Raw genomic sequence first — 71,746 nt, 5'->3', positions numbered from 1 at the left:
GGCTCGAGGCCGAGGTGGAGCGGACGCGCGACCTGGAGCGCACCGTTCTAGTAAGTTTTCTTGTAATTTCCTCTTTGTGGGGGCGCGCTGGGTGTAGCCCCCGAGGTTCGGGCCAACAACGTAGTAGTTGGGTCGAATCTTTAGAGTGTTGGCCTTGTTCTGACTTCTGTTTTCTTCAGCATCTTAACGCCTTCCGGGCCGCGGCCTCCAATCGTCTCCCGGGCAAGCACCGGGAGCTCAAGGAGCAGCACGCCGCCAAGGAGGAGGAGCTCCGCGTTGCCGCGGGTATTCTTGTGCTCTTTTCTAGTGGGGGCGCGCTGGCGCGCCCGCTGGGTGTAATCCCCGAGATTCGGGCCAACTACGTAGTAGTTGGGCCAAATCTTAAGTCTTGTTTTTTTGTTCTGTTGAGTCCTTTTTCACAGCCCAGGTGCTGTCCCGACGGACTCGTCTGCTCCGGGCTGGTCATCACTACGACCGGTTCGTCGCTGACACCGGTCGTCTTGGCGTCGGGGCAGCGCAGGCGAGGGCGGAGGCGGCCGCGGCTTGGCGGTCCCTTGACGAGGCCAGCCAGCTGCATGAGCAGCTAGCGGGTCACAAGAGCCGCCTCGAGGCCGAGGTGGAGCACCTTAAGGCGGAAGCCGCCAAGGTGGTAGAGGCGCAGTAGGCCCTGGTGGAGGCGAACCAGCAGCGCAGCCAGCTGGCCGACGACAAGGGACGGCTCCCGGCCGAGGTGGATCGCCTGCGGGACCAGGTCACCACGGCTGAGGGGGGCCGTCGGGACGAGGCCCGTCGCCGTGAGATGACCAAGAAGGCGGTCAAAGACAAGGACGCCGAGCTGAGGCGGCCCTTGCCAAGGCGGCCGATCTGGAGAAGGCGCTCAAGGAGCGCGATCGCGCCACCGAACGGGAGCGGCGTGGTACGTTGCTTGAAGCGCAGCACCTGGAAGAGTCCTTCTCCAGTAAGTGCTTTTTCTTGTCGTTTGCCGGGTTGGGATCCGACCTTTCTTCCTTGTTGTTCTTCTTCTAACTTGCTTCTTCCTTTGCGGCAGGGGCCTTCCCGGAGACGCAACGGCTGGCGGAGGAAGCCGTCCGCCATCAGCGCGACCCGACCGGCGTCGTTGGGTCCGGGACGGATCCCCGGGTGGCCTGGACCTTCTCGGAGATCATCGCCGCCGCTGAGGCCCGCCTGCAGGCCCTGGGAGTGCACCTGGGGCGACTGTCCCAGGCCGGCACCGCGATGACGGCGGCACTATGGCCGGACTCCATCGAACCGAGCAGCTTCTCACGCCTGGCACGTTGGTTGGAGATGGGGCCGGACCAGCTTGGCGAGTGGCGCATCTCCGCCGCTCGTGCTGGTGCTGAGATGGCGCTCCAGTTCACGCTGTCCTGGCATCCGGACCTACAGCTGGACGCGTTGATGGGCCAGCGGGCCGGTTCAGAGCAGCACTTGCAGGAGCAGGCCGGCCGGATCGCCTCCCGGGCCAGCTACATCACTGAGTTCGCCTTCCACGAAGAGTTCCATCCGGAGCGGACGAAAGACGGCAGGGTCGTGGATGGTGAAGACTACGGCTTGCTCCTCCACGATTCGGAGGGGAGCTCGGAGGAGACGGGTGTCTACCGCGACACGGGTGCTGAGGAGGACACCGACGCCTTGCTGGACCCGGAGGCCGCCAGGGGAGAGCCGTCGACGTCGCGACGCGGCGCTAGAGATGCCTGAGACACTTTGTAAAATTTGTTAAATAGCAGGTCCACCTACCCACTAGGGGTTTTTAGGGTGTAGTGAACTCGGGCCGTGGGCCTTTCCTTGAATATTTGTGTAAATGTCGTGGGTCCTTTCGCTTTTTGCCTTCTGCTTTTTGGACCGATTTCATGCGTTTTTTACTTTCTCAAACCTCCCCCCCCCACGCGAGTAAGACGGCCGAGGCTCCGGTCCGTGACAAGGAGTTCGGTTCTTTGAGAGGAGCGTGCAGGACTTGGGTCCCTCGAAACATTGAGCGCGAGCGAAACACCCACTGGGCCGGCTGGAGGCAATCCGGCGAAGCCGGTTGGCGAGCAGCCGGTCGTGCGGCTGTTCATTCGATGAATGGCGGGCCAGGTTGATCCACCCGGCAGCCTTTGACTTAGTGTATGAAGCGTAAAGGAGCTTTGGCCCATTGTGCTTGCCAGCCGACTGCCAAAGCTGGATCTGGGGCTTTATGGTGAAGTGGGGGACCGCGGCATCTTAACTTTATCAGGAATCACCAAGTAAGGCGGCAGGGTGGCAATCGAGCCGGCCAGCCCCCGAGCCCCCGGGTCGAGCGAGTCGGACCGGTGGCCGGGTTCAGTGGTATAGTGATGCAAGAAAATAGGACACAATAAATTGGTCGACAAAAGGCAGCCCCTGAGTCTTGTTCGAGGACCCCATAGTATCATGCGTTTACAAAAGGCGACGAGACATATGCTCATGCGGCTAACTGTAAAACGGGCAGAGGAGTTCCGCGTTTAACGGCCAGGTCGTTTCTTCACCGGCGGTGTCCTTATTGCGCTTCCTTGACTTGCGTGCGTCGATGAGGTAGTTGGCGTTGCGGTCGCGCAAGGCCCTACTCACGATGAATGGGCCCTCCTATGGAGGGGACAACTTGTGTTGGCCTGCCTGCTGTTGGACGAGTTGGAGGACGAGGTCGCCCTCACGAAACGCGAGGGGTTTGATCTTCTTGCTGTGGTAATGCCTCAGGCCTTGCTGGTAGATGGCCGAGCGACTGAGTTCCAGGAGGCGTGCTTCTTCAAGCAGGTCGACGCCATCTTCGCAAGCTTCTCTGGCTTCGGCTTCGGTGTACATCATGACGCACAGCGAGTCGAACTCGACGTCGGTCGGGATGATGGCTTTGGCTCCATAGACGAGGAAGAATGGGGTGAACCCGGTTGACCGATTCGGCGTGGTGCGTAGACTCCAGAAAATGGCTGGCAACTCGTCAAGCCAGCTGTCGGGTGAGCGGATGAGTGGCTTGACGAGTCGCGTCTTGACGTCGGACATGATGAGTCCATTGGCCCGCTCAACCTGCCCGTTGGACTGCGGATGCGCAACGGAGGCCAGGTCGAGGCGGATGCCGGATACGGAGCAGTATTGTTCGAGCGCGCCCTTGGCGAAGTTGGTGTCATTGTCGGTGATGATGTTGTTTGGCATGCCGTAGCGCACCGCTATGTTCTTGATGAACCGGACGGCTGTTGGCCCGTCCAGTTTCTTGATTGGTCTTGCCTCGATCCACTTGATGAATTTGTCCACTGCCACCAGCAAGTGCATCATGCCACCTCGAGCGGTTTTGAAGGGTCCCACCATGTCAAGTCCCCAGGCCGCGAAGGGCCAGGTGATCGGTATGATGCGGAGTGCTGACGCCGGCTGGTGGCTGCGTTTACTGAAGCGCTGGCATCCCTCACACTTGAGGACGAGCGACTCGGCGTCTTGGAGGGCCGTGGGCTAGTAGAAACCATGGCGGAACGCCTTGGCCACCAGGGATTGTGACGTGGCGTGGTGCCCGCACTCGCCCTGGTGTATGTTGCGGAGGATGTCGATGCCCCATTCCTGCTCGACGCAGCACTGGAACACGCCGGTGGAGCTGCGCTTGACGAGCTCGTTGTTGATGATGCTGTAGGTGGATTCCCGGCGTTGCACTTGCCCAGCTTCAATCTCGTCCATGGGGAGAACCCCATTCTCCAAAAATTCTGATATTGGGAGGGCCCAAGATGGAGCCGTAACCACGGCGAAGACGGCCACCAGGGTGGGTTCCCAGTCGGCAGCCCCCGAGCCGGGTTGAGCAGCCCCTGGGTCGGGTATGGCGACAACCGGGTCTGGGACGATGGTGGCCGGGTCGAGCTGAGCAGAGCAGTCCCCGTGCCAGGTTCGGCAGTCCCCGGGCCGGGTTGAGGTGCGGCCGGGTCGTGTAGAACGTGGATGGACTCGGAGTCCGGCGATGGCTTGATGGACGGCTTGCGCAGGTGCTCAAGGGAGATGCCGGATGGGATGGCTTGTCAAGACGAGGCGATCTTGGCGAGCGTGTCAGCTGCTTCGTTCTCCGCACGCGGGATGTGGAGGAACTCGCAGCCCTCGAAGGATCTGGACAGCTTCTAGACGAGGAAGCGGTAGCTTGCCATGTTGGAGTCGCGGGCATCCCATTCGCCGGAGCACTGCTGCACCACCAGGTCCGAGTCGCTGTAGCACAGGATGCGCCGGATGCCGAGTTCCTTGGCAAGCCGGAGGCCGTGCACAAGGGCTTCATACTCGGCGACGTTGTTGCAGGCGCGAAGTGGATCTGGAGCGCGTAGTGGAACCAGTCGCCCTTTGGGGACGACAGTACGATGCCGGCCCCCAAGCCGAGTCGCATCTTGGACCCGTCGAAGTGCATGCGCCAATGCGTCGAGTCGGGAGGCGGCGGCAAGTACTGGGTCTCGGTCCAGTCGACAAGGAAGTCGGCCAGGGCTTGAGACTTGATCGTGGTGCGGGGCTCGTAGAGAATGGTGTGGACAGCTAGCTGGATCGCCCACTTGGCAACCCGGCCAGAGGCGTCCCGGCACCCGATGATTTCTCCGATAGGCGCCGTGCTCACCACGGTGACAACGTGCTCTGGGAAATACTGCTTCAGCTTCTTGGCGGTGAGGTACACGTCGTAACACATCTTTTGGTAGTGCGGGTAGTTCTACTTGGAGTTGGAGAGCACCTCGCTCAGGTAGTAGACTGGGCGCTGGACGGCTTGGATCTTACCCTTCTCTGGTCGCTCAACCACCAGCACCGTGCTGACCGCCCGCGAGGTGACGGCTATGTAGAGCAGCAGGGGCTCCTTGTCAGTCGGCGCGGCCAGGACTGGTGCAGTGGAGAGCATGCGCTTGAGGTCTTGGAAGGTCTCGCCTGCCTTGCCGTTCCATTCGAACGGGCTCGCCTTCTTCATCAGCTGGTACAGGGGTAGCGCCCTCTCACCCAGCCGGCTTAGAAACCGGCCGCCTGAGGCCAAGCACCCGGTGAACTTCTGGACATCGCGCAGCCGAGCCGGCTTGCGCATGCACTCGATGGCCTTGATTTTCTCCAGATTCGCCTCAATGCCACGTTCCGAGACGAGGAAGCCGAGTAGCTTTCCGGATGGGATGCCGAAGACACATTTTTCCGGGTTGAGCTTGACCTTGTATTCGTGGAGGTTGGCGAATGTTTCCTTCAAATCATCGAGGAGCGTGAGGTGCTGCTTGGTCTTCACCATGATGTCGTCCACGTACACGTGGATATTGCGGCCGAGTTGTGGCAGCAGGCATTTCTGCATGCAGCGCTGGAAGGTGGTGCCGGCGTTCTTCAAGCCGAACGACATGGTGATGTAGCAATACGCCCCAAAGGGCGTGATGAAGGACGTCTTCAGGGCATCGGCCGAGTCCAGCTTGATCTGGTGGTAGCCGGAGTAAGCGTCCAGGAAGGACAGGAGCTCACACCCGGCGGTCGAGTCGATGACTTGGTCGATCCGCGGAAGGGCGAACAGATCCTTGGGATAGGCCTTGTTGAGGCTGGTGTAGTCTATACACATGCGCCAGGTCTTGTTCTTCTTCAGGACGAGAACTGGATTGGCCAGCCACTCGGGGTGAAACACTTCCATTACGAAGTCGGCCGCCAAAAGCTTGGCGACCTCTTCACCAATGGTTCTTCTTTTTTCTTTGGAAAATCATCGTAGGGGTTGACGGATAGGCTTGGCGTCCTTGTGAACGTGAAGTTTGTGCTCGGCGTACTTCCTCGGGATACCCGACATGTCCTTGGGGGTCCATGCAAATATATCCTGATTCTCACGGAGGAAGTTGACGAGCTCGCCTTCCGATTTGTTGTCGAGGCGGGCACCTACGACGACGTACTTGCTGCAGCTGGGGTCTTCTGGGTTGAGCTTCACTTTCTTGATCTCCTTGGAGGGCTTGAAGGCGGCCTCGTTGGCCGGGTCCGAGGTCGGGATCGACGCGGCGGAGGCCTCGCCTGCCAGGGCAACAATCCGATCGAGCTGGCGTCGTTCCTCAGCAATGACCAGCGGCCGACCAACTTGGCGCCGTCTCAGGCGCATTCCAGGGACTTGCGGTAATCACCGGTGATGGTGATGAGGACCTTGGGACCCGGAATCTTCATCTTCAGGTATGCGTAGTGAGGAACCGCCATGAACTTGGCGAGCGCGGGCTGACCCAGCAACGCGTTATACGCGCTGGACAGGTCCACCACCTCTAACCAGATCGGTTCGCGCCGGAAGTGGCTGCTGTCACCGAACAGGACATCTAGCCAAACCCGGCCAATGGGAGCGCAGGACAGGCCGGGCACGATGCCGTGGAAGATCGTTCGGGTCGGCTCCAGGTCCTCGGCCTTGAGGCAGAGCTTGGTCATCGTGTCACGATAGAGGATGTTGATGCTGCTGCCGCCTTTGATGAGGACTTGGGAGAACTTGCATGTGCGCCGCACGACGATGGTGGGGTTGAGGACGAGGGCATAACCACCCGGACTCGGCATGACTGCCGGGTGATCCTCCCGGGTCCAGGTGATCGGGCGATCCGACCAATGCATGAACTCCGGCTTGGCCGAGACGACGGTGTGCACCTCCTGCCGAAGGAGGCGCTCGCTGCGCTTGTCGTCGCCGAGGCTGGTGAAGACGAAGTAGGTCGCGTTCTGGTCCTGATAGGCGTCGTTGCGCATCACACCGCCAGCTGGAGGCGGTGTTGGAGGCGGAGGCGGTTGTCCCGCGCCTGGAGCCGGAGCCGGAAGGGGCGGGACGTCCCCCCTCATGATGCGCTTGGTGATGGTGCACTGCCGAAGCGTGTGCGTGGAGGGTTGTGCACCACTGTGGTGCTTGCAGGCGGCGTCGAGCATCTGCTCGAAGCTCATGGCGGGTTGCCATGTTGTCTTGCCGGTTTGCCGGCGCTTCGCCGCCGGGTCCACCGCGGGCTCGGCGGCCGCGATGAGCCGGTTCGCGACGCCGCGCCGGCTGGTCGGCCTTGCGCTTGTTGTTCTGGTGATGCTGCTGCCGTCTGCTTTCCTCGGCCGGCTTCAGAAGGGGAACCGGCTTCGCCTTGCCGGCTTCATCCAGCGCCACCTGGATCTTCATGGTGGAGTCGGCGTTGTCGTACTTGTCCGCCGTCACCATGAGTGCGGCCATGGTGGCCGGCTCGGAGCGTAAGAGCTTGTGCTTGAGGAGGGTGTCGTCTCGGCACCCGTTGACGAAGTACTGGATCACCTAGACTTCATGGATGCCCTCGCAGCTGTTCCGGAGCTCGGTCCAGCATGCGAGGTACTCGCGGCCGGTCTCCGTAGGTCCCTGCACGCACATGGCGAGCTGGCTAGGGCGGCCGGGTCGCTTATAGGTCCCTGTGAAGTTGCGGATGAAGGCCTCCTCGAAGTCCACCCACATGTTGATGCTGCCCATCGGCAGGCTGTTCAACCATGTGCGGGCCGACCCTTGGAGTATGAGCGGTGCGTAGCGCACAGCGAGACGACGATTGGCACCGGTGATGCCAATGGCCATGGTGTAGTCGGTGAGCCAGTCTTCTGGCTTCACCGTCCCATTATACTTGGGGGTGTCGCGGGGGAGCATGAATCCTTTGGGGAAGGGCTCCTCCCGGATGCGGGGGCCGAAGCACGCCGGCCCGATAGCGCCGCTCTCCTCCATCTCCATGGAGTGAGCGAGCCAATCGAGGTGGTGGCGAGCATCGGCGTCGTCGATGGCGCGCGGGCCGAGTCGACTTGCGGCCAGGCCACAGGGGGTCGGGTCAGTTGGAGCTGGACGCCAGCCATGCGGGCCGGATCCGCATTGGATATCTAGGATGGGCTCATTGCCCAATCCGCCGGCGGCTGCACCGGCCGGGTCGCGCCGAGTCTGGGCTCGTCCGGAGTGCACCTCGCCGGGGGGCGAGGAAGCAGTGTGCAGAAGTTCGCCGGACCCGCCAAGGTGGGCGGAGCCGAATCCCGCCGGCTTGGCGAGCTGGTTGAGGCGGTCCTATTGGGTGTTGGCGGCATGGTGTAGTTCGCGCATCCGCCCGATGCGCTCTTTCAGCTCCTCACCCGCGAGATGATCCAGGCCGGCTGCGGCTGCTTGGGCAGCATGCATGTTCTTCACTGGGGTCTTGTAGACGGTTGGGACGGCGCCAAGGGCCCGGCCGATTGCTCCTCCCCGGGCTCGCACATCGGTGACCCGGCTTGGGTCGGCCGCGGCGGGCATGAATCCGTAGGCGGCATCGCGCTCCAGTTGAGCGGCGTCCAGGCGATGCTGAGTGGCGGCGAGCGTCTCGGACAGGTCCAGCATCTGCTGGCGCCTTTCCTCGAGCTGGGTTCGGGCCTCGGCGACGTTGCTGGCGTCGACGTCGGTGCCGATGGGGACGCGGAGGCTCTGCATCGCGGCGCGCAACGGATCGGATGGCTCGATCCGTTCCGCTGCGGCCCTGGCTTCGGTAGCCTTCCTCGTCTTGCTCGACGAGGAGGAGGCGCCGTCGCCGGTGACGAAGACCTCCACGTGGACGTTCGTTGCCCCGGCGGAAATGCCGCCGCCGAGGGAGAGGGGAGAGTAGGAGTAGCTGAGCACCTTGCTGGGGTACTCTTCGGCCGTGAACGCATCGGAGATGCGCAGCGCGGCGAAGGAGGTGACAAGCGCGCCGATGACGTCGTCTACCAGTGCGACGGACTCGTTAGTGCAGGAGAAGGGCCCCGTCTGAAGGATGTTCCCGACCAGTTCCTCGAGCTGCCCCACGGTGGGCGCCAACTGTCGTGGTGGGCGCACGGCAGATGCCAAGGGATGGCTAAAGAGAGGAGGAGGATCAAGGGCGTTGGTGGACTCCAGAGGCGAGGTTGGCATGAGCGGGCGTGGGACGCCGGACATACCCAGGTTCGGGGCTCTATGGAGAGATAATACCCCTAGTCTTGCCGAGTGTAGTTGGATGATCGATAGTACAATGTTGCTCCTGGAGCTGTATGGAGGAGGAAGGAAGCTGGCCAAGGCTTAGGCCGTTCCCTCTCCTTGGGCATTGCTAACTAGGTGTGTGTGATGGAATGAGTTCTCTTTGCCCTCCTCTCTCGTGATCGCGTGCACCCGGGGGGTTTTATAGTCCAACCCCCCGGGGGTACAATGGTAATGTTACAAGTCAGTGGGTCCGTATTGTCGGTGTCCGTGAACCCGGGCTAGGTCCTGCTGAGGGTTTGTGGTTCGTCGGGTTCCCCTAGGTGCGGGCCCCGCATGCCTAGGGGGACTGTGCACCGTCTTGTCGATCGTCAGAGTGTGGCCGAGTTGAGTCGTGTACAGTGCTCTCCGTCAAGTCGCCGTTTGTTGTTGTCAGCGGTGAAGGCGGGGGCACTGTAGCCACGCCGGCCCTGGTCAGTGGGTAGGTGAGGGGCACTGTTGCTACCTACCCGCTGACCAGAGGCATGGGCAGGGCACTGTTGCCTCGGTCATCATTGATTGAAGTCTCGTCCCATCATACGGCCTGGATGGGACAGGAGTTGACCCGTGGCTGGATTGTGTAGCACGCCACGGGTGGTGCTGGCTTGTTGAGGAGGCCTTGCTCGTGCCGAGTTCGGCTGTCTTGCGCTAGTTGTTGAGGCCGAGTCGACGCGTCTTGCCGGGTCGGCTAGTCTGGCCGGCTTGCGGGGCTTGACCGAGTCGAGCGACCCGGCCAAGCGTGTGCCGGTATTGAGTGGCAGTGCCAACCCTGTTATTTTTGAAGAGGATCCAGGTTCCGTTGCCTGCCCGGGGTCCATCCCCCCGACAAGCCCCCTCCCCCTCCTCCACTCCTTTATATATGGGGGAGGGGGCATTCCATGGACACACAAGTTGATCAGTGATCTCTGAGCCGTGTGTGGTGCCCCCCCTCCACCATAATCCACCTCAGTCATATCATAGCGGTGCTTAGGTGAAGCCCTATTCCGATAGCATCATCGTCACCGTCATCACGCCGTCGTGCTGATGAAGCTCTCCCTCGAGACTCAACTGGATCGAGAGTTCGTGGGATGTCACCGAGCCGAACGTGTGTAGATCGCGGAGGTGCCATACTTTCGGTACTAGGATCGGTCGATCGTGGAGACGTATGACTACATCAACCGCGTTGTCATAACGCTTCCGTTGACGGTCTACGAGGGTACGTATACAACACTCTCCCCTCTCATTGCTATGCATCACCATGATCTTGCGTGTGCGTAGGAAATTTTTGAAATTACTGCGTTCCCCAACAGTGGCACCCGAGCCTGGTTTATGCGTAGATGTTATATGGACGAGTAGAACACATAGGAGTTGTGGGTGTGGGTATATACATATTGCTTGCCGTCACTAGTTGATTCTTGATTCAATGGCATTGTTGGATGAAGCGGCCCAGACTGACATTACGCGTACGCTTACGCGAGACTGGTTCTACCGACGTGCTTCACACACAGGTGGCTAGTGGGTGTCTGTTTCTCCAGCTTTAGTTGAATCGGATTTAGTGAACAGGGTTCTTTCTGAAGATCAAAAAGCAATTAGTATATCGTGTTGTGGTTTTTTGATGCATAGGTAAGAGCGGTTCTTACTTAGCCCGTAGCAGGCACGTAGAACTTGCAACAACAATGTAGAGGACGTCTAACTTGTTTTTGCAGGGCATGTTGTGATGTTATATGGTCAAGACATGATGCTAAATTTTATTGTATGACATGATCATGTTTTGTAACACGGTTATTGGCAACTTGGCAGGAGCCATATGGTTGTCGCTTTATTGTATGAAATGCAATCGCCATGTAATTGCTTTTCTTTATCACTAAGCGGTAGCGATAGTCGTAGAAGCAATAATTGGCGAGACAACAATGATGCTTCGATGGAGATCAAGGTGTCAAGCCGGTGACGATGGTGATCATGATGGTGCTTTGGAGATGGAGATCAAAGGCACAAGATGATGGTGGTCATATCATATCACTTATATTGATTGCATGTGATGTTTATCCTTTATGCATCTTATTTTGCTTAGTTCGGTGGTAGCATTATAAGATGATCTCTCACTAAATTTCAAGGTATAAGTGTTCTCCCTGAGTATGCACCGTTGCTACAGTTCGTCGTGCCGAGACACCACGTGATGATCAGGTGTGATAAGCTCTACGTTCACATACAACGGGTGCAAGCCAGTTTTGCACACGCGGAATACTCGGGTTAAACTTGACGAGCCTAGCATATGCAGATATGGCCTCGGAACACTGGAGACCGAAAGGTCGAGCGTGAATCATATATTAGATATGATCAACATAGTGATGTTCACCATTGAAAACTACTCCATCTCACGTGATGATCGAACATGGTTTAGTTGATATGGATCACGTGATCACTTAGATGATTAGAGAGATTTCTATCTAAGTGGGAGTTATTAAGTAATTTGATTAATTGAACTTTAATTTATCATGAACTTAGTACCTGATAGTATTTTGCATGTCTATGTCGTTGTAGATGGATGGCCCGTGCTGTTGTTCTGTTGAATTTTAATGCGTTCCTAGAGAAAGCTAGGTTGAAAGATGATGGTAGCAACTACACGGACTAGGTCTGTAACTTGAGGATTATCCTCATTGCTGCACAGAAGAATTACGTCTTGGAAGCACCGCTAGGTGACAAACCCGCTGCAGGAGCAACGCCAGATGTTATGAACACCTGGCAGAGCAAAGTTGATGACTACTCGATAGTTCAGTGTGCCATGCTTTACGGCTTAGAACCGGGACTTCAATGACATTATGAACATCATGGAGCATATGAGATGTTCCAGGAGTTGAAGTTAATATTTCAAGCAAATGCCCGGATTGAGAGATATGATGTCTCCAATAAGTTCTACAACTGCAAGATGGAGGAGAATAGTTCAGTCAGTGAACATATACTCAAAATGTCTGGGTACCACAACCACTTGACTCAACTGGGAGTCAATCTTCCTGATGATAGTATCATTGACATAATTCTTCAATCACTGCCACCAAGCTACAAGAGCTTCATGATGAACTATAATATGCAAGGGATGGATAAGAAGATTCATGAGCTCTTCATAATGCTAAAGGTTGCGGAGGTAGAAATCAAGAAGGAGCATCAAGTGTTGATGGTCAACAAGACCACCAGTTTCAAGAAAAAGGGTGAAGGGACGAAGGGGAACTTCAAGAAGAATAGGAAGATAGTTGTTGCTCAAGTGAAGAAACCCAAGTCTGGACCTAAGCCTGAGACTGAGTGCTTCCACTGCAAAGGAACTAGTCACTGGAAGCGGAACTGCCCCAGGTATTTGGCGGAGAAGAAGGATGGCAAAGTGAAAGGTATATTTGATATACATGTTATTGATGTGTACCTTACTAATGCTCGCAGTAGTGCCTGGGTATTTGATACTGGTTTAGTTGCTAACATTTGCAACTCAAAACAAGGGCTACGGATTAAGCGAAGATTGGCTAAGGACGAGGTGACGATGCGCGTGGGAAATGGTTCTAAAGTCGATGTGATCGCCGTTGGCACGCTACCTCTACATCTACCTTCAGGATTAATTTTAGACCTGAATAATTGTTATTTGGTGCCAGTGTTGAGCATGAACATTATATCTGGATCTTGTTTAATGCGAGACAATTATTCATTTAAATCAGAGAATAATGCTTGTTCTATTTATATGAGTAATATCTTTTATGGTCATGCACCCTTGATGAGTGGTCTGTTTTTACTAAATCTGGATAGTAGTGATACACAAGTTCATAGTATTGAAGCCAAAAGATGCAGAGTTCATAATGATAGTGCAACTTATTTGTGGCACTGCCGTTTAGGTCATATTGGTGTAAAGCGCATGAAGAAACTACATTCTGATGGACTTCTGGAATCACTTGATTATGAATCACTTGGTACTTGCAAACCATGCCTCATGGGCAAGATGACTAAAACTCCGTTCTCCGGAACAATGGAGCAAGCAACAGAGTTATTGGAAATCATACATACTGATGTATGTGGTCCAATGAACATTAAAGCTCGCGGCGGGTATCGTTATTTTCTCACCTTCACAGATGATTTGAGCAGATATGGGTATATCTACTTGATGAAACATAAGTCAGAAACATTTGAAAAGTTAAAAGAATTTCAGAGTGAAGTGGAAAATCATCGTAACAAGAAAATCAAGTTTCTACGATCTGATCGTGGAGGTGAGTATTTGAGTTATAAGTTTAGACTTCATTTGAAACAATGCGGAATAGTTTTGCAACTCACGCCACCTGGAACACCACAACGTAATGGTGTGTCCAAATGTCGTAACCGCACTTTATTAGATATGGTGCGATCTATGAAGTCTCTCACTGATTTACCACTACCGTTTTGGGGTTATGCTTTAGAGATGGCTGGATTCACATTAAATAGGGCACCATATAAATCCGTCGAGATGACACCTTATGAACTGTGGTTTGGCAAGAAACCCAGGTTGTCGTTTCTTAAAGTTTGGGGCTGCGATGCTTCTGTGAAAAAGCTTCAACCTGATAAGCTCGAACCCAAATTGGAGACTGTTGGGTACTGTTGGGGAACGTAGCAGAAATTCAAAAAATTTCCTACGTGTCACCAAGATCTATCTATGGAGAAACCAGCAACGAGGGGAAGGAGAGTGCATCTACATACCCTTGTAGATCGCTAAGCGGAAGCATTCAAGAGAACGGGGTTGAAGGAGTCGTACTCGTCGTGATCCAAATCACCGGAGATCCTAGTGCCGAACGGACGGCACCTCCGCGTTCAACACACGTACAGCCCGGCGACGTCTCCCATGCCTTGATCCAGCAAGGAGAGAGGGAGAGGTTGAGGAAGACTCCATCCAACAGCAGCACAACGGCGTGGTGGAGGAGCGTGGTACTCCAGCAGGGCTTCGCCAAGCACTGCAAGAGACAAGGAGGGAGAGGGGTAGGGCTGCACCAAGAAGGAGAGGAACTCATGTGTCTTGGGCAGCCCAAACCTCAAGTATATATAGGGGGATGGGAGGGGCTGCGCCCCCACCTAGGGTTCCCTCCCTAGGGGTGGCGGCAGCCCCCAGATCCCATCTGGGTGGCGGCCACAAGGGGGAGAGGGGAAGGCGCACCTGGGGTGGGCCTTAGGGCCCATCTGCCCTAGGGTTTGCCCCCTTCCCTCTTGGAGGTGCCTTGGGCCTTGGTGGGGGGCGCACCAGCCCACCTGGGGCTGGTCCCCTCCCACACTTGGCCCATGCAGCCCTCCGGGGCTTGTGGCCCCACTTGGTGGACCCCCGGGACCCTCCTGGTGGTCCCGGTACGTTACCGATAAAACCCGAAACTTTTCCGGTGACCAAAACAGGAGTTCCCATATATAAATCTTTACCTCCGGACCATTCCGGAACTCCTCGTGACATCTGGGATCTCATCCGGGACTCCGAACAACATTCGGTAACCACATACAAACTTCCTTTATAACCCTAGCGTCATCGAACCTTAAGTGTGTAGACCCTACGGGTTCGGGAACCATGCAGACATGACCGAGACGTTCTCCGGTCAATAACCGATAGCGGGATCTGGATACCCATGTAGGTTCCCACATGTTCCACGATGATCTCATCAGATGAACCACGATGTCGAGGATTCGATCAATCCCGTATACAATTCCCTTTGTCTATCGGTATTGTACTTGCCCGAGATTCGATCGTCGGTATCCCGATACCTTGTTCAATCTTGTTACTGGCAAGTCTCTTTACTCGTTCCGTAACACATCATCTCGTGATCAACTCCTTGGTCACATTGTGCACATTATGATGATGTCCTACCGAGTGGGCCCAGAGATACCTTTCCGTTTACACGGAGTGACAAATCCCAGTCTCGATTCGTGCCAACCCAACAGACACTTTCGGAGATACCCGTAGTGCACCTTTATAGCCACCCAGTTACGTTGTGATGTTTGGCACACCCAAAGTATTCCTACGGTATCCGGGAGTTGCACAATCTCATGGTCTAAGGAAATGATACTTGACATTAGAAAAGCTTTAGCAAACGAACTACACGATCTATGTGCTAGGCTTAGGGTTGGGTCTTGTCCATCACATCATTCTCCCAATGATGCGATCCCGTTATCAACGACATCCAATGTCCATGGTCAGGAAACCGTAACCATCTATTGATCAACGAGCTAGTCAACTAGAGGCTTACTAGGGACAATGGTTCCAAGGTCGATGTGATCGCCCTCGGCATGCTCCCTCTACCTCTACCTACGGTATTAGTTTTAAACCTCAATAATTGTTATTTAGTACCAGCTTTGAGCATGAACATTGTATCTAGATCTCGTTTAATGCGAGATGGATACTCATTTAAATCCGAGAATAATGGTTGTTCCATTTATATGAGAGATATGTTTTATGGTCATGCCTCGCTGGTCAATGGTTTATTCTTGTTTAATCTCGAATGTGGTGTTACACATATTCATAGTGTGAATGCCAAGAAGTGTAAGGTTGATAATGATAGTCCCACATACTTGTGGCACTGCCGCCTTGGTCACATTGGTGTCAAACGCATGAAGAAACTCCATGCAGATGGACTTTTGGAGTCTCTTGATTATGAATCATTTGACACATGCGAACCATGCCTCATGGGAAAAATGACCAAGACTCCGTTCTTCGGAACAATGGAGCGAGCAACCAACTTATTGGAAATCATACATACTAATGTGTGCGGTCCAATGAGCGTTGAGGCTCGCGGTGGCTATCTATGTTCTCACCCTCACTGATGACTTGAGTAGATATGGGTATGTCTACTTAATGAAACACAAGTCTGAGACCTTTGAAAAGTTCAAGAAATTTCAGAATGAGGTAGAGAATCAACGTGACAAGAAAATAAAGTTCTTATGATCAGATCATGGGGGAGAATATTTGAGTCACGAATTTGGCACGCACTTAAGGAAATGTGGAATTGTTTCACAACTCATGCCGCCTAAAACACCTCACTGTAATGGTGTGTCCTAACGTCATAATCGCACTCTATTGGATATGGTGCGATCTATGATGTCTCTTACCGATTTGTCGTTATCATTTTGGGGTTATACTTTAGAGACTGCCGCATTCACTTTAAATAGGGCTCCGTCGAAATCCGTTGAGACGACACCGTATGAATTATGGTTTGGGAAGAGACCTAAGCTATTGTTTCTGAAAGTTTGGGGATGCGATGCTTATGTCAAGAAACTTCAACCTGAAAAGCTCAAACCCAAGTCGGAAAAATGTGTCTCCATAGGATACCCTAAGGAAACTATTGGGTATAACTTCTACCTCAAATCCGAAGGCAAGGTATTTTTTGCCAAGAATGGATCCTTTCTGGAGAAAGAGTTTCTCTCAAAAGAAGTAAGTGGGAGGAAAGTAGAACTTGATGAGGTACTGCCTCTTGAACCGGAGAGTGGCGCAGCTCAGGAAGATGTTTCTGTGGTGCCTGCACTGACTAGAGAGGAAGTTAATGATGATGATCATGAAACTTCAGATCAAGTTGCTACTAAGCTTCATAGGTCCACAAGGACACGTTCTGCACGAGAGTGGTACGGCAACCCTGTCCTGGAAATCATGTTGTTAGACAATGGTGAACCTTCAAACTATGAAGAAGCGATGGCGGGCCCGGATTCCAACAAATGGCTTGAAGCCATGAAATCCGAGGTAGGATCCATGTATGAAAATGAAGTATGGACTTTGACTGACTTGCCTGATGATCGGTGAGCCATAGAAAAATAAATGGATCTTTAAGAAGAAGACAAACGCAGATGGTAATGTGACCATCTATAAGGCTCGGCTTGTCGCTAAGGGTTACCGACAAGTTCAAGGGGTTGACTACGATGAGACCTTCTCACCCGTAGCGAAGCTGAAGTCCGTCCGAATCATGTTAGCAATTGCCGCATTCTATGATTATGAGATATGGCAGATGGACGTCAAAACGGCATTCCTTAATGGTTTCCTTAAGGAAGAATTGTATGTGATGCAACCGGAAGGTTTTCTCAATCCTAAGAATGCTGACAAGGTATGCAAGCTCCAGCGCTCAATCTATGGGCTGGTTCAAGCATCTCGGAGTTGGAACATTCGCTTTGATGAGATGATCAAAGCATTTGGGTTTACACAGACTTATGGAGAAGCCTGTGTTTACAAGAAAGCGGGTGGGAGCTCTGTGGCATTTCTCATATTATATGTGGATGACATACTATTGATGGGAAATGATATAGAATTCTTGGAAAGCATAAAGGCCTACTTGAATAAGTGTTGTTCAATGAAGGACCTTGGAGAAGTTGCTTACATATTAGGCATCAAGATCTATAGAGATAGATCGAGACACCTCATTGGTCTTTCACAAAGCACATACCTTGACAAGATATTGAAGAAGTTCAATATGGATCAGTCCAAGAAGGGGTTCTTGCCCGTATTGCAAGGTGTGATATTGAGCACGGCTCAATGCCTGACCACGACAAAAGATAGAGAAAAGATGAGTGACATCCCCTATGCCTCGGCCATAGGGTCTATTATGTATGCCATGTTGTGTACCAGACCTGATGTGAACCTTGTCGTAAGTTTGGTAGGAAGGTACCAAAGTAATCCCGGCATGGAACACTGGACAATAGTCAAGAATATCCTGAAGTACCTGAAAAGGACTAAGGATTTGTTTCTCGTTTATGGAGGTGACGAAGAGCTCGTCGTAAAGGGTTACGTCGATGCTAGCTTCGACACAGATATGGATGACTCCAAGTCACAAACCGGATACGTGTATATTTTGAATGGTGGGGCAGTCAGCTGGTGCAGTTGCAAGCAAAGCATCTTGGCGGGATCTACATGTGAAGCGGAGTACATGGCAGCCTTAGAGGCAGCACATGAAGAAATCTGGATGAAGGAGTTCATTACCGACCTAGGAGTTATTCCCAATGCGTAGGGCCCGATGACTCTCTTCTGTGACAACACTGGTGCTATTGCCCTTGCCAAGGAGCCCATGTTTCACAAGAAGACCAGGCATATCAAGCGTCGCTTCAACTCCATTCGTGAAAATGTTCAAGATGGAGACATAGATATTTATAAAGTGCATACGGACCTGAATGTCGCAGATCCGTTGACTAAACCTATTCCACGAGCAAAACATGATCAACACCAAAACTCTATGGGTGTTCGACTGATCACAATGTAACTAGATTATTGACTCTGGTGCAAGTGGGAGACTGTTGGAAATATGCCCTAGAGGCAATAATAAAATGGTTATTATTATATTTCCTTGTTCATGATAATTGTCTATTGTTCATGCTATAATTGTGTTATCCAGAAATCGTAATACATGTGTGAATACATAGACCACAACATGTCCCTAGTGAGCCTCTAGTTGACTAGCTCATTGATCAATAGATGGTTACGGTTTCCTGACCATGGACATTGGATGTTATTGATAACAGGATCACATCATTAGGAGAATGATGTGATGGACAAGACCCAATCCTAAGCATAGCACAAGATCGTGTAGTTCGTCTGCTAAAGCTTTTTTATGTCAAGTATCTTTTCCTTAGACGATGAGGTTGTGCAACTCCCGGATACTGTAGGAATGCTTTGGGTGTGCCAAACGTTACAACGTAACTGGGTGGCTATAAAGGGGCACTACGGGTATCTCCGAAAGTGTCTGTTGGGTTGGCACGAATCGAGACTGAGATTTGTCACTCCGTATGACAGAGAGGTATCTCTGGGCCCACTCGGTAATGCATCATCATAATGAGCTCAATGTGTCTAAGCAGTTAGTCACGGGATCATGCATTACGGAACGAGTAAAGTGACTTGCCGGTAACGAGATTGAACGAGGTATTGGGATACCGATGATCGAATCTCGGGCAAGTAACGTACCGATTGACAAAGGGAATTGTATACGGGATTGATTGAATCTTCGACATCGTGGTTCATCCGATGAGATCATCGTGGAACATGTGGGAGCCAACATGGGTATCTAGATCCCACTGTTGGTTATTGGTCAGAGAGATGTCTCGGTCATGTCTGCATGATTCCCGAACCCGTAGGGTCTACACACTTAAGGTTCGGTGATGCTAGAGTTGTTATGGGAATTAGTATGTGGTTACCGAATGTTGTTCGGAGTCCCGGATGAGATCCCGAACGTCACGAGGAGTTCCGGAATGGTCCGGAGATAAAGATTTATATATGGGAAGTCCTTATTCGGTCGCCGGAAGTGTTCGGGGGTTTATCGGTATTGTACCGGGACCACCGAAGGGGTTCCGTGGGTCCACCGGGAGGGTCCACCTGGCCCGGAGGGCCCTATGGGCTGAATATGGAGGGGAACCAGCCCCTAAGTGGGCCGGGTGCCAAGCCCCCCTAGGGCCCATGCGCCTAGGGTTTAGGGGAAAACCTAAAGGGGGCGCCCCCCTTGGCCTGGGGGGCAAGCCACCCCCTCTCCCTTGCCCCTATAAATAGAGGGGAGGTGGGAGGGCTGCCGCACCCTTCCCCTGGCGCAGCCCTCTCCCTCCCCAACACCTCCTCCTTCGTAGTAGTGCTTGACGAAGCCCGGCCAGAGAACCGCAAGCTCCACCACCACGCCATCGTGCTGTCGGAGCTCTTCCTCAACTTCTCCTCTCCCCTTGCTAGATCAAGAAGGAGGAGGCATTCCCGGGTTATACGTGTGTTGAACGCGAAGGCGCCGTTGTTCGGCGCTTATATCGGAATCAACCGCGATCTGAATTGCCGTGAGTACGACTCCTTCATCCGCGTTCTTGTAACGCTTCCGCATCGCGATCTTCAAGGGTATGAAGATACACTCTCCTCTCTCTCGTTGCTAGTCTCTCCATAGATTGATCTTGGTGATGCATAGAACTTTTTTAAATTTCTGCAACGATCCCCAACAGTTTGGACATCGGAATGGTTCCGGATGAAATCGAGAGTATACCAGAGCACCGGGAGGTTACCGGAACCCCTTGGAAGGTATATGGGCCTTATTGGGCCTTAGTGGAAGAGAGGGAAAAGAAGCAAAGGAGGGGGTGCCCCCCCCCAAGCCCAATCCGAATTGGGAGCCCCCCCCCTTCCTTCTTCCTCCTCCTTCATTCTCTGCTAGAACCAACAAAGGGAAGGGGGAATCCTACTCCTGGTGGGAGTAGGACTCCCTTGGGGCGCGCCTAGAGAGGCCGACCCCCTCCCCCTCCTCCACTCCTTTATATACGGGGGAGGGGGGAACCTCATGGACACACAAGTTGATCATTGATCTCTTAGCCGTGTGTGGTGCCCCCGTCCACCATAATCCACCTCGATCATATCGTAGCAGTGCTTAGGCGAAGCCCTGTTCCGGTAGCATCATCATCACCATCATCACGTCGTCGTGCTGATGAAGCTCTCCCTCAACACTCAGCTGGATCGAGAGTTTGTGGGACGTCACCGAGCCGAACATGTGTAGATTGCGGAGGTGTCGTACTTTCGGTACTAGGATCGGTCGATCGTGAAGACGTATGACTACATCAACCGCGATGACATAACGCTTCCGCTTACGGTCTACGAGGGTACGTAGACAACACTCTCCCCTCTCGTTGCTATGCATTACCATGATCTTGCGTGTGCGTAGGAAATTTTTGAAATTACTGCGTTCCCCAACACCCCCCCCCCACAAGATTGGTATGGAAATTATCATACAAGGATGCTGGAACATATGGATCTAATGAAATGGTAAAGTTTTCATAAATGAAGTAGCAAGTGTGAACTGCAGGAAATTCAAATTAAAGTATGACTTACAATTCTTGGAGTACAGAATAAAGTCAAAGCACCTAAGGGCTCTGCAAGATTGGATAGCAGCTTTGATGATGATCGGCTAGAGTTTAATCATTTTCAACGAAATGATTGTGACACGAACTGGTATTGGTTAGTTGCTTTTATTTTGGAAGCTTAAACTCCTTGTAATTGATTTGTAAATATTTTTAATGAAAATTACAGTAGAGCTATTATTCTACGGTTTGCGCTTAAAAAAAGAATAAACAACTGCACACAAGAGACATTCATAGATATTGAAGAAAACAAAGGCTGCCTCTCTAAATGGAGATTAAAGTTCATGTGAGTATTTAGATTGTTAGAGACATGGAAGGTTTTTTGGAATGAAGGCCCGTCTTTTGTTATGTGGTAGCAAGTCTACATGCTTGAACTAGAAATGATAGGTCATTGAGCTAGAAAGTAAAATACGCCTTCACCGTTTATGGATTGCCTAAGATCCTTGTGATGTCTTCCTTATTATTTGGCCAACTCCAGGCATCATGTTGGAGAAAGCAATGAGTTTCCGCTCTTGCCTGGGATCCATGGTCGTTCCGATCTTCACGACTCATGGGCAGGTTGGAGGAGTCTAGCACGATTTCATTGGTTCTGTCGTGACTAGTCAAGAGCACATTCGGTCTAAGTGGTTCTGGATGCCCACGAATACAGTGATGGTCATGACCAGGATAGAGATCGGTAGTGTCGCAATTGCACCGCTTGTGGGTTGACAAACAAAATACAGGTAGGCTCCAGGCGTGCGTGAGCTGCCGATAATTGATTCACCGTCGATCTTAAGGTCAAAATGAGGGGTCATGAAGAAACAATAGAGAGAGTGGTAGTGTCCGGAGGGATCTCATAGGAAACATGGTAGTTTAACAAGGTCTAGGCCCACTAAAGGTACCTACTTATATACTCCCTCTGTAACATATCCAATGCATGTTTGTTCATCAAAGTTGTTGTTGAATAATGAGCTCGACGGACAATGGCTCCATTTGAGCAAACATATTATGCGTACATAATTACATAATGCATTTGAAGACAAGGTCATGGCCTCATTAATCTAATGTTTTTTCCAGTTAAGGCCTTAAATACGTACGGAAATAATGATATGCCATACGTATAACTAAGAATGCATGCATACATTGAGTTACTTTGGTATGTGTGTACGTACACTACACACATTGGCCTTGGAGGTGTACCACGACCTAGGCTCATGCAGCCTTGTACGAGTTGTGTGTGTTGACCTGACCATACCCAAACAAGACGGTTATATATATCAAACTACAACTACAACATATAGTATTACGAGGAATGTAAACTTTGATGAAGCTTGCTAATTAATCCATTGCCATAGATTTCTCTTTGACTTACAGAAAAACAAATACATATGTGGTCGATCGGGTAACTGTTGGTCGCTCATCGATCAGACGGAGCAGGCAGCAGCAATGATTAAGTTGCACACCAACTCCAGTCTATTTTCCCAACGATTTAAGAATAATTGCTTGTCATGTGACCATCAGTGACTTGACAGTTACTTGTGTCCTTATTCTAGTTGGTTTTTCTCCCTCCCTTTGATTTCTTCTATTATACTTATATTAAATTCTCAGCAGTACAGTAACCAATGAAATAGAAGAGGCAGCAAAATTAAACTAAAGAAATCGAATGAACAAGAACAAACAGACAATAAAAGTAGCATTCTAAGAAAAGCAACCGGAGTGACCCTATTTTTCTTCACTGGAGACAAAGCATATGATGCAAGTGAGAGGGATAGCAGCCGCCTCCACCAATCATATGAAGCCACCTTTGCCATGATTCCCCACACTGACATGCACCACACACACCAATGAATTGAAGATCGAAATAAGAATAACAGGAAAAACAGAAGTGAAGTTTCTAACAGTAACCAGTGACCATGAACTGGATAAAAATGGTACAATCCTGTACAAAAACGGCTCTCGTTCGAGATCATCATCGTATGCATGTTTTGCCCCCTGTCGGTCGGTACGTGATGAACTGTTCGACCTAGCTTCCACATGCATGCAGATGCAGGTGGAACCCGTACTTGTATTTTTCATTACATGTAGTCGCTCACATCCAGGAGATCGGACAGGTGCATGTCGAACAGCCCGGCGGCGTCGGCGCTGAAGGCGTCGATGTTGCTCGCGTTGGCGCAGAAGGTTGTCGGTGAAGCCGAGTTCACACGCCCCGCGGGGCTCGATGACGGCGTGGATACGCCGGAGCCGACGTTGCAGTTGTTGTTGTTGTTGCTACTTGTGACCGGGCTGCTCCACTGCAGGTTCGACGTGTCTGACGCCATCTGCATCAGCGCCGGCACGTAGTCGAGCTCGAGCTGGTTGTCGTAGCCCGGGAGCTGCCCGTAGTCAGAGGGCACCATGTGATCCTGGTGTAGTTGCTGCGCGGGGTTCGCGTGAACCAGACCCGGCATTTGGCACGCCGAGCTGGGCTGCAAGAACATGTCTGCGGCCGTGGCATGTTGAGGCGGCGCCTGAGATACCTGCTGCGCCATCTGCGCCTGGATCAGCCAAGGGAGGAGCATCTGCTGTTCGGTCGTGGGCTGCGAGGAGGTTGTGGTCGGGGCTGCGAGGAGGGTGGAGGCGAGGCGGAGGAGGTCCGGGTAGTTGGCGAGCGGCTCGAGGGCGCGGAGCGTGTCGAGGTCGGCCTGTGTGGGGTAGTAGGCGGCGGGCTTGAGGAGCGAGGAGAGGTCGAGGAGGTCGAGGCGCGGCGCGTGGGTGACGGGGTCGATGCCCATGCGGAGGAGGCGCTTGCGGATGTGCGTGTTCCAGTAGTTCTTGATCTCGTTGTCCGTCCGTCCGGGCAGCCTCGCCGCAATGGCTGACCACCTGAGCAATCATGCAAAAAAGCACATCAAAATGAAACTCGCCAGGAAACCGTACGCCTAGCTGCTGCTGCTGCTATAGCAACAGAGACGCCTAGCTAGTACTACGTCGAGTTGAATGATGTGAAGTGAGTAGTTCTTACTTGTTGCCGAGGATGCTGTGTAGCTGGATGATGGTCTCCTCCTCCTCGAAGGAGAAGCGGCCGCGCTTGATGTCCGGCCGGAGGTAGTTGGTCCACCGCAGCCGGCAGCTCTTCCCGCACCGCTCAAGGTCTGCACACACCCAGACGCAACACAGTTAATTATTGTGTGGGATCGATCGGTGGATAACTAACTAACCAACTTGGCAGAGCAAGCAGCTGCATGAGTCCGAGTCGCTTACCGGCATTCCTGGGGAGGGTGCGCCAGTTGCCCTGGCCGTGCTTCTTGATGTAGGCGACGAGCTTCTCGTCCTCCTCCTGCGTCCACGGCCCCTTCTTCAGCCCGGTCCTGTCGCAGCACGGCGCGCGCCCCATCTAATCGCGTATACAACTGTAGAGTAGAGACGGATTGGGCGATGGGGCGAGCAGGAAAAGGCTCAGTTTGTCTCGCAGCCGCTGTAGAGGATGGAGAGGAGCTAGCTAGCTAGCCAGGAGAGTGTGAAAACTGAAAACTGGACGGATGGATGGAGGTAGAGGACGGGAGACGAAGGTGTGTGGGGGCGAGGGAAAGGCTTATAAAGGGCGCGAGCGCGACGGGCCGGGGGTGGCGGTCCAAGTCAACAGGATTCGGTGCCGGCCTTTGTTTATCGCGGCCGCGACGTGGCTCTCCTGCCGGCTGCGGGCTGCGTCTCGTCTCACGGCCACGCCCACGGCAGCGACCGTCTCGTCCGTTGGATGAGGATGGAAGGGGTAAAAAAGGGTCGCGACCGGAAGACAAGAAACGCACGCAGGGCGGGACGCCACCCCCCAAAGTGGCCAAGCAGATCCCACGGCACGCGCTGGCGTGCCACCCCGACTATCCCATCGTCGCAGGCAAGGCTAGCCCGTAGCCCCGTGCAACATTGTCTCGTGTTTTGACTGACTAGGATAATCACATGTGTCGATCCTTGCGGAGTAGAGTGCGCTTCCCTTTGCCAGTTCCATCAGGAACATGCCATTTTTACCGATGGTGGTAGAATCTAGTACTAGACTCCATCAGGCTGAACGTACGAGCTAGGAAACAAAACACAATGATGGAGTGAAAAACGGTCAACTGTACTGTATTTTACTTTTACTACTACTATAGACCAAGGATGTACTGGGCAGGGTAAATTTCTTGGCGGGCAAAAACATCCGATCCAATCCAATCCAATCAATGGATATTGACTCGTGTTTCGCCACTCCCGTCGGCTAGCTGGCGTTGACGAACGTCCCCGCCCCGCCCTGCCTTGTGGCGCCCGCCCTCCTGCGCCACCTCGCCCCGCTGACGGAACGCAGCGCCGGGGACGGACGGCCCAGACTCGTGCCGGCCCGGCCAACTCTTATCTCTAGCTCGCCCTTGTGGTCGAGGAACTGCGCGGACGCTGCTGCGTGGAAGGAAAACCGCACTGCCCTGCTCCCACGGCCACGGGCCATGGCCATGGCAGCAGCAGCAGCGGCGGGAGGGGCCAGCAGCACCAGCGATAAACTGGCAAGGCGGCAGAGGCCCGCGTGCAGCTTTCCTTTTAATTCCTGTGCATGGGCCTGCGCCCGCACCGCCTTCCCGCCGTACGTCCTCACTACCTGCCATGCCGGCCGGCCACATGACAGTCTCGCCCCGCCGTGGTCCGTAACCAAAGAAGATCTGACTAAAGGAGGCGCGCCACGCGCATGTGTTCGAAATCGAATTCGGGACGGACGCTCTTGCTCGGGGGCCTCGCCCTCGCCCTCGTGTGTGTTTGAGCCGACGTCGACGTCGAGATCTATCTGCGGATCATGCAAGATCCCGACGTGGCCACGTTTTTGCTTCTTTTTTTTGCTCGTTTTTGGATTTGCGTCGTGTAAAACGACCGATGGATCGATTTTCGCGCGGAGGTTTTTAGAGGCTCCCCACGTACGTCGTGTGCCGGCCGGCGACCGTGTGTGTGGCTGACAAGTACGCGGGTGTGCACAGGTGTGCCACCTGCTCATGTGGTGTGAGGGCTCGTGTGCTTCTTTTCGGGCAATTGCGACTCGTACTTGGTGTCCCTTCACAACCAGCAGGTGCGGTTTCTTCGCTGATATTACTAGTTAATATGTAAAGCGAAAACAAATGTCAAAAAAGTTTGCCCAAGCATATCAGAGTGTGTGTAAAGGAAAATGAAAGTGACATCAAGCCAGGAAAATGCGACCTTGGAGATAATATCATATTTGTACTGCCTTACTGTACGGATGCTATCCACGAGTGAACGAAGCATGAACTATTGATGTCGCAAGTGAAGGCTCATATATGGAGTAGTACAAAACAGCATGTACGTACATACCCTGAGTGGAGTACCTAATAATATTACTAATAATATTACTACGTTCCGGTTAAATCACCCGCAAAGAAGAAGATCTTAGTTAAATGGGTGAAAATGAAACATACTTGGCATTTAGCATCGTCTTTTTGTTGTCCTAGTTCCATGAAACACGCAAAACTCACTTGGTACTCCGCTAAGCTCTCTCTCTTTGGTAGGGACGCGTGTCTGCCAATCGAGCTTCTAGTGTCCATGTCAATTGACCTTTTGTGCATCACAATAATTGCTCGACACGGCCGGCACACATCAAGCCACTCGTACATGCCAGTACAACACGAGACCACGCTTGAATGAAGTTTTTGACAGTCTTACGTTTTCCTCCAGGACGGAGCATTAATTTGTTGATTTAATTAATGTTCAAATATAAGGTGACGCAAAACAAGCTACTAGTAGCGCAGACGAAACCAACGAGCAGGTTCAGTTTAGCTGATGAGCACATCCACAAATAGAAGATTAATTTGGAGAAGGGACGAGAAGAAAGCCAAAGTGTGCCGCTTACGGCAAAGTTAACAATGCACAAATATCTCATCCACTCCATCAAACGCGCAACGACTAAAACAGTCAATGCCCTATAGAATGCTTGCTTGCTTGCGGTGAATACTAATGTAATAAGATTAATAGTGAACTCTGTTGCCCAACTACAAACCTGTACCGCGCCCCCCTGATTAGCCAGCCCTCCAAACTAAGGCACCCATCTTAATAATTAGTTTAAGCAAGAGGGCGGGGAACCAAGTCCAAATTAGGCAAGGCGATTAGTATGCAGGTCGCTCCACTAACGGTACGGATTCACACAGCGACATTATAATTTTGGGAGGCAGTGGCCGCTTTTGGCATACGTTTCCAAATGCAGACATCATATACGTATGTCATGAAAATAACCCCGCGTCCAATAAAACAGTGCTGTTTCGGACTAGTTGGCCGACCGTCCTTCTCTTAGACTTAATTGGGGAGCATGGGCAATGCATGCATGCATGCTATCAATGGTCTACATGCAATCACTGTTTCAGCTAAGATTACATGATTGCATGTAACCTTTTATTTACCACATACTAGTACTTTGTAGTGCTCAATTAATTGAGCATGCGTGATGAGCTCAATTGTACTGTACGTGCCAATCGACTGGTCCGAACGAAACTGGAGGCAAAAATTACCGAGAGGTGATTAGACTAGCGTGCAGACGTAACGACGACAGCGCCTCGCCGTGTGAGCGCACCGTGCACACCTGTGAAGTGCCAGCGAGCAACGCTTGCCGATGCTTCCGGGGATCGACCGGCGTACTTTAACCTGTGTCCGTACACGGATCGCTATTAGCAATAGGGAAAGTATATATAGTGATAAAAGTACGGGCAGTGAGATCACACTCTCGCGCAGCTTCCGCTGGCGATCGTTGTTCATACGGCAACGCAGATACTACGCCAGTACGTACGCATATCGCATATATATGCATACGTGTACGCATTTCCTTTTTTGCCGGGAATAAACCTACCGAGCTCGCTACGTAGCTATAGCTAGTAGATTTGCTTCAAGACTTGACAGGTCGTCGTATACGTATTACTAGTAGATAAGACGAACAAGGTACGTAGACATGCATGTTACACCATTTGTTAATGCATGAGATACACTGATACATACACATGGCGTATACAATTAACCCACCTACCTAGCTACTTAATCAGGTAGAGCTTGCACACAGAGATAACCTAGCCAGCTAGCTAGGTTTGGTAGTAACTTAACTCTACTTATAATCAACATATAAGCTGCATACGCCTCCATGTCTCTCGCCATGGAGACACCGGCCCTCTTCCACGCACTAGCTACTCAAAACAAATCCCCAGCAGTTTTCAACACACGCCCTCAAATTAACAACCATTAACCCGCCCACACGAAGCTCTTAAGTATTCCCGTAATACCTGATCGGGGGGTCGCGTGGCGCGCGATCAGGATTCCATGGCGTATCCCCTGCCCGAAACGGAGCTCCGCTGACGTCGCTCCGTTTGACGGACGGGCAGATGGTTGCTGCGACTGCGAATAACGCGACGCACACACGCGCCTACGTGTCCCCCGGCCTCCAATAGTCTAGGCGCTACGGCGTCCTTCTCTATAATACGCGCGCGTGCATAGTTAATTCGCGGTTGGGTGATCCGGGAGATCTCCGTGAGGTCACCCCGGTCTCGCCTGCTTCATCCTAACATTGACGTTTATCCTATTCAAATCCCTCTCATAATTGTGTATTTTTAGCCTGGGGTCCGTGGGTTTGATTGTTTGGACGCAAAAGGCACCGCGTTAGATACTGTAGATTATTGTGGAGCTGGCTGGCCAAGACAACTCTGACTTCGTCTTGCTGCACTTTACGCGGATGTGATCGCGTTTTCTACAGTCCGGAATGGTTGATTAGCACCTGTGATCACGGATCAGGGTTTGCCACGTTGGAACACGATCAGATCGACCAAGGTAAAAGTAAAATGGTCCACTAGCTGCTGTGCGCATCAGCCAATTGATCTTTACCTCCATCGTTCGTGGTATAGGGCATCCATGCATAGTTAAGTGTATTATCTGAACCTGATCCTGCTAGAACATTCATTTGGTGATCAGGCATGAACATGATTGAGAGGTTAGTTAATTGCAATAGCTGTGACGATCTCCTATACTATTTCTTTTTTCTTTTTTGGCATCTCTGCGAGCCTGTGATCACTGTTCATGCGTGGGGTCCGTAGAAAACTATGGTATTTGCATGGGGGACGAGGTACGTACATACGTGGATCCATGGATGAGGTGTCAACAAACTGTCAACTCAACATACAAACTGGCGCCTCCGTTGCATCACTCCCAGCTGCTCCATAAAAATATTTGTCAGTGGCCAGGATGAGGCGCCCGTGGCTGTGGTTTCGTTTGGTTGTGACCTGGATCGCCTCCGCCTATAGTTAGCAAGAGTAGATGGGCGGGAAACATTGTTATTTCATGTCATGGCCCATGCATATCGTACTTGCTCCCTGGATGCATATGGCCTGGAAACGGCAAGCAGGACATTTAATTTTCTAGGGGTGTATCTTTCTTATGCGACATTATTGTCATCTGGATGCGGCAAGTTGGTGGCATAAAAAACAGCTAGCGCACTTGGTTCCGTATATGCCTTGGACCTTGGTCGATTCAGCATATGGGTCAGAGCATCAGAGGACAATTCATGATGGAGTGCAATCTGTGGCTAGAAAGAGAAGGGGAGAAATTAATGTTCATATGTCTGACTGAAAAGACGTGCTGAGGAGTATATTAGTCGGAATTATTCAGAACATTTGGAACCTGTTTTCAGCTGTTCATATGTAGTACGTAGTACATTGGTTGGCCGTTCCGACGCTAGCTCATGCTCATGCACTCGGAGAGAGTTTTCTTCCATTTGTGTCTTTATACATTAATTTCCTGTAAGCTTTTTATGTACACCAAAGACATTGGTTTTGATAATGAAATCGGAGGGAGCGCTCTCTTTTTTGGAGCAAAAAGAGCTCATGCTTAGTGGCCAATACGCACAGCTTGTTGTTAAGCAGCAAAACAACAATTTCCTTGATGTTTTTATATGGTGTCAAGTGAGATACCAAGATTTCAGTTGCGTAGCTCAATACGCGAAACTTGCGCCGACAATGCTCGATCTCGGACGCCAGCGCAAATAGTAGTTCACCAGCACATACACTTGAGAGCATTTGGCACTTGATCTCTTGGGCAAGAAGGGCATTGGCTCGTTCCATACACTTTCACGGTATCTGGAGTCCAACCACTTGTACATCCAAGTCATGTCATTTCCGGTGGTCAATCAGCCGGGGTTTGCCGGAATGGCTGACTCTTGGCAAGCATGGGCGGTTCCTGCAGCAAGCGACAGGCAGCATTTCAGTATCCAGTTAACCCTCTTGATGCCTTCGACAACTTAATTTCACCCTGATAGCTAAGCTAGCTTGCTTACGCAGCAGAGCTATTCTGAAGACGCGTACGGCAATCGCGACTTCGTGCAGGCAAAAACATCTGATCAGTAGCCTTTCTTATATTACGCCCATCAAAGTCAGCATGGGCTACAGCAAGAAGATATAATGTCGGGTCATCTCGGTTTACTGAACCCGCGGCGGGCGGAGGTACGTGTCACCGGAGAGGCCAACGGATCAGTGTCCAGACCGTCGTGCTGGCTGCAGCAGTAAAGCTCGCCCTGGTGTACGTGACGGGGATTTGCTGGGCTTGGAAGGTGCCGATTTTGCAAAATCGGTTATGCTTGGAAGGTGCCGATTTTGCATTACGAACGATCGCTGCAGGTCGTTATCCTGCGAGCTTTGGGGGTGTCTTTTTCTTGGGCTTGAATTGGTGGCCAAACATGTTGCAAGGTGCAGCGATGTCAGATTGGTCCGAGATTTCGCTTCTCCATGCTGCAAGCTTCGCCTGAATGAGGCCTACGGCTCAGGGGTGCGTGCCTGCGTGGACGTCGTACGACCATGCAATGCAAGCTTCTGAGGGTTATCCAACAGGTTCAGAGACTCTGAAGGCCAAGGACTGTAGAATCCTGAAGGCGATTTAGATGCCGACTCGAGGGAACATCGAGCACGGTACCGCATTTCATCACGCCTATAGCTTCTGGGTGACGTTGCTTGACAAGTTCATTCAGGTGCTCATTAGTCAAAGGGAACTGTGCTGTTTGATTCATGTAAAATATTCTGAACAAGGATGCGTTTTTTTCCCCTCTCTGAATGCGAGACCCGATACAGATTGTTGGTCCACACGGTAAAATGTTACAGACAAAACAAAATTGTGCTCCTGTTTGAAGCTGTGAAACATTGCATCTATTCGTGGTTTGCTGATATCAGTTCGACGAGTTTGTCGTGCACAGCACCGTTTGTCACAAGAACACCGCCTGAAGGGTAGAGAATTCTGCGCCCTGTTAGGTCAGCTGCAAGATCCAACGGTTTCCCACTCCAGTCACTGATCTGCCAGTTTCAAAAAAAAAAGGTTATAATACTAATGCCGGTGAATCGATAGAACAAATGTACATTTGACTGAGTTCTGGCTTAACAGACAGAGGTGTGTATATACCTGACCGCCAGCTTCCTGCACACAAATCATCCCAACAGCATGATCCCAAGCCTATGCAAACAGTGGGAGTAGAAAAGGTCAGCGTATGTGTAAACATATTCCGCAAGTTGGAACCATTGGAATTTCAAGCAAGCGGACACCTTGATTTGAGTGTTCACCCGGGCTCGACTGAAAAAAACTGAGGCTCTCCCAGATGCTACCATTATATATTTGCACAAGCTACAAAACATCAGCAAGAGCATTATCACTCACCGATGATTAGTCTAAGATAGTCACTATCAACCTAACATACTTTTCTAGTATAGTGGTAATAAACAGAAAATGCAACAAACCTGCCACAGCAAGCATATCGGAGAAGAATTTTATTCTCATCTCGAGTATCAGATTCGTCCGTCGTTGAGTCAAAGAGGAGGGATAATGGTATCATGTTCCAAGTTTGGCTATCCGGAATGCAGAAGCGTGCCATGTGCACAACTGAACATGCATCAACAAAACATCTCTTCCAAACATCCTGTGCTGTGGTGAGCTGGCCAATCTCAGGAGACAAGTGCCTAGACCAAGTACCACAGCCTACATGAGACACCATAAGGATGCCATTGCCAGGACAGGGATCAAGATTTTCTTCTTTCTTGTTTGCCGTGGTCCAATTTGGACATCCCATCACTCCTACTGCTACCTTTCCGTTCACCACAAGAGCCAAACCGACCTTAAGACAAAGCAAGAATAGCTTCATATCAGAATAAAAAGAATACGAAAATGTAGTGACCATGATCTATTGCCCAGATAGCACTTAGAATTTTAGAAAGCATGGACCTGCAAAATTCAGGCTGAACAGCTACCATAGGTGAGCGAACAAAAATGGTATTTACAAACCCTAATTTGCCAAACTAAGTATTCAGACATCCTATTTTGTCAAACTTGGTATTATCAAAGTTTGCAAATTCAAAAGGACAGTGCTTCATTAAAAAAAACTGCAAGAAAACTTTACGCCGGTAAATAAAATGACGATGTTACAATGTTAAATATGGTTTGTTTCAGTGAGGAACCATGTGGAAAATCATCAAGCTACAAACATCAACGTGCTATGAATCTCATAATGTTGATTGTGGCTTTTGATACATGCATCTGGATCGCTTATGCTACAGGGAACACATGATGGAGGCCCAGAGACAAGCTACACATATAAATAGTCCAATATGCATCATCACGACATTTTCTAGTACAATACACATTTTAATGTGTGTTTGAGAAAATAGTGTCCGACACACATAATGCCCAGAAACAGGATGCGGTCAGCAATACCCAGTGATAAGCCTTATAATGAACACAGAACCACCCCACCAAGAGAGGATGGCCTTCAGGAACAATCTTGCCCCGCACTGACACATCACAGAAAACGGTGTTCCAACTATGCCTGTTATGCTCCTTGTTGCTAAATTTGTGCGGAATACAGTACTCAGCTGGCTAGGCTGTGACATCATGAATATTGTGGACTCTTACAACTTGGTTTCCCTGTCAGCTTTGTGACAAGAGAAAGGTACAATTTTCAAAAGAAAGGTGTCGAATGACTCCATTGGGTTAGTTATGCATAGCTGGTAGAATGTATGCAAGTAGAGGAGTAGTAGAATCTTGCAGAATCAACCCTTAAGTCCAAGATAGAATGCACGCGAAGTTCATGAGGACAATGAACAATGGGATGGAGCAATGATAGACTGCTAGCTACCTACTTAGCTCAGCCAGCCTAATGCTGTTTCTGCAAGCTCCTGTACAGATTAAATAGTTTTGGCACCTAGCTGTTTGTCTTTTAGCCCCCTGTACATAATCTTTCCCTCCCATAAAATAATTAGGAAGAGCTTCTGCCGTTCATTCAAGCAAAAAGAAACAAATAAACAGAGAGCTGTACCACATACAGAGCATCATCTCCTTTCAAGAAACCTTTAGTGCCATCAATTGGATCAAGTACCTTCAAAACCGCAGCATCATGATAACTCAGTGGAACGAACTTCTACAGATCCTGATATGCGATTAATGAAACCTTGGCAGTTTACCCAATAAGTAGCAGGATTTGAATCAAAGGAGACAGCATCCTTGCCTCCTCTATCAATAGCTCTCAACACATCATCATGAGTTAAAGGTGAACCACTATTTTTCACTTTGTCTGTGACAGCACTTGAAATTGACTCAATGAGTACATTACCACTGTTATCATCAGGATTAGATGACTTCAGAAATGTTGAGTCCTCTTCTGCCACCAGAGGTATTGATGGAAACAGTTGCTGGAGCTCTTCCAGTAGCACCAGGGTAAATGTGGCATCAGATGAAGGCACAAAGTGCATATGGTAAGCTGAACTAAGGAATTATGCTATGAATTACCGAAGCTGATAAGGGCCTGAACTCCAAAATCTGCAATTGTCACAGGACTTTGGTCATTCTTTTCAAGAATCTTCCTTCCACCTGAAAGAAGTGATCTCTTCACCTGTCAAAGCATACAAATTAACCAGCAAAATGTAGCTCAGGTCATCAGCTAGGTAATCGATGACATGCTAGGCATTTGAATTTATTACATCACCATTAAATGATGCACTGAGCACTCACAAAGTCAACGTTTGGGTTTAGTGCAGTTTATTGCTGCTGAAACCTTTGGGGCTTCTGTTTTTTACTTATGCTCTTCTCAGTAACCGCAATAAAACTGGCTAGACCAAAATGGGTCTTTGCCAATTTGAACCTAAACGAAGAGATACACAAGAAATAATTCTGGCTTCCGTGAATGCATGTACCTCTCATTTCCTAACTATCCCATAGTTTATACTTATTTTCAGGTATATATGTTGGAATTTGGGAAGAATTTAGACATACTAAACTGAGTGATGTCAATACTTCAGAAATAAACGGTGCATAATATGAAGCATTTGATGGCCGTATGATCCACAATGCCAACTATGTCTGGGGGAGCCGGAAATGGCCATGCACCTCTGCAAGAACTGCCCCTTCTTGACAGCGGTCTGGAGCCACATTAAAGATTGGACGGGAGAGAATATGGATATGGCGGCGGACCCAACACTTCTATTCACCATGGCAGTCTCACATTGGTGGGACGAGATGATCCCCAATGGCCTGAAGGAGGTCAAGCGACACCAGAGTGGTATTCTCTTATACACGTTGTGGAACATATGGAAGAAACACAACCATCGCATCTTCAGCGGAACCCGCCTCACCCATTTTGAGGTTGCTGCTCTAGCTCTCCAACGCGACATGGCTTTTGGGCGCACCCATGCCACGGAAGATATTGGTTATAAGGTACTCCCTCCGTAAAGAAATACTATAAGATCGTTTAGATCACTAGTTTAGTGATCTAAACGCTCTTATTTTTCTTTACAGAGGGAGTAATAGTCAGTCTGTTCCTGTCTTATGGTTTCCACCAAGTTCCCTTAAAAAACATGACACATCTGTACATAAACCTTCTTCTTCGTCCAAATGAAAAGGCAGTGCTCCTGCCGGTTCCTCGAAAAAAAATGAAGTGTATTATTGTTGTTCTACTCTGTATGGTTAAATTTTTCCAAATGAGATTGTGTACCTTTTATGATCACACTCACATGGCGACCACAATACACAACTGTGTTTTAGAATAGGTAAATCATTTTGATGATTTTACTAAAGCTACCGAGTACATGAAATGACTTGATTTTCTCTGTGTCTAGCATACTGCATTACGCATTGGATGCTTAATGTTCTGTCTTGCAAAACTTTACCCCAGAAATAAACCTCTTCACACAATATGTCTCGTGCTTTATCATACAGTTGCAAGGACTGACATTTTGGTGTTCCACGGAGCTTTTCACTCATTTTTTGCAAAACAAATTGCAACACCGCAGGAATTGACTTCAGAGAATAATATGCAAATTAGTTGATCCTTCCTAATTTTTTTCTCAACTTTGTTGTCATCGAACTTTACATCAAGAGAGCTACTTTACAGTGGTAAATCACTGCTATGCCACCGAATGGCAACTACCCCGGCGCCCAATCTGAAACCTAGAGGAGGGGATGAGGTCAACTCACGTCTACGCAGAGGCGGCAGGCGCGCTCGACAGAGGCAGCGGCCGCGGCGAGCTCGCGGTGGTGGGGAGCGCGCTCTGGAGGGAAGGGGAGATCGCTTCCGTCCTCCGCGGCTGACGATATCAACGCTGCCGCCCTGTCCAATAACAGAACAGATCAGCCGAAGAGGCGGCGGCGGCGGCTGCTGCTACCAAAATCACATCGGAGGATGGATGTATGGCCTGGGAGCTTGCGAGGGAAACCTTATCGAGATACGAGAGGGAGGAGGCGTCGGCGGGGCGAATAGTCGCCGGCGGCCGACGAGGAGACGGTGCGGCGGAAGCGAGAGGTGGAGGAGCGGCATGTGTGATATGGGTGTGTGTGGCGGGAGCAGGACGGCTGATACCGTTGAATGATGTTTTTTTTCTTCAGAAAATTATGAACCCATTTGTTGATCACATAACAAAAGTATTTGGGACAAACCAAACTTGTGTTGGATGGTTAAGAGGATAGTGCTATCCTTAGTCCACCAGGGTTCAAAATCTTAATATTCATATTATTTTAAATTTATTTTAGAATTTTCGGCGACGCACATTCAGTGAAAAGAGATGTTTTCATCTACTACGAAAGTCAGGCCTCAATTGGATCAATCAGCCAAACAAACAGGCCGAAATTATTTCGAAGTGATGAACGGGCAAGTGTGTGAGCTTTGTTCAGAAATATTTTTTCGAGAAACTTTTAATCCATTTATTCTTAATTATGACAATTGACAGTACAAATGACATCAAAACTAATAAAAATTACAGCCAGTTCCGTGGACCACCTAGCAACGATTACAAACACACGTGCAAGTTGAAGGCGTGCCACCGTCATCGCCTCTCCTTTTTTAAAGTCGGACAAATCTAGTTATAATAGACAGTCAAGAAATCGCATGCTAAGGCCACCAACGCATTAGAGAAGCAACCATCGTTGATGAAAAAAGTCGTAGATCGAAAAGATCGAACCAATAAACATACAAATGAAGATGAACGAAGACCAAATAGAAACAGATTCACCGAAAACCAACATCGACCGAATCCCACGAGATCCGACGAAGACACACCTTTACACGCCCTCTATAACGCTTCGGACACACCTGTCGGTGGTCGCTACTCCTGGCGGGATCTAGACTGGCCCCACAGATCAATACTAGTTTTTTCTGCGCATTTTGTCCTCACTCGCGCACCCGGGAGCAACTTCCCGGTCGGTCACCCGTTCTGAAATTACTCCAAGCTGAGCACGCTTAACTTTGGACTTCTGTCCGAATGGGCTTCCGAAAAAGAAGGAATTCCTTATTGATATGAGTAGTCTATCATCTCTGTTAAGCCAGACTATCACATACACCCCCACTCAGAGAAACCGACACCCTTGTCGGGCCACAGGAACGTTTCCTCTTGGCACATACGTCTGTGCATTCAGTCCGGTACATGTGTCATGTCGTGTGCCACGACGGGTCACAAACGTCATGGACAACATGACCGTGCATCTGTCCGCAAACATCCGTGTAACCGCGAGGGTCAGCTCTGATACCAACTTGTAATGCCCCGGACACATCCGCCGGTGGTCGTTACTCCTGGCGGGATCTAGACTGGCTCCACAGATCACTACTAGTCTTTTCTGCGCACTTTTTCCTCACTCGTGCGCACCCGGGAGCAACTTTCTGGTCGGTCACCCATCCTGAAATTACTCCAAACTGATCACAGTTAACTTTGGAGTTCTGTCCGAATGGGCTTCCGGAAAAGAAGGAATTCCTTATTGATAAGAGTAGTCTATCATCCCTATTAAGCCAGGCTATCACACTCTCCAATGAAGCCTAGACACACGATCAGGACGGGATAGAATGTGGGAGACATTATTCCTGCCGAGGGACGTCGTTGCCGCCACACAGCCCCAACCAAGACACTGAACCTAACAAGAATGAGAACGAGATCCCTCCCGCCGGCAGGGGGCCGAGGTCCTCTGCACCTACATGGCCCAAATGTGCACCTACATGGCCCAAATGTCATCGAAGATGAGGCGGAAAGCAATATCATCAAAATGTGATCCTATAGCCATAATCTCATTAGCAATTTGAAAGTATTGGCTTGTCATGATCCTCTACCAAGAAGAGAGCCTCTCGCAATGCAAGTGCTTTGACAATTTCAGTGTCTGATACCCCTCAAAAACTGCTGAGGATGCCCCGGGAAATCACTACTACCGCAAGCAACAACTGCCACTGTAAACACAAAATCACCATATATAGACTTTAATTTGTTTCCTTATTCTGCCATTTAACAACCCACACTTGGATGAACAACATTAGTTTTAAAAGTAATCATGTACACATTCTTAAGAAAATCAAGTAAATTGCATCAACCACAAATAAAGCATCATGCACACATTCAACGTCATGTGCAAATCACACATGGCATGTTCTCATCTGCACACCGTCCCCTCCTCCAATGTGTTAGGCTCTCCATGCCACCCTAAAAAGCGTGATCTCCACTCGCGCTATCTCCCAAAGATTGCCATGTATTACTTTGACTAAGGTGTTGATGGAAATAAATCGGGAAGTATCCGTCATGTGATAAATCACATCCAATTTCACTGGGAAATGGAAATTTCCTAATATAAATGCTAAATAGTTCAAAATGTGGAACAAATGGTTCAAAACAAATACTTGTAGCACTCTATATTCATCGAGCATGTGAAGATAAGAATTGAAGTTTATTTTAGCTCAAGTAAGTTTAGCCAATCATGCTATTTGTACCTCTAAAGATAGTTTCACTGAAACTAATGAACATTTATTTTTAACAACAAACTAGTGAAATACCAACAAAAAATGGCTTAAAGATTTGGACATTCTATTGAAGTCATTGTTTATTCGAGAAGAGTCAAAACATTGTTGCTACAAAGTATTAATAAAATATTTAGAAATCACAAGAAAATTACAAGACCAACACACTGATTAAATACACTAAAAATCTTCTGAAGGAGAAAACAATTGCTAGTTAGCAAACCGGTAAATGAGGAAAAATCAACAACTTTGATCCTCTGTGACTAGCATTTGGGAAGATCGGATGGCGGGGGGAGTAGCTTCTGGTTCGGCAGGTTCCCGTCTAGCACCAACCATGCCATTCGTAGTCCCCAAGTTGTGTGCACCTCCAAATGGCAATGCATGAACCATACACCTGCGGATACATGCATATCGCACGTATGAGCAAGGGCTAAACATTCAATTTCATGAATATATAGTATATGCAACTCGGCCTACCTGGGTTGTCGGCGAGAAAACGTATGGCCACCCACCCACCAGCCGGCACTCCAACGGTGTTCCGCTCGACGGGGTCGACGAGGTTAAACCTCGTCGGATCATTCACAGGGTCGTAGTTGCCAAAGCCTTGCCCGACAACGAAGAAGTTGAAGCCGTGCAGGTGCAGAGGGTGGCTCTCGATGCCAAGGATGCTCGTGTCCTGCATCACCAGCTCCACCATCGCGTTGAATGGCAGCACGAGCAGCTTCGTCCCGGTGGCCACGTTCATGTTGTTCGGCGATACCCCAGTGTAGTTGAACCGTGAGAGAGGCATGATTGGAAAGTTTGACCCGTAGACACCTCGAGACATGCCTGTGAAGTGCGACTATAGGAGCGCTGTCGAAGGAAGCACCAGGGAGATGTTGTTGATGGCCGCCGCAAACTGCGTGGTGTTGGTAGGCCCCTGGCACGTCGCATTCACGGGGCAAGGGCGTGTGCCCAGCCCGACCGTGAAGAAGAACCGCTTGTCCACCGACTGTGGCACGGCGGCCGGGTACTGCGGTGTGGCAAGGCTCCGGAGCTTGGAGGTGAAGTTGGTGACCAGGCCCGTGTCGTTGAACCTCGGCATAGTCGGCCTGAAGAGTGGCAGGTCCTTGTCGAAGCTTGACTCGGAGGCGGAGCGAGAGTTGTGGTACTCGAGTATGCCGGCGACCGTGGTGCTGTCGAACGTGCCAGGCCTGATGACGGAGTATGGCGCGGCGGACATGTAGAAGTTAGCCTGAGCACGTTGGTGGTCTGGCCCGGAGAGATTATCAGGGTCTTGACAGTGAATGGTTTGACGTAAACTGCGTCGACCTCGACGATGGTGAGTGTGTGGTTGGCGACGGAGAAGAATAGCTCGTCGTTGAGAGCAGCGTTGATGAGGCGCAGTAGGTATGTTTTCCCAGGTTCCACCTTCAGCTTGAACGTGTCTGCAAAGTGGCATGGGCGCACGGTAAGCATACTGGTCACTAGGTTTATGTTAGACTATGTATAACTTCTGTACCTATGTACGTATTGTAACACAACCATTATATATAATGAGATAAGCCACCCTTAGAGGGTTGTGCTGGTTCCCAAAACTTATTGTCTTACATGGTATCACGCTAGGTTACGATCGCTTCCGCTTCTAAACCCTAATACCCGCACCGCCGCCGCAGCCGCCGCCGCCTTCACCGCCGCCGCCGCGCCACCGATCGCGCCGCCGCCATGTCGAGCGCCGCCACCACCAGTTCCACTGCTGCGGGCTTCCTCCCGGCCTCTCTTGCGGCTCTGCTCAACCTCCCGCTCGATGCCGTCTCCGTTCCGGCTCCGATCGGGACAAGGAGCATCGGCTCCGTCTTCTCCACGCCGCCGGCGCCCTCGCTCGGGCGTGACCTCGTGGTCCACACCGCGGCGCCGCCGTCCGCTGCGTATTCCGCAGGCGTCGTCCCGCCGCTCCTGCCGCGAGCGGATCACACCGCCCCGCTGGCGGGGTTGGCGGCGTCCGCCCCGGCCGTGGGCCTTGTGGCGTCCGCACCGGCCGCGAGCTTTGCGGCGCCCGCCCTGGCTGCGGTCCCGCCTCCTCCCGCATCGGCTTCGGTGCCTCCGGCTGCCTCCATGGTGTTTGCACCCCAGGCAGCCTCCTCAATGGGATCGTCTTCGCCGCCGCCGTTTCACTTCGGTCATCTCATCACCATCAAGCTCTCCGCAGACAACTACATCTTCTGGCGTGCGCAGGTTCTCCCGCTCTTGGGGAGTCACTACCTGCTAGGCTACGTCGATGGATCGCTTCCCTGCCCACCCGCGCCGGTAGACAGCGTGCACGGTCCGGTCTACAATCCGGCCCATCGCGTCTGGACGGGGCAGGACCAGGCGAACCTCTCCTCCATCTAGGGGTCGCTCTTGCCGGCAGTTGCCGGCCTTGTTGTCTTCGCGAAGACGTCTCATGAGGCCTGGACCATCCTTGAGCGCACCTTTGCAGCGCAGTCCCAGGCTCGTGTCTCTGCACTCCGTCGTCAGCTTGGAGAGTGTCAGAAGCTTGACTCCACGGCCACTGAGTTCTACAACAAGGTCAAGGGCCTTGCCGACACATTGGCCTCCATTGGACAGCCCCTCACCGACTCCGAGTTCAACTCGTTTATTGTCAATGGTCTTGATGAGGAGTATGATGCCTTAGTCGAGATCATCAATGAGCGAGGTAACTCGACACCCATGTTGGCACACGAGGTTTTCTCTCGGCTTCTTCTCACTGAGCAACGGGTCGAGACTCGCCGCACCAGGGGCACTGGCTCTCTCTCGGCCAACGTCTCTACCAAGGGTGGCCGCTCTTCTTCATCACCACGGTCTCCCTTGGGGCTGCCACCGTCGCCCGCCTCGGCCCCCCCACCTACTGCGACCTTACCGGGGGCTGGCGGTCCACGTGTGTGTCAGCTTTGTGGCCGCGATGGGCACTGGGCCTCCAAGTGTCATAAGCGCTTCCAGCGAAGCTTCCTTGGTCTTGGCAATGACGGCAAAGATACACGCAACAATGCCCGTCAGGTCGCCATGGCTGATCGTCCCGCACCGCAGAAGCACCAGGGACACACTCAGTCCTACTCCATCGATCCACACTGGTACATGGACTCTGGGGCGACAGAGCATCTGACCAGCGAGATGGGGAAGCTTCACACTCGTGAACCCTATCATGGCTCCGACAAGATCCACACCGCCAATGGAGCAGGTATGCACATCTTTCATATTGGTCAAGCATCTCTTCTCACTAGACATGCCAATAGGAGTCTTCAGCTTCGCAATGTTCTTCGCGTTCCATCTGTGACCCGCAATCTTCTTTCAGTTCCTAAACTCACACGTGATAATAATGTGAGGACCCGAGCCGCGCCACGGCCCACTATGCCGAGCTCGCCATCGGCCCGGTCTGGGATGCCGGAGTCGCCAGCTGCTTCGTCTGCTCTGCCGGTTTCGCCGGTGGGCCGGCCTTCTTCGCCGACTGAGTCCGAGGCTACCGTGCCTGGCTCCTCGTCACCGGCTGACTCGTCAACGTCGCCGTCCTCCAGCCCGTTGCAGGCTGCTCCGTCGACCTCGGTGGTTCCTGTGTCTCGACCACATACACGCAGTCGCAGTGGCATTTTCAAACCTAAGGAACGCACGGATGGTACGGTTGCTTGGTTGGCTGCTTGTTTGGCTGCTGCTGTTGCGGATCCATCTTCTGAGCCTCGCTCATATCAGGCTGCCCTGCGCATTCCACATTGGCGAGAGGCTATGGAGCAGGAGTTTCATGCTCTTCTTCGTAACAAGACATGGACTCTCGTTCCTCCACCACCACGGGTAAATGTTATTGACTCAAAATGGGTATTCAAAGTGAAGAAGCATTCGGATGGATCTATTGAGCGTTACAAAGCGCGACTTGTTGCTCGCGGTTTTCGGCAGCGTCATGGTCTTGACTATGAGGACACCTTCAGTCCTGTCGTCAAGCCTACCACTATTCGGCTTCTTCTCTCCATTGCTGTTTCTCGTGGTTGGTCCCTTTGTCAACTTGATGTGCAGAATGCTTTTCTACATGGATTTTTGGAGGAAGAGGTTTATATGAAACAGCCGCCTGGTTTCTCTGATCCTGATCGTCCTGACTATATCTGTCGTCTTTCCAAAGCACTATATGGTTTGAAGCAAGCTCCTCGTGCCTGGCATGCCCGCCTTGCCTCTGCCCTTCGTGCTCATGGGTTTGTGCCGTCCACTGCTGACACTTCATTATTTCTTCTACAGAAGCCAGAAGTCACTATGTATCTTTTGGTATATGTCGATGATATTATCCTTGTCAGCTCTTCTCAGTATGCTGCTGATGTTCTTGTCTGCTCTCTTGGTGCTGATTTTGCGGTCAAAGATCTTGGGAAGCTTCACTACTTTCTTGGAGTTGAGGTCACTTCTCGTGCTACTGGTCTTGTCCTTACGCAGAAGAAGTACTCCTTGGAGTTGTTACAAAAAGCCGGCATGCTGAAGTGCAAAGCGACCACCACACCCATGTCGTCTACCGACAAGATAACAGCTGTTGATGGTGAGCTTTTGTCTCCTGCGGATGCCACAGAGTACAGAAGCATTGTTGGTGGACTTCAGTACTTGACGATCACGAGACCAGATATCTCTTATGCTGTTAACAGGGTTTGTCAGTATCTTCAGGCTCCCAGAGATACTCATTGGGCTGCTGTTAAACGCATTATGTTCAGTTCACCCTGACTTTTGGTATGTATATTCGGCCGACTTCCTCTCGGGTCCTTTCGGCCTTCTCTGATGCAGATTGGGCTGGTAGCCCAGATGACAGGCGATCCACGGGGGGTTATGCAGTATTCTTTGGCTCTAATTTGATCGCCTGGAGTGCTCGGAAACAGGCTACTGTGTCACGTAGCAGTACTGAAGCTGAGTACAAGGCTGTGGCTAATGCTACTGTAGAGATTATTTGGGTGCAGTCTTTGCTTCAGGAGTTGGGTTTGTCTCAACCACAGCCTCCTATTATTTGGCGTGATAATATCGGTGCTACATACCTTTCTGCAAATCCAGTATTTCATGCCCGAACGAACACATTGAAGTTGACTATCACTTTGTACGGGAACGTGTATCACAGAAGCAACTTCAGATCAAGTTTATCTCGTCTAAGGATCAACTTGCAGATATCTTCACTAAGCCTTTACCACTGCCACAGTTTGAGGCTTGTAGGCGCAATCTTACCCTTCTCGGTTCTTTAGAAAGTGGCTAAGATTGAGGGAGGGTGTTAGACTATGTATAACTTCTGTACCTATGTACATATTGTAACACAACCATTATATATAATGAGATAAGCCACCCCTAAAGGGTTGTGCTGGTTCCCAAAACTTATTGTCTTACAGTTTATAAATCTTTGAAGATTAAGATGCATGGAAGCACAGAGTGAGCGCAATGTACCTTTAGCGGAGCAGTTGTATAGCGGCCCAGGGAGGCCATTGATGGTGAAAGCGTCTGAGATATTTGGGGCGCCGCCCGTCCGGAGCGCCTGGCTGACCAGTGCCTCCGTGTCCGCCCTCCACCACTCACCGAAGAGAACTGGAACTTCCTTGTGTGGCGCAACGAAGGGGTAAAGCACGCCGAGCTTGGGAAGGATGACGATGACGCCGTAGACGGTGGCGCGTAGCCAGGAGATGTGCGCGTGCCACCAGAGTGTGCCGCGCTGCCCGGTGACGGTGAAGTTGTAGACGTAGCTCTGGCCCGTCTGAATCGGGCACTGCGTGACGTACGCCGGCCCGTCGGCCCAGCCGCTCCGCAGCTGCCGGATGCCGTGCCAGTGCAGCGTCATGTTGTGCGCTACGTGGTTGGTGACGCGGACGAGCACGCGATCGCCCTCCCTCGCCACCAGCGTCGGGCCGGGGTACTCCCCGTTCACCGTCACGATGCTCTTGCTGGCGCACAGCCTCGTCACGTTCGCCATTTGCACCTGCAGAGATCAAGGTTATGAAGACGATCCCCGTCCATGTGAGAAAATGCATGTAGAACATAGATGAATGCGGACGTACGTGCATATATACGTACATTGAAATCGTAGTGCCTAGTGATGCTTTGTGCCTGGACGATGAGTAGCATGAGAGTCGCCATGAGGAGAGAGCATGGAGCCGGAAGACGGGAGGAAATCGCCATGGTCAGAGTTTCAAGTATGCCCCGATCAGCTAGCTGATCGATGTTGAGCTCTTGAGGGGAAGATGTATGGCCAGGTGAGGATGGAATGCTTTTGCTCGAACAGGTACTTGAGTTTATAAATACATGTATGTAGGAAGTGGCAAGCGTGTACCACCAGCTACGTACCACCGTCCCATTTCTTTGAGGTTTTCTACGTGGTCAATTTTCCTTAGGTGCTTCGGTGGATGAACTATCAAGGCAGGAGCTTGAGCTGGAGTGCTATAGCTTTGGAGTCGAGCGAAAGACAGTGCATTCGTTCCATCCATCACCTCTGGTTTAATTTGCATGCCTCCTACCCCCAGTCACGTACGGCTTCCGTTGCCGATCGACAAGTAGGGTAAAGCTAATAATAGGGACGCCGAATTTTGTGGGCAAAAACAACAAATATGACCTGTGATCGAAATCAATTCACAAATTGAACTGTTGATGAAATTTTTTCGCTCCGCTGATCCTTTCGTGTAACGCCCGACGGCCAGACATCACACTACACTATGCAGGTAGGGTAGGCGCTACACGTCTGGCCAGCGTCGCATCCTAGGTTGCTTGAAAATTGCTAAGTCAGTGTACAATGCCTGACAGCTAGGCGCTACACTATAGACGTTAGGCGATGCACTAGTAGCTGCTTCGTCTTGTAGTAGCAAATAGTGCAGCCACTAGTGCAACGCCTAGACACTAGGCGCTACACTATATAGTGTAGCACCTAACCCTATCCCGCTCCCGTGGGGCGCCGCGGTGCCGCACCGGAGCGTCCCCGCCGGCTGCCTCCTCCCATTCACTTCGGCACCTCCTCCCGCAACCGCCGCCACCGGGGGCGTCGCAGGCAAAGCCTGTGTGCTGCAGCGGCATCGGCGTTCCTCCTCACCCCGCGCTTCGGTCAGAACGGCGGCGGCCCGTGATGGCCGGATCTACGGCAGGGTGTGAGGGGAGGCGGCAGCGTACGACAGCAGGTCCAGCAACGGCGCTCGATTTCGGCCCGGATGGGCTTCGGCGGGCCGCAACCTCGTGTACCGTTCCATCAATGGCTTGCTGTCCCTGGGATCGACCGGCAACTCGAGGATGTCGGGGGCTGCGGCCCTGGGCGTGGCGGTGGTGGCCACCTCCTCCGCCGAAGATGGTCGGCCTGAGACTAGGTGGTCGGATCTCCAGATTCGGCATCTAGTCTCGGCTGTGAGTTGGGGAGACAGAGTTGCCAATGAAAACCGAGCCGATGGCGGGCGATCGAGGCGTTTTGCGTCGCTATCTTGATGAAGGCATCGTCGTGTAACCTCTGTCGACCCACTCGTGTTGCTTTGGGGGAAACCCTAAGATCTGGTCATCCAGATCGGATGATGGCGGTACTTCAGTATCGTTACTCTCTTGGGAGCATCGTTTGTGGAGCAGCGCTGGAAGTCAGAGGCAGGAGGTAGAGCGGCTAAGTCTTGCACGGAGCTTTGGTTGAGATGTCAAGTCATGACTGACAGACAGGTGCTATGTTGTGTCATGCCTGGTCGGCAGGTGCCACACATGATAGATCTTCCAGAGTTTTCGCGTCTGGATGATTGCGCGCAGGACGGTGGCCCGTTGGGCGCCGTGGTGGCATTGACGAATGTCTGAATTGGCAAGGATGATGCGGATATCTATCCTGAAAATGGGTCAGCGGTCCGAGGATGATGGCGGCTTCTGGCTCCTAAAACGTGTGCATGTGGTGCACGCTTTAGGTCTGCTGCACCAGCTGTTGGTCCCGATATGTTATGTGGATGGATCGGCGACGATACTGATTTTAGATATGAAGGGTGAGAGCACTCCATATTATTAAGTTTGTAGGTGTGAGTTGTGGCTTTGGGTGGCTTGATGTATTTTCTTGTCAGACCTTTGTGAAATAATTAATAAAGATGGATGTATATATCGGCTGTTGCAGAGGCAGATGGTTTAACCTCCTTTTCCAAAAAAAATACTATATAGTGTAGCGTCTAACTCTCAGGCGTTGCACACTGACTTAGCAATTTTGAGACCGTCCGGGGTGCGACGTTGGCCAGGCGTGTAGCGCCTGTTAGTCAGGCGTTGCACAATATAATGTGGCGTCTAACCATCGGGCGCTACACGAAAGGATCAAAGGAGTGAAATTTTTTCGCCAATAGTTTAGTTTGTGAATTGATTTTCATCACAGGTTAGAATAATGACTTTTGCCAATTTTGTGCTCCTCGGTGGACGGTGGTTTCGCATCAATCTTTCCTACTGTATATATATATGACAGATTTGGGATGTTGTTTTCCGGAGTAGTCGATCAAAATTGACGTTTACATTATGTTTAATCTAAGGTATTCTGGATTAGCTCCTGGAGAAAAGGCAGAAACATCAGTCAAAGTTAGGTTCTGCAGCTTAATCATCGAAACATCACTTGCATGGTACAGCAAGATTGGCTAGCTCCTGGAGAAAGGCACAACACAATGGAAAATTAGTTCAGCCGGTCACTGTCGCCAAAGCAACCAGCATAGCTCCGAAACAAGTCCCACAGAATCGCAGGTAACTTCAGTTCGTAGCACCATCTTTCCTTCACCTACTACAGTCCAATATACGAATATAGTATCAGTATCCTATGTGCATGTACCAACGTTTGCATGATTACTTAACAATTCGACAAGGTTGTTGACATCTCTTTCTATCTTTGACGTGTGTTCTCGACGGTTCTGTGTTCTCGACGGTTCTGGACGCGGAGTTTCTGCACCCGAGCTCAAATGAGCTCGGGTGAACAGTAAAATCAAAACTAAATCAAAAAAAAATTAAATTTTTTTTGGGAGAAACATTGACAAAAGTTCTAAGTGCTTACAAAAATTCGCCATGAAATCACATTTCTTGAAGGCGTGGCAAAAAAAACAAAATCAATACTCTGAAAAAGCTACTTTCAAAAGCATTTTGGAGCACTGAATTTGTTTTTTTTGCCACACTTTACAGGAATGTAATTTCATGATGAATTTTTGCAAGCACTTAGAACTTTTGTCAATATTTCTCCTAAAAAAATTTAGAATTTTTTGAATTTTTTTGATTTTTTTTCGATTTTACTGATCACCGAGCTCAAATGAGCTCGGGAGCAGAAAGGCACTTTCGGTTCTCGACTTCTTTCCTTGTACAATTCCCAATGGAGAGAAGGATGCCTTACCCAACCCGATCAACGTTTTTCAGTTGTTAACTCTCGCGAGAGGATTTTTGTCTTAGGGGAAGCAGATGTTTCTTTAGACAACACAACTAAGCTTTATTGATTAATCGTGTCATACGACGTGATCGAGTAAAATGCACATAACCACCACTTTCACGTCATAACTTTCGAAAAACCACCATTTTACAAAACGTGACACTTTGCACCGAACCGAAAATTTGATAGTGGCAAAAAAACACCGATGAAAAATACTAAGCATTTGGATGACATCACTAATTGGTCAGACCCGCTGGTCAGGCTGAGTTGGCAGAATTTTTTTGCCACATACACAAATTGACTTGGTCTTCTTCTTCTTCTTCTTCTTCTTCTTCTTCTTCTTTCTCATCCCCTCTCTCACACACACATCTGGCAAAGGGAAGCGGCCCAGGCGCGTGGTCGAGGCGGGGCATTGTCTCCCTCGTGCTACTGCACGAACAGGAGGTCCATGGCGGTGACGTGCTCGATCTCGAGCTGGGGAAGGTGTGCAGCAGCGGGAAGGAGCAGATCCGGACGAGGAGGTGCCTGGGTGACCGGATCTGGCGGCGGAGCTTGAAGCTAACAGTCATGGCGGGCTCCCTGTGCAAATGATGAGAGAGAGACTATTCTAACCATACCCATAACCGTATCAAAGTTGAAGGAAAGCCCATTTCCCTCATTATAGCCTGCAAATATGTCCATTCAACCCTATATAGGCTTTCATCATATCAAGCTCTAGAGCACAGTAGATATTCTTCTTCGCCCTATTTTGCTTCATGAAATGCAAACATTCATATGCTGAGATGATATTATCAGTTATGAGCACAATATATATGAATGCATGATGTTATTCTTCTGAAACAATTTTCGACAAAATCATATTTAGTCGGTTGGCCACAACTTTAGAAACAATTTTGTACAGTACACTTCATAGACTGGTTGGTCAGAAATGTGACAAGAGAGTGAGATTTGGTACCTTTGGAATGAGAAGCAAAATGGTGCCATTTATGCACTCCACACTTTTCTCCCTGCGAACAGTCCTGGTCGCTGGGCCGCACACATCCCAATGGCATCGAAAAAATGTGTCTGATATATATCTTGTCTCGGTGCTTTTGTTGGGAACATCTCGAACAATGCCTTATTAACTTCAATAGGAGATTACGGTGCAGTTTGGACACCCCTCATAGTTGGTGGTATAACTTTTCTTGGAACATGAGAGAGAACCTCCTAGATCCCCTACACACCCTCCGAGGTATTCCTTCATAGCTGGTGGTGTAAATTTTCCTGGTAAAATGTAAACAAGTTTGATTCTTTATCGTATCATAAAGCCTACTTTTTGAAGATCTCTTCCTTCTCCTTATTATTGGACATCAATTGCAGCGATTTGATAGAAAGCTTAAACAAGACAAAAAAATAAAAGAAAGAATAAAATATAAAAGAAAAGCGTCCATTGTCTAATGGATAAGACCCCTAGAAGATGAATATGGGAGCCAAAATTTACTATGGAAACCCAGAGAAAGAATAATATAGGACTCTAGAGAAAGACTCAAACCAAACGCTTCGTTAATTGATATTTGTAATAATTTGGAGATGAAGGGATAGAGGTGATTTTTAAAGTACTTCTTTTTGCATAAAAATATTCAATCTCACTAACGAAAAGTGTTTCCAGAACTGAACATGAGAGTTTCTTCTCATCCAACTCCTCGCAAATGGAATGAGAAAGCATGTAAATTTATCTAATTCTAGCCATCTATTGCATCTCGATCGACTCTACCATCATGCTACCATCCAGTTTCTTCAAAGTGCTAATATTTTTTTACTCCGCATTGAAGCTCTCACATGAAAAGAAAAGTGTGTATTTTTATCTCCAGTTGAGAGTCATTCCACCCAAGACTGTTGACCCCACATGAGTTCTTCCCGGTAGTAAAGCTCAACAAGTCTATCATTAATCTTATTATCGATATGTGAAGGGCCTATGCTTGTTGGGTTATTACATAGATCTTCCTACTCTTTTTCCAAATTATTTATCTCCTTTCTAACATTGTTGAAAGACAGAAACAAAGATCAAAAAGTAGTCTAATCAACTTGGATCAAACATCATCCACCGTTGATTCATGGTCGTTCGACTTCCATGTAGCATCAACGGTTTGTTTTAAGTCTTCATGGGTACCCCACATCACTTCATAGCGAAACTGGATGTTTCCCCCACCTAAATTTGTCTCGTTCTCTAGCCGCAGCAAGATCGGAGAATGATCTTAGTCGCTGTGGTAAGGTGACTCAACAATGCCATAGGGAATTGTGATCCCATTCAGCTGAGCCAAGTGCTCAGTCCAATCTAATCCTGGTTTAGGAACTACCTGCCACCTTCCTTTTGAAAGTCCAAAATCAGCCATGTTGACCCAAATCTTCAAGCCCAAACATGGCAATTGTATCCACGAATGCATTCATATGTGCCTAACTGTGTTCCCCCACTCTGATACGTCTCCGACGTATCCATAATTTTGTGTTGTGTCATGCTATTATCATACCACTTTTACATATTTCTTGACAACAATTTATATTATTTCTATTTGGACTAACCTATTAATCCAGTGCCAATGGCCAGTTCTTGTTTCTATTGTATTGGGGGTTTTAGGTGAAAAATTCATAGAACCGGAATGACCTGAAACTTTACGTGGATTTTTTATTGTACATATCTGAATTTATGGCCCAAGAATCAACACAAGATGAGGGTCCTGGGCCTTAAAAGCCAGTAGGGCGCGCCTAACCCCCCCCCCCCCCCGAAGGTGTGGGGGCCTGGCTTGTGGACAAACCGTAAGTCTGTTGGAGCTCTCCTTCGGCCGCAACGAAGGTAATTATGAAGAAAAAATCATGTGAAAATTTCAGCCCGATCAGAGTTATGGAATTTCAAATATTTAAGAAACGGTGCTCGGCCAGAAAAGAGGACCAAAAATAGATAGAAACCCTAGATAAAAAGAGGAGGATAGATCCAATATCGTAGGGGCTCCCGCCCTCTAGGGGGTATTTGTTGGGGAAACGTAGTAATTTCAAAAAAATTCTTACGCACACACAAAATCATGGAGATGCATAGCAACGAGAGGGAAGAGTGTTGTCTACATACCATCGTAGACCGAAAGCGGAATCGTTAGCACAACGCGGATGATGTAGTCGTACGTCTTCACGATCCGACTGATCCAAGTACCGAACGTACGACACCTCCGAGCTCAGCACACGTTCAGCTCGATGACGTCCTGCGAACTCCGATCCAGCAGAGCTTCACGGGAGAGTTCCATCAGCACGACGGCGTAGTGACGGTGATGATGTTGCTACCGACGTAGGGCTTCACCTAAGCACCGCTACGATATGATCGAGGTGGAATATGGTGGAGGGGGGCACCGCACACGGCTAAGAGATCAAGAGATCAATTGTTGTGTCTATGGGGTGCCCCCTGGCCACGTATATAAAGGAGTGGAGGAGGGGGAAGGGCCGGCCCTTATTGCGCGCCCTGGAGGAGTCCTACTCCCACCGGGAGTAGGATTCCTCCCCTTTCCAAGTAGTAGGAGTAGGAGACAAGGAAGGGGAAGAGGGAAGAGAAGGAAGGAGGGGGCGCCGCCCCTCCCCCTAGTCCAATTCGGACTAGTCATTGGGGGGGGGGCGTGTAGCCTGACTCTCTCTCTCTCCCCTAAAGCCCGATAAGGCCCATATACTTCTTCCCCCGTATTCCTGTAACTCCCCGGTACTCCGAAAAAATACCCGAACCACTCGAAACCTTTCCGATGTCCGAATATAGTCGTCTAATATATCGATCTTTACGTCTCGACCATTTCGAGACTCCTCGTCATGTCCGCGATCTCATCCGGGACTCCAAACTACCTTCGGTACATCAAAACACATAAACTCATAATACAAATCGTCACCGAACGTTAAGCGTGCGGACCCTACGGGTTCGAGAACTATGTAGACATGACCGAGACACGTCTCCGGTCAATAACCAATAGCGGAACCTGGATGCTCATATTGGCTCCCACATATTCTACGAAGATCTTTATCGGTCAAACCGCATAACAACATACGTTGTTCCCTTTATCATCGATATGTTACTTGCCCGAGATTTGATCGTCGGTATCTCAATATCTAGTTCAATCTCGTTACCGGCAAGTCTCTTTACTCGTTTCGTAATACATCATCCCACAACTAACTCATTAGTTACAATGCTTGCAAGGCTTATAGTGATGTGCATTACCGGGTGGGCCCAGAGATACCTCTCCAACAATCGGAGTGACAAATCCTAATCTCGAAATATGCCAACCCAACAAGTACCTTTAGAGACACCTGTAGGGCACCTTTATAATCACTCAATTATGTTGTGACATTTGGTAGCACACAAAGTGTTCCTCCGGTAAACGGGAGTTACATAATCTCATAGTCATAGGAACATGTATAAGTCATGAAGAAAGTAATAGCAACATACTAAACGATCAAGTGCTAAGCTAACAGAATGGGTCAAGTCAATCACATTATTCTCCTAATTATGTGATCCCATTAATCAAATGACAACTCATGTCTATGGTTAGGAAACATAACCATCTTTGATTAACGAGCTAGTCAAGTAGAGGCATACTAGTGACATTATGTTTGTCTATGTATTCACACATGTACCATGTTTCCGGTTAATACAATTCTAGCATGAATAATAAACTTATCATGAAATAAGGAAATAAATAATAACTTTATTATTGCCTCTAGGGCATATTTCCTTCAGTCTCCCACTTGCACTAGAGTCAATAATCTAGTTCACATCGCCATGTGATTTAACACCAATAATTCACATCACCATGTGATTAACACCCATAGTTCACATCGTCATGTGACCAACACCCAAAGGGTTTACTAGAGTCAACAATCTAGTTCACGTCGCTGTGTGATTAACACCCAAAGAGTACTAAGGTGTGATCATGTTTTGCTTGTGAGAGAAGTTTAGTCTACGGGTCTGCCACATTCAGATCCGTATGTATTTTGCAAATTTATATGTCAACAATGCTTTGCATGGAGCTACTCTAGCTAATTGCTCCCACTTTCAAAATGTATCCAGATTGAGACTTAGAGTCATCTGGATTAGTGTCAAAATTTGCATTGACGTAACCCTTTACGACAAACCTTTTGTCACCTCCATAATTGAGAAACATATCCTTATTCCACTAAGGATAATTTTGACCGCTGTCCAGTGATCTACTCCTAGATCACTATTGTACCCCCTTGCTAAACAGAGTGTAGGGAATAAAATAGATCTAGTACACAGCATGGCATACTTTATAGAAACTATGGCTGGGGCATAGGGAATGACTTTCATTTTCTTTCTATCTTCTGCCGTGGTCGGGTTTTGAGTCTTACTCAATTTCACACCTTGTAACACATGTAAGAACTCTTTCTTTGATTGTTCCATTTTGAACTACTTCAAAATCTTGTCAAGGTATGTACTCAATGAAAAAACTTATCAAGCGTCTTGATCTATCTCTATAGATCTTGATGCTCAATATGTAAGTAGCTTCACCGAGGTCTTTATTTGAAACAACTCCTTTCAAATACTCCTTTGTGCTTTCCATAAAATTCTACATTATTTCCGATCAACAATATGTCATTCACATATATTGATCAGAAATGTTGTAGTGCTCCCACTCACTTTCTTGTAAATACATGCTTCACCACAAGTCTGTATTAAACTATATGCTTTGATCAACTCATCAAAGCGTATATTCCAACTCTGAGATGCTTGCACCAGTCCATAGATGGATCACTGGAGCTTGCACATTTTGTTAGCACATTTAGGATTGACAAAACCTTCTGGTTGCATCATATACAACTCTTCTTAAGAAATCCATTAAGGAATGTAGTTTTGACATCCATTTGCCAGATTTCATAAAATGTGGCAATTTGCTAACATGATTCGGACGGACTTAAGTGATGTCTACTACACAACCTTCTTGTAGACGTTGTTGGGCCTCCAAGTGCAGAGGTTTGTAGGACAGTAGCAAATTTCCCTCAAGTGGATGACCTAAGGTTTATCAATCCGTAGGAGGCATAGGATGAAGATGGTCTCTCTCAAACAACCCTGCAACCAAATAACAAAGAGTCTCTTGTGTCCCCAACACACTCAATACAATGGTAAATTATATAGGTGCACTAGTTCGGCGAAGAGATGGTGAGACAAGTGGTATATGGATGGTAGATATAGGTTTTTGTAATATGAAAATATAAAAACATCAAGGTAACTAATGATAAAAGTGAGCGTAAACAGTATTGCAATGCGTTGAAACAAGGCCTATGGTTCATACTTTCACTAGTGCAAGTTCTCTTAACAATAATAACATAATTGGATCACATAACTATCCCTCAACATGAAACAAAGAGTCACTCCAAAGTCACTAATAGCGGAGAACAAATGAAGAGATTATGGTAGGGTACGAAACCACCTCAAAGTTATTCTTTCCAATCAATCTGTTGGGCTATTCCTATAAGTGTCACAAACAGCCCTAGAGTTCGTACTAGAATAACACCTTAAGACACAAATCGACCAAAACCCTAATGTCACCTAGATACTCCAATGTCACCTCAAGTATCTGTGGGTATGATTATACGATATGCATCACACAATCTCAGATTCATCTATTCAACCAACACAAAGTACTTCAAAGAGTGCCCCAAAGTTTCTACCGGAGAGTCAAGACGAAAACGTGTGCCAACCCCATGCATCGGTTCATGGGCAGAACCCACAAGTTGATCACCAAAACATACATCAAGTGAATCAATAGAATAACCCATTGTCACCACGGTTATCCCACGCAAGACATACATCAAGTGTTCTCAAATCCTTAAAGACTCAATCCGATAAGATAACTTCAAAGGGAAAACTCAATCCATTACAAGAGAGTAGAGGGGGATAAACATCATAAGATCCAACTATAATAGCAAAGCTCGCGATACATCAAGATCGTATCACCTCAAGAACACGAGAGAGAGAGAGAGAGAGAGAGAGAGAGAGAGAGATCAAACACATAGCTACTGGTATATACCCTCAGCCCCGAGGGAGAACTACTCCCTCCTCGTCATGGAGAGCACCGGGATGATGAAGATAGCCACCGGAGAGGGATTCCCCCTCCGGCAGGGTGCCGGAATGGGTCTAGATTGGTTTTCGGTGGCTACGGAGGCTTCTGGCGGCGGAACTCCCGATATATTCTGCTCCTCGAAGTTTTTAGGGTATATGGGTATATATGGGAGGAAGAAGTACGTCAGTGGACCTCCGATCTGTCCACGAGGCAGGGGGGCGCGCCCAGGGGGTGGGCGCGCCCCCCACCCTCGTGGGAAGCCCGGGACTCTCCTGGTCCAACTCCGATACTCCGTGGGCTTCTTCTGGTCCAAAAATAAGTTCCGTGAAGTTTCGGGTCAATTGGACTCCGTTTGATTTCCTTTTCTGCGATACTCTAAAACAAGGAAAAAACAGAACTGGCACTGAGCTCTGGGTTAATAGGTTAGTCCCAAAATTCATATAAAATAGCATATAAATGCATATAAAACATCCAAGGTTGATAATATAATAGCATGGAACAATAAAAAATTATAGATACGTTGGAGACGTATCAGCATCCCCAAGCTTAATTCCTGCTCGGCCTCGAGTAGGTAAATGATAAAAACAGAATTTTTGATGTAGAATGCTACCTAACATATTTCTCTAAGTAATTCTATTTATTGTGGCATGAATGTTCAGATCCATAAGATTCAAGACAAAAGTTTAATATTGACATAAAAATAATAATACTTAAATTATACTAACTAAGCAATTATGTCTTCTCAAAATAACATGGCCAAAGGAAGATATCCCTACAAAATCATATAGTCTGGCTATGCTCCATCTTTATCACACAACGTATTTAATCATGCACAACCCCGATGACAAGCCAAGCAATTGTTTCATACTTTTAATGTTCTCAAACTTTTTCAATCTTGTGACGCCCGGATAATTAAGCTACAGTAACCCTCTGCTAGCGATGCCATGTCCCCACGATTACTGTTGATAACCTCACGTTGATTCAAAACCCGTTCAAATTCAAATTTAAAATAAAGTCAAAAAAAATTTAAATGTTAAAACTAAAATGTTCTAAATGTGGCAATTAAATCATAGGTAATATTGGTAGAGAAACCACATTTCTATAAAATAAATGCACTAAGATAATTAAAACAATAACTAAAACATCAATTAAATGCCTTTTATAAATTGTAAAAATACTAAAACATTTTATTTAGGGGTCAAACTTTTTGTGGTCGTGGGTTAAATGATAATACTAATTTGGAAGTTTATTTTTGTCTTTTAATTAAACTAAAATACATTAAAGACTAAAAGATAAATAAACAGGAAGTAAAATAAAAAAAAGGTAAAAGAACCTCCATGGCCAACTGGGCCTCAGCCACTCTGAGCAGGCCGGCCCACCTCGACCCCCCTGCTTAACCCCCCATCCTAAACCCTAACCCACCCCACTCTCCTCACTCCTCCCTCTCCCCGCCCCATTTCAAGATCGGGGGAGCGACCCCCCCCCCCGGACCGCATCGCCGCCTGCCACCTCCACCCGACGCGTCCCACCTGAGGACTGCCGCCTCCGCGTCGCTGCATCGCCATCGCCCTGCATGCCTCGGCCTCCTCCTCGCCCCGTGCCGAGGTCGTCGTTCCCACGCCGTGCCCTCGATGCCCGCTGCCGTCCGCCGCCGCCTCGACCTCTCCTCCTCGCCGGCGACGCATCCCCGTCCTCCTCCTCGACCCCCACTGCCACCCCCTATAGCTACGAGGTGAGCTGCCGAGCTGGTCGCACCTTCCCTCTCCCCCCTCTCTACTTCCGGCCACGCCAGATGCGCGCGCCCGCGCTCACCGCCGCTTCCGCCATGCTCCCGCGCGCTCCCCGCCGTGGCCGTCGCCCGCACCGGCGCCCAGACAGCGCGCCCGAGTCGGCCAAGCCCTTCCTGGCCCCTCCCCTGTGCTCCACAACCCCCGCTCCCCCGCCGACCCCCCTGCACTGCCCCGCACCACCACAACCGCCTCGCGCGCACGCGCTCGCCGCCCGCCCGGCGCGGGCTTGCCAGCCCGTGTTCGCCGCTCGCCGCCCACCACGGCGACCGCCTGGCCCCGCTCCGTCCTACTCGCCGTGCGCTGCTGCTACTACGCCCCGCTGATGCATCCGTCGCGCCACTCGCTGTCACGAGCACCCGCGCTCGCCTGCTCCGCTCGCTGCTAGGGCCCTCGCCCCCTTCGCGTCCGCCCCGCTCTGCCGCTTCTGCAGTCGTCGGTGCCTGCCGCTCCCTCCAGCTGCGGTCGCCCTACTCTGGCCGTCGGCCAGCCAACACGCGCCCGGGTTCGGCGACCCGGTGCCCACAGCCTCGCTCGGGCTCTCACGTCAGTACGCCCAGCGCCCGTAAACCGCCACCCATGCACCCGTTGGGGCCCCTGGCCCAATGACAGCCAGGGCCCACCCCAGAACGTATTAAAAAAATGAAAATGAAAATAATAATAATATTATTAATTAATTAAATTTGATTAATTAAACTAATTAATTAACTAAGTTAATTAAACTGTTAGTCTTAGTCAATGACAGTGGGACCCACATGTCAGTTTGACCCGGTCAACTGTCATAGTTGACCGCTGACGTCATGATGACGTCAGCTGGCACTATTCTGGATAATTTTGAATTAAAATAATTAAATAAATCCTAAAAATGATTTAAATCTTTTAAAATCGTATAAAATAAACCGTAGCTCGGATGGAAAAACTTTGTACATGAAAGTTGCTCAGAACGACGAGACGAATCCGGATACGCAGTCTGTTCGTCCGCCACGCATCCCTAGCATAGAGAATACGCAACTTACCCCCTCTAGTTCATTTGTCCAGAAACGCTAAACACTGGGGATATTTTCCCGGATGTTTTCCCCCTTCACCGGTACCACCTCATACCGCGTTAGGGCACCCCTAGCACCGCTACTTGTCATGTCATGCATCGCTATGCATATGTTTGCTTACTATTTATTGTTTTCCCCCTCTTCTCTCGCTAGACACCGAGAACGACGCCGCTTCTACCCAGTACGACTACGGTGTTGACGACCCCTCTCTCTTACCAGAGCAACCAGGCAAGCCCCCCCCCCTTGATCACCAGATATCACCTACTCTTCTCTATACTGCTTGCATTAGAGTAGTGTAGCATGTTACTGCTTTCCGTTAATCCTATTCTGATGCATAGCCTATCATTGTTGCTACAACTGTTGATACCTTACCTGCAATCCTACATGCTTAGTATAGGATGCTAGTTTATCATCAGTGGCCCTACATTCTTATTCGTCTGCCATGCTATACTATCGGGCCGTGATCACTCGGGAGGTGATCACGGGAATATACTTATACATACATACATACTATACAGGTAGTGACTAAAGACGGGTCGGCTCATTGAGTACCCGCAAGTGATTCGGATGTGGGGGCTGAAGGGGCAGGTGGCTCCATCCAGGTAGTGCTGGGCCTGAGTTCCTGACGGCCCCCGACTGTTACTTTGAGGTGGAGCGACAGGGCAGGTTGAGACCACCTAGGAGAGAGGTGGGCCTGGCCCTGGTCGGCATTCGCGGTTACTTCAAAATAACATGCTTAACAAGATCTGGGTATTTGATGTGAGTCTGGCTACTGGCCTATATGCACTAACCAACTACGCGGGGACAGTTATGGGCACTCGACATCGTGGTATCAGCCGAAGCCTTCGTGACGTCAACGATTGAGCGGCGCGCGCCGGGTTGGACTGGAACACCTGCTCTTGTATAAGAGAGGCTAGGTCTGCTCACCGGCCGCCCTCGCAACATGCAGGTGTGCAATGGGTGATGGGCCCAGACCCCTGCGCCATAGGATTTAGACCGCCGTGCTGACCTCTCTGTTGTGCCTAGGTAGGGCTGCGATGTGTTGATCTTCCGAGGCCGGGCATGACCCAGGAAAGTGTGTCCAAACAAAGGGGTTCGAGCATGTTGGGAAATGTGGTGCACCCCTGCGGGGAAGTTAAACTATTCGAATAGCCGTGATCTTCGGTAACAGGACGACTTGGAGTTGTACCTTGACCTTATGACAACTAGAACCGGATACTGAATAAAACACACCCTTCCAAGTGCTAGATACAACCCGGTGGTCGCTCTCTAACAGGGCGACGAGGAGAGGATCGCTGGGTAGGATTATGCTACACGATGCTACTTGGTGGACTTACCTTCTGCTCTCTTCTACATGCTGCAAGATGGAGGTGGCCAAAAGCGTAGTCTTTGATAGGACTAGCTATCCCCCTCTTATTCTGGCATTCTGCAGTTCAGTCCACATATGATAGCCTTATTCCATTTGATACCAATGCATACATATGTAGTGTAGCTCCTTGCTTGCGAGTACTTTGGATGAGTACTCACGGTTGCTTTGCTCCCCCTTTCCCCCCTTCCTATACCCGATTGCTGCGACCAAACGATGGAGTCCAGGAGCTAGACGCCACCGTTGACGATGACTCCTACTACACTAGATGTGTCTACTACTACATGCAGCCCGTTGACGACTAGGAGTAGTTTAGGAGGATCCCAGGCAGGAGGCCAATGCGTCTTTCGATCTATATCCCAGTTTGTGCTAGCCTTCTTAAGGAAAACTTGTTTAACTTATGTCTGTACTCAGATATTGTTGCTTTCGCTGACTCGTCTATGATCGAGCACTTGTATTCGAGCCCTTGAGGCCCCTGGCTTGGAATATGATGCTTGTATGACTTATTTTATTTGTAGAGTTGTGTTGTGATATCTTCCCGTGAGTCCCTGATCTTGATCATACACGTTTGCGTGTATGATCAGTACACGATTGAATCGGGGGCGTCACAAGTTGGTATCAGAGCCAACTGCCTGTAGGAATCCCCCTTTCCAACTCCTTGGCTGAAATCGAGTCTAGTCATTGAAAAACTTCTACTAACATGGCTGTGTGGCTTACGGGCCCACGTCGCCATTGGGTGGTATTAGGATCTTTTACTCCTTGTCTATACTCTGGGACTCTGATCTCTCTCCTATTCGGGTTAAATGATATGCTAGCTCTAAACTCTAGGTTCTCGTAAATACTTTCTCCCGGAGAGCCCCTCGGTCCGAACGATCGACTGCTTCAACAGAAGATTCTGACAATACTCTTAGATGTACTCCTGAGAACTTGTGTTGATTTCTTTTGCAATCCCTTAACACCATTGCATCCTTATGCATAACTGTGCACCCTCGCCGTTCATACTTTCATCCCTAGTTGTTCTTGTTATTACAAGATACTCGAAAGTATTCTCCGACTTTTGAGAATCCTTTTTCGACTGCCATGCAACTCTTTTCCGCCTGAATAACCCTACGAATAATTCCTCAAACTTATCAGGGGTTCGTTCATCCCTAGTTGATCATATGTCTCACAAAATTCTTCGAATGCAATTGGATCTCCTGAAGATCCTCTGCAGCCTAGTGCTCCCGAAATTCTTGTCTACCCGCATTATGGTTAAATCCATATGTCCATCAATATTCATTAACATCCTTTGTCATTGTCTTCCTGAGCCTATTGATTCATTATGTTGCGATTGCTCGCAATCATCAGCCGAACCCTGAAATTTGACCTTCCTGCTCATACGTCATTCTAGACATGGCTGGATCTCGGCCAATCATGTTGTAATTGATTGTCCACCTAGTTCCCTTCAACTTGAACGTCGAATTATTCAGCTGTTTCTATAATCTAATGCCTTTGCATTCTTTCCCCCTTCTGATTGAGTACTGATACTCACATCAGATCCATTGAGCACCGCTGAATCCTTTGTTGAATTATTATCTGGCAATGTCCTTCATATTCAAAATCTCATGCGCTCCTCCCCTGATACATATTGCCTTCGGTAAATTGTATCCTTTCCTTTTGCCAACCATGCTTTACTTTCGAACTTGTGTTAATTACTCCTGAAGTTTGTGTTATATGTTCCTAAGGTGCCCTGATGGGTTGAACCTATGCCTTCCCTAAACCGTATGGACTCGAAAGTTTTTCACGAGTCATACTCTTGTAGTGTTATGCCAATTAAATTTTCAACACTACAACTTCTTTGAAAGCGAGAGGTGAATGGAAGGTTATGCATTGAAGAAGTGGGAGTCGACCTTGAACTTAGTGTTCATGCCCATGGACTCGATGTGGAACTTATCATGGAAGCTTCTTGCAAAACTTTTAATCAGTTGGATAATTCTTCCGGTGTCTTTGAATTGGATCCCTTGCAACTATGGTTTTGGCCATATTGATATTCCTTGATTCCTTTTCTCGAGCAAGTTTAAGCATTTGTCTTCTGTGGATCAATACCCCAGTCCAACCTTTACTTTGATCTACCGTCGAGTATTACACTCTGGTATCTCGAGAATATCATGGAACCGCATAACTTCTTATGAGTTCTTCATCAAGTGCTACATTCCCATTGATTCCAATTTTTCACGGGCTCTAAGTTATTAAACACTCAAAGACACCGATAACTGACTCAAGTCCGCACCGTGATTAATCAACTCTTGAGGTTATAAACCCGATCACGTCATTCCTAGCCTGCTTGGCTATACCTTTGTCATGCTGATTTTAACTGTGCTACCTGGTCCTTCTTCCCGGAGCAAAAATTTCGAGGTGAGCTAATCTTACGTCGATCTTCCTTGTCATAACAATTGTCCTTGAATGACAAGCTTGATTTCAAGTTTGTGTCGTACCTATGGTTTCAATAACTTCTCGCTTCATCATTCCGTTGACTTGATGTCATCGCCGATCGGTTACATCTTCTTGAAACCTCTCGAGAAATGTGTCATGATCATCATCAACATTTTGACCCCTTCCAGGATATCAATTGAATTCATGATGAGAAGTACCATCCTTGCCCTCGATGATTTGTGTTATCATCGACCACTTTATTGTCTTCCGTTCAACACAAACTTGTTCGTGTTTCTAGCAACACTATTGCTTTCAAGTTAATGGTCGATATTTCATTCTTAGACTATTGGTTGTTGAATCACCTTTCTAACATTGATCATGCTACCTAAGACCATATTTTGGGTGCACTTTTCAACCAATGCTTAATTGTGTATGTTTTCCTCGAGCATACGTCCTTATATCATTTGATCCGACAAATGTTATCTCCTTGTTCACATAATGTGGAAATCCATCTTTTGAAAATCTCAATGAATTGTCACTGAGTTCATCAGCCACCTCTTCATCCTCTCCTTGGTTTTAATGATGAACTCCTGTTTCAGAACTCGCTTCCATAGTACATTTCCCGAGAATCTTACAATGTCATCTCGTCAATTGTGTTGCACCTTTTCTTCTCAGGCATCCTAAGTCTGAGGCATCCTGGCACCAATCAGATCTGAATCTCGGTCAGATATGATGGTTGGAATATATTTCCAAGAGTTATTACATTGGTCCTTATATATCTGTAAGGTGATGTCATGCCTATCACACCTGGCCGGAGGACTTGTTGTTATAGATTCCTTTTCAGCAAGGTTATCCCTTCTTCCATGAGGGAATTGTAAGACCTATTCTACAAGTTATTCCTGATGGATCCTTTATGTCTCCAAAGTCTGATCTTCACCTGTTGACCATGTCAATGCTATCTCGAAGCATGTCTATGGTACTCCGATTTTCAACAAGAACATTGAAGCTAATGCTAAATGTTTCCTGCTCAATTATCCAAACACCGTTGTATGTGTAATATCATGAGCTTCCTCCCCCTTACTTAAGTGGTTTTCTACCTTCTATCCGGTCTTGGATATCATACTCTGCTTGTTCTTGGGAAGGATATACCCCTGAAATATGTGTTTAAACACATTTTCCTTTCCATTGTTCTGTTTAATCTGATAATCAGATTTTCCTTTCCATTGTTCTGTTTAACCTTCTTGAGGTTTATATGATCTAAGCAGCAATACAACACTGCTTTTATAAGCACCTCAGTGCACAACTCTGTCAGTAAGACCCTGTTACTATTGTTGTTGACATTCCGGTAACCACCGATGGACGAGAACTTTGCCTATTGGTCCGCCTCGTTCAACGAGCAGGAAGATGGTTCTCTTCGTCCCTCGCCCTTGGTACCGATGTTGTTGCCGACATAACTGGCAGGCTACCCTCTGACATGCCTTGCTATCATGACCATGCAAGATGTCACCGCTCCTCCTACTTTCAGCCTACATGGTGGGCCCATAACCCACAAGTCCCAGGATCGAAACCTGACTCTCCTGTACATCCCAGCTCCTAAAGGCTATTCCTCATGCTTGGCTTTGTATGTAATTCACGAGCCACCTTCCAAGAAATCATCAATTCTGGTATCAGACATATTACTTATTCCCGTTGCTCTAAAACACTTTCACACTCGGTTTTAGGCAACGAATGATTGGCTAGCCACTTGAAACTTCTTACCGTACCTTCTTGCTAGGCTCTCGATGTGTTCCATTTGACCAATTCGAGAGTTACTCGTGTGAACATTCAAGGGATAAACCCCAGATGATTTCCCCTAATAGCAATCTATCGTTGTCAGGCTGCCCCTTTCTTATTAATAAGTACGACGAAGTTCACCAAGAAAGGCTGATGATTTATCCCGATAACCCGAAGCTAAGGAATGACGACATCAACGGAAGCGGTCAACTTCTTCGAGAAGAGCAACCACAACCGAGAAGATCCATTCGAATCTCGTAACCTAATCTCTTCCCCCTTACTCCCGCTCCTAAATCTCGGGAAGAGATTTCTTGTAGTGGAGGAGAATTGTGACGCCCGGATAATTAAGCTACAGTAACCCTCTGCTAACGATGCCGCGTCCCCACAATTACTGTTGATAAACCTCACGTTGATTCAAAACCCGTTCAAATAAATAAAGTCAAAAAAAGTTTTTAAATGTCAAAACTAAAATGTTCTAAATGTGGCAATTAAATCATATGTAATATTGGTATAGAAACCACATTTCTATAAAATAATTAAATGCACTAAGATAATTAAAACAATAACTAAAACAATAATTAAATGCCTTTTATAAATTATAAAAATACTAAAACATTTTATTTAGGGGTCAAACTTTTTGTGGCCGTGGGTTAAATGATAATACTAATTTAGAAGTTTATTTTTGTCTTTTAATTAAAATAAAATACATTAAAGACTAAAAGATAAATAAACAAGAAGTAAAATAAAAAAGGTAAAAGAACCCCCCATGGCCAACTGGGCCTCGGCCAAGCCAACTGGCCAGAGCCACTCCGGGCAGGCCGGCCCACCCCGACCCCCCCTGCTTAACCCCCATCCCGAACCCTAACCCTAAACCACCCCACGAACCCCACTCTCCCCACTCCTCCCTCTCCCCGCCCCATTTCCAGATCGGGGGAGCAACCCCCCCGGACCGCATCGCCGCCTGCCACCTCCACCCGACGCGTCACGCTTGAGGACTGCCGCCTCCGCGTCGCTGCATCGCCATCGCCCCGCGTGCCTCGGCCTCCTCCTCACCCCGTGCCGAGGTCGCCGTGCCCGCGCCGCGCCCTCGATGCCCGCTGTCGTCCGTCGCCGCCTCGACCTCTCCTCCTCACCGGCGACGCATCCCTGTCCTCCTCCTCGACCCCCACTGCCACCCCCTATAGCTACGCGGTGAGCTGTCGAGCCGGTCACGCCTCTCCTCTCCCCCTCTCTGCTTCTGGCCACGCCAGATGCGTGCGCCCGCGCTCACCGGCGCTTGCCCCATGCTCCCGCGCACTCCCTGCCATGGCCGTCGCCCGCAATGGCGTCCAGACCGCGTGCCTGAGTCGGCCAAGCCCTGCCTGGCCCCTTCCCTGTGTTCCACTACCCCCCCCCCCGCCGACCCCCCTGCACTGCCCCGCACCACCACAACCGCCTCACGCGCACGCACTCGTCGCCCGCCTGGCGTGGGCTTGCCAGCCCGTGTTCGCCGCTCGCCGCCCGCCACGGCGACCGCCTGGCCCCGCTCCGTCCTGCTCGCCACGTGCTTCTGCTACTATGCCCCGCTGATGCATCTGTCGCGCCACTTGCTGTCACGAGCACCCGCGCTCACCTGCGTCGCTTGCTGCTAGGGCCCTCGCCCCCTTCGTGTCCGCCCCGCTCTCCCACTTCTACAGTCATCGACGCCCGCCGCTCCCTCCAACTATGGCCGCCCTGCTGTGGCCACCGGCCAGCCAACAGGCGCCCGGGTCCAGTGGCCCGGTGCCCACAGCCCCACTCGGGTGCTCACGTCAGTACGCCCAGTCCCGTAAACCGCCACCTGTGCACCCGTTGGGGTGTTGGAAATATGCCCTAGAGGCAATAATAAAAGTGTTATTATTATATTTCTTTGTTCATGATAATAGTCTTTTATTCATGCTATAACTGTATTATTCGGAAATCGTAATACACGTGTGAATACATAGACCACAATATGTCCCTAGTAAGCCTCTAGTTGACTAGCTCGTTCTGATCAACAGATAGTCATGGTTTCCTGGCTATGGACATTAGATGTCGTTGATAACGGGATCACATCATTAGGAGAATGATGTGATGGACAAGACCCAATCCTAAGCATAGCACAAAGGTCGGTTAGTTCATTTGCTAGAGCTTTTCCAATGTCAAGTATCTCTTCCTTCGACCATGAGATCGTGTAACTCCCGGATATCGTAGGAGTGCTTTGGGTGTACCAAACGTCACAACGTAACTGGGTGACTATAAAGGTGCATTACAGGTATCTCCGAAAGTGTCTGTTGGGTTGACACGGATCGAGACTGGGATTTGTCACTCCGTATGACGGAGAGGTATCTCTGGGCCCACTCGGTAATGCATCATCATAATGAGCTCAGTGTGACCAAGTGTTTGGTCACGGGATCATGCATTACGGTACGAGTAAAGTGACTTGCCGGTAACGAGACTGAACGAGGTACTGGGATACCGACGATCGAGTCTCAGGCATGTAACGTACCGATTGACAAAGGGAATTGCATACGGGGTTTGATCGAATCCTCGACATCGTGGTTCATCCGATGACAACATCGAGGAGCATGTGGGAGCCAACATGGGTATCCAGATCCCGCTGTTGGTTATTTACCTGAGGTCGTCTCGGTCATGTCTGCATGTCTCCCGAACCCGTAGGGTCTACACACTTAAGGTTCAGTGACGCTAGGGTTATCAAGAAAACAAGTATGTGATTACCGAATGCTGTTCGGAGTCCCGGATGAGATCTCGGACGTCACGAGGAGTTCCGGAATGGTCCGGAGGTAAAGATTCATATATGGAAAGTGGTTAAACGGACACCGGAAAGTTTCGGTGGCATACCGGTATTGTACCGGGGCCACCGAAAGGGTTCCGGGGTCCACCGGGTGGGGCCACCCCTCCCGGGGGGGCTACATGGGCTGTGTGGGAGAGGGAGCCAGCCCCTAGTGGGCTGGGCGCGCCTCCCCACCTAGGCCCATGTGGCTAGGGCAAGGGGAGGGGAAAACCCTAAAGGGGGCGCCCCCTAGCTTGGGGGGCAAGCCACCCTTTTCCCTCTCCCTTTGGCCGCCGCCCCCCTCTAGGGTTTCCCCTAGAGGGCCGGCCCCCTTGCCCCTCTCCTCCTATATATAGAGGGGTGAGGGGAGGGCTATAGACACAACTAAAGGCGCAGCCCCTCCCCTCCCCAACACCTCTCCTCCTCCGTACGTGCTTGGCGAAGCCTTGTCAGAGTACTGCTGCACCAACTACACCACGCCGTCGTGCTGCTGTTGGAGCTGCCTTCCTCAACCTCTCCTTCCTCCTTGCTGGATCAAGACGGAGGAGACGTCGTCCGTCCCGTACGTGTGTTGAACGCAGAGGTGCTGTCCGTTCAGCACTTGGTCATCGGTGATCCGAATCACGACGAGTACGACTCCATCATCACCATCCCCTTGAACGCTTCCGCACTCGATCTACAAGTGGTATGTAGATGCAAACTCTTCCTCTTGACTCGTTGCTTAGATGAACTCATAGATGGATCTTGGTGAAACCGTAGGAAAAATTTTAATTTTCTGCAACATTCCCCAACAGTGGTATCAGAGCCAGGTTATGCGTAGTTCTCTTTGCACGAGTAGAACACAATTTTGTTGTGGGCGTGGATCTTGTCAACTTACTTGCCACTACTGGTCTTTTCTTGCTTCAACGGCATTGTGGGATGAAGCGGACCGGACCAACCTTACACGTACGCTTACGTGAGACCGGTTCCACCGATTGACATGCACTAGTTGCATAAGGTGGCTGGCGGGTGTCTGTCTCTCCCACTTTAGTTGGAGCGGATTCGATGAAAAGGGTCCTTATGAAGGGTAAATAGAAGTTGACAAAATCACGTTGTGGTTATTCGTAGGTAAGAAAACGTTCTTGCTAGAACCCAATTGCAGCCACGTAAAAGATGCAACAACAATTAGAGGACGTCTAACTTGTTTTTGCAGCGATTGATCATGTGATGTGATATGGCCAGAAGTTGTGATGAATGATGAATTGTGATGTATGAGATCATGTTCTTTGTAATAGGATTCACGACTTGCATGTTGATGAGTATGACAACCGGCAAGAGCCATAGGAGTTGTCTTTATTTTTGTATGACCTGCGTGTCATTGAAGAACGCCATGTAACTTACTTTACTTTATTGCTAAACGCGTTATTCATAGAAGTAGAAGTAGTCGTTGGCGTGACAACTTCATGAAGACACGATGATGGAGATCATGATGATGGAGATCATGGTGTCATGCCGGTGACAAGATGATCATGGAGCCCCGAAGATGAAGATCAAAGGAGCTATATGATATTGGCCATATCATGTCACTACTTTATATAATTGCATGTGATGTTTATTATGTTTTATGCATCTTGTTTACTTAGGACGACGGTAGTAAATAAGATGATCACTTACAACAATTTCAAGAAGTGTTCTCCCCTAACTGTGCACCGTTGCTAAAGTTCGTCGCTTCTAAGCACCACGTGATGATCGGGTGTGATGGATTCTTACGTTCACATACAACGGGTGTAAGACAGTTTTACACAGCAAAACACTTAGGGTTAACTTGACGAGCCTAGCATGTACAGACATGGCCTCGGAACACGGAGACCGAAAGGTTGAACACGAGTCGTATGGAAGATACGATCAACATGAGAATGTTCACCGATGATGACTAGTCCGTCTCACGTGATGATCGGACACGGACTAGTCGACTCGGATCGTGTAACACTTAGATGACTAGAGGGATGTCTAATCTGAGTGGGAGTTCATAATTTGATTAGAACTTAATTATCATGAACTTAGTCTAAAACCTTTGCAAATATGTCTTGTAGATCATATGGCCAACGCTCATGTCAACATGAACTTCAACACGTTCCTAGAGAAAACCAAGCTGAAAGATGATGACAGCAACTATACGGACTGGGTCCGGAACCTTAGGATCATCCTCATAGCTGCCAGGAAACAATATGTCCTAGAAGGACCGCTAGGTGACGCTCCCGTCCCAGAGAACCAAGACATTATGAATGCTTGGCAGTCTCGTGCTGATGATTACTCCCTCGTTCAGTGCGGCATGCTTTACAGCTTAGAACCGGGGCTCCAAAAGCGTTTTGAGCATCACAGAGCATATGAGATGTTCGAAGAGCTGAAACTAGTTTTCCAAGCTCACGCCCGGGTCGAGAGATATGACATCTCCGACAAGTTCTATAGTTGTAAGATGGAGGAAAATAGTTCTGTCAGTGAGCACATACTCAAGATGTCTGGGTTGCACAACCGTATGACCCAGCTGAATATTAACCTCCCTAATGAGGCAGTCATTGACAGAATCCTTCAGTCGCTCCCACCAAGCTACAAGAGCTTTGTGATGAACTACAATATGCAGGGGATGGTAAAGACCATTCCTGAAGTATTTTCTATGCTAAAGTCAGCAGAGGCTGAAATCAAGAAAGAACATCAAGTGTTGATGGTCAATAAGACCACTAAGTTCAAGAAGGGCAAGGGTAGGAAGAACTTTAAGAAGGACGACAAAGAGGTTGCCGCGCCCGGTAAGCCAGTTGCCGGGAAGAAGTCAAAGAATGGACCCAAGCCTGAGACTGAGTGCTTTTATTGCAAGGGGAAGGGTCACTAGAAGCGGAACTGCCCCAAATACTTAGCGGATAAGAAGGCCGGCAACACTAAAGGTATATTCGATATACATGTAATTGATGTGTACCTTACCAGTACTCGTAGTAACTCCTGGGTATTTGATACCGGTGCCGTTGCTCATATTTGTAACTCACAGCAGGAGCTGCGGAATAAGCGGAGACTGGCGAAGGACGAGGTGACGATGCGCGTCGGGAATGGTTCCAGAGTCGATGTGATCGCCGTCGGCACGCTACCTCTACATTTACCTACGGGATTAGTTTTGAACCTTAATAATTGTTATTTGGTGCCAAGTTTGAGCATGAACATTGTAGCTGGATCTCGTTTAATATGAGATGGCTACTCATTTAAGTCTGAGAATAATGGTTGTTCGATTTATATGAGAGATATGTTTTATGGTCATGCTCCGATGGTAAATGGTTTATTCTTAATGAATCTCGAGCGTAATATTACACATGTTCATAGTGTGGATGCCAAAAGATGTAAAGTTGATAACGATAGTCCCACATACTTGTGGCACTGCCGCCTTGGTCACATTGGTGTCAAGCGCATGAAGAAGCTCCATGCTGATGGACTTTTAGAGTCTCTTGATTATGAATCATTTGACACATGCGAACCATGCCTCATGGGCAACATGACCAAGACTCCGTTCTCCGGAACAATGGAGCGAGCAACCAACTTGTTGGAAATCATACATACCGATGTGTGCGGTCCAATGAGTGTTGAGGCTCGCGGAGGATATCGTTATGTTCTCACTCTCACAGATGACTTGAGTAGATATGGGTATGTCTACTTGATGAAACACAAGTCTGAGACCTTTGAAAAGTTCAAGGAATTTCAGAATGAAGTAGAGAATCAACGTGACCGAAAGATAAAATTCTTACGATCAGATCGTGGAGGAGAATACTTAAGTCACGAATTTGGTACACACTTAAGGAAATGTGGAATCATTTCACAACTCACGCCGCCTGGAACACCTCAGCGTAACGGTGTGTCCGAACGTCGTAATCGCACTCTATTGGATATGGTGCGGTCTATGATGTCTCTTACCGATTTACCGCTATCATTTTGGGGATACGCTCTAGAGACAGCTACATTCACTTTAAATAGGGCACCGTCTTATGGTTTGGGAAGAAACCTAAGCTGTCGTTTCTAAAAGTTTGGGGATGCGATGCTTATGTCAAGAAACTTCAACCTGAAAAGCTCGAACCCAAGTCGGAAAAATGCGTCTTCATAGGATACCCTAAGGAAACTGTAGGGTATACCTTCTACTTAAGATCCGAGGGCAAGATCTTTGTTGCCAAGAACGGATGCTTTCTGGAAAAATAGTTTCTCTCGAAAGAAGTAAGTGGGAGGAAAGTAGAACTCGATGAAGTACTACCTCTCGAACGGGAAAGTGGTGCAGCTCAGGAAAGTGTTCCTGTGATGCCCACACCAACTGAAGAGGAAACCAATGATGATGATCAAGGTACTTCAGATCAAGTTGCTACTGAACTTCGTAGGTCCATAAGGACACGTTCCGCACCAGAGTGGTACGGCAACCCTGTCCTAGAAATCATGTTGTTAGACAACGGTGAACCTTCAAACTATGAAGAAGCGATGGCGGGCCCAGATTCCAACAAATGGCTAGAAGCCATGAAATCCGAGATAGAATCCATGTATGAAAACAAAGTATGGACTTTGACTGACTTGCCCGATGATCGGCGAGCGATAGAAAACAAATGGATCTTTAAGAAGAAGACGGACGCGGATGGTAATGTCACCATCTATAAAGCTCGAGTTGTCGCTAAGGGTTATCGGCAAGTTCAAGGGATTGACTACGATGAGACTTTCTCTCCCGTAGCGAAGCTTAAGTCCGTCCGAATCATGTTAGCAATTGCCGCATACTATGATTATGAGATATGGCAGATGGACGTCAAAACGGCATTCCTTAACGGGCATCTTAAGGAAGAGCTGTATATGATGCAACCGGAAGGTTTTGTTGATCCTAAGAACGCTAACAAAGTATGCAAGCTCCAGCGATCCATTTATGGGCTGGTGCAAGCATCTCGGAGTTGGAACATTCGCTTTGATGAGATGATCAAAGCGTTTGGGTTTATGCAGACTTATGGAGAAGCCTGCGTTTACAAGAAAGTGAGTGGGAGCTCTATAGCATTTCTCATATTATATGTAGATGACATACTCCTGATGGGAAATGATATAGAATTCTTAGACAGCATTAAGGCCTACTTGAATAAGTGTTTTTCAATGAAGGACCTTGGAGAAGCTGCTTATATATTAGGCATCAAGATCTATATAAATAGATCGAGACGCCTCATAGGTCTTTCACAAAGCACATACCTTGATAAGATTTTGAAGAAGTTCAAAATGGATCAGTCTAAGAAGGGGTTCTTGCCTGTATTGCAAGGTGTGAGATTGAGCTCAGCTCAATGCCCGACCACGGCAAAAGATAAAGAAGAGATGAGCGTCATCCCCTATGCTTCAGCCATAGGATCTATTATGTATGCCATGCTGTGTACCAGACCTGATGTAAACCTTGCCGTAAGTTTGGTAGGAAGATACCAAAGTAATCCCGGCAAGGAACACTGGACAGCAGTCAAGAATATCCTGAAGTACTTGAAAAGGACAAAGGACATGTTTCTCGTTTATGGAGGTGACGAAGAGCTCGTCGTAAAGGGTTACGTCGATGCTAGCTTCGACACAGATCTGGATGACTCTAAGTCACAAACCGGATACGTGTATATGTTGAATGGTGGAGCAGTAAGCTGGTGCAGCTGCAAGCAGAGCGTCGTGGCGGGATCTACATGTGAAGCGGAGTACATGGCAGCCTCGGAGGCAGCGCATGAAGCTATTTGGGTGAAGGAGTTCATCACCGACCTAGGAGTCATACCCAATGCGTCGGGGCCGATCAAACTCTTCTGTGACAACACTGGAGCTATTGCCCTTGCCAAGGAGCCCAGGTTTCACAAGAAGACCAGGCACATCAAGTGTCGTTTCAACTCCATCCGTGAAAATGTTCAAGATGGAGACATAGAAATTTGCAAAGTACATACGGATCTGAATGTCGCAGATCCGTTGACTAAACCTCTCTCGCGAGCAAAACATGATCAACATCAGAACTCTATGGGTGTTCGATTCATCACAATGTAACTAGATTATTGACTCTAGTGCAAGTGGGAGACTGTTGGAAATATGCCCTAGAGGCAATAATAAAAGTGTTATTATTATATTTCTTTGTTCATGATAATAGTCTTTTATTCATGCTATAACGGTATTATCCAAAAATCGTAATACACGTGTGAATACATAGACCACAATATGTC

The 71,746-nt window shown here is 49.1% G+C and overlaps 2 protein-coding genes and 1 pseudogene across 3 annotated transcripts; all 3 read right to left on the bottom strand.

The window, feature by feature from the left end:
- Positions 1-22,413: 22,413 nt before the first annotated feature.
- Positions 22,414-24,210, bottom strand: LOC123185135 (transcription factor MYB41). The gene is made up of 3 exons (XM_044597119.1): positions 23,924-24,210; positions 23,685-23,814; positions 22,414-23,545 (listed from the first exon to the last, which is right to left on the bottom strand). Exons 1-3 carry the CDS (start codon positions 24,054-24,056, stop codon positions 22,759-22,761), a joined length of 1,050 nt encoding a protein of 349 aa, XP_044453054.1. The 5' UTR covers positions 24,057-24,210; the 3' UTR covers positions 22,414-22,758.
- A 6,471-nt stretch (positions 24,211-30,681) lies between these two features.
- On the bottom strand, positions 30,682-35,549 carry LOC123188274 (putative PAP-specific phosphatase, mitochondrial). Of its 2 annotated transcripts, none has more exons than XM_044600323.1 (9): positions 35,395-35,549; positions 35,156-35,288; positions 33,473-33,575; positions 33,148-33,383; positions 33,003-33,062; positions 31,432-31,805; positions 31,240-31,318; positions 31,100-31,150; positions 30,682-30,993 (listed from the first exon to the last, which is right to left on the bottom strand). In XM_044600323.1, exons 1-9 carry the CDS (start codon positions 35,493-35,495, stop codon positions 30,850-30,852), a joined length of 1,281 nt encoding a protein of 426 aa, XP_044456258.1. In that variant the 5' UTR covers positions 35,496-35,549; the 3' UTR covers positions 30,682-30,849. The 2 variants fall into 2 exon arrangements, with proteins under 2 accessions (XP_044456258.1, XP_044456259.1); XM_044600324.1 differs by having other exon boundaries at positions 33,473-33,553.
- Positions 35,550-38,209: 2,660 nt separating this feature from the next.
- On the bottom strand, positions 38,210-44,078 carry LOC123185134 (laccase-4-like; annotated as a pseudogene).
- Between the last annotated feature and the right edge of the window lie 27,668 nt (positions 44,079-71,746).

The sequence above is a fragment of the Triticum aestivum genome, chromosome 2A (assembly GCF_018294505.1).
Source record: "Triticum aestivum cultivar Chinese Spring chromosome 2A, IWGSC CS RefSeq v2.1, whole genome shotgun sequence".
In the NCBI taxonomy this organism is placed as follows: Eukaryota; Viridiplantae; Streptophyta; class Magnoliopsida; order Poales; family Poaceae; genus Triticum; species Triticum aestivum.
The sequence above is the reverse complement of the archived record's forward strand: the minus strand, read 5'-3'. Positions and strand labels throughout refer to the sequence as shown.

Excerpts from the sequence above, each read along its gene's own strand:
- LOC123185135 (XM_044597119.1), bottom strand. The coding sequence starts at position 24,056 with ATGGGGCGCGCGCCGTGCTGCGACAGGACCGGGCTGAAGAAGGGGCCG. Across the intron at positions 23,815-23,923 it reads CACCCTCCCCAGGAATGCCG|ACCTTGAGCGGTGCGGGAAG; the intron begins GTAAGCGACTCG and ends GGGTGTGTGCAG. Across the intron at positions 23,546-23,684 it reads CACAGCATCCTCGGCAACAA|GTGGTCAGCCATTGCGGCGA; the intron begins GTAAGAACTACT and ends ATGATTGCTCAG.
- LOC123188274 (XM_044600323.1), bottom strand. The coding sequence starts at position 35,495 with ATGCCGCTCCTCCACCTCTCGCTTCCGCCGCACCGTCTCCTCGTCGGC. Across the intron at positions 33,384-33,472 it reads TCAGGCCCTTATCAGCTTCG|AGCTCCAGCAACTGTTTCCA; the intron begins GTAATTCATAGC and ends TGCTACTGGAAG. Across the intron at positions 31,806-33,002 it reads GAGATGATGCTCTGTATGTG|GTCGGTTTGGCTCTTGTGGT; the intron begins GTACAGCTCTCT and ends CTTTGTCTTAAG.